The sequence below is a fragment of the Dendrobates tinctorius genome, unplaced genomic scaffold (assembly GCF_039654945.1).
Source record: "Dendrobates tinctorius isolate UK_male_01 unplaced genomic scaffold, ASM3965494v1 ptg000060l, whole genome shotgun sequence".
Lineage (NCBI taxonomy): Eukaryota > Metazoa > Chordata > Amphibia > Anura > Dendrobatidae > Dendrobates > Dendrobates tinctorius.
The window spans coordinates 89,774,281-89,846,369 of record NW_027361728.1 but is presented as its reverse complement, the minus strand read 5'-3'; positions in this window follow the sequence as shown (position 1 = coordinate 89,846,369).

The window sequence follows — 72,089 nt, the reverse complement described above, 5'->3', positions numbered from 1 at the left end:
ATTACCAGTTGTGTGAGCGGTATTTGAAAAATCAGTCCACAACATTGTCATGAAACCCCTGTCTCCAACGCCACTTCTGCTGTGTGCACCACGAACACCTCTGCCAAGCTGCGCCCGGCCCATACGGCTCGTGTGAGAACCACTGCTGTGTGCTGGGAATGCCTCAAGCAACCGATTTACCAGAGTTGCTTGTTTATTAGCCAATATTAGGTCAAGGTTCTCCTGTGGCATGATGTTTTGTAATTTGCCTTTATAGCGTGGATCCAGGATGCTGGCCAACCAGTAGTCGTCATCGTTCATCATTTTGGCAATGCGGGGGTCCCTTTTTAGGATCCGCAAGGCATAATCTGACATGTGGGCCAATGTTCCCGGTGTCAATGATGCACTGCGAGTGCTGGGTGGAGGAGCACTTTCTGGCAAATCCACATCCCTCCAGTCACGCACAAACCCTGTACCAGACCTTGCCACGCCAACATTTTTACTTGCCCCACGAGATGCATCCTCCTCTCCTAAGTAATCATCCCCATCATCCTCCTCCTCCTCCTCTTCTTCCTCCACCTCGTCCAGGAGAGGTCCCTGAGCAGACAATGGCTGAATGTCATCAAGGATTCCCTCCTCCTCTTCCTCCTCATCAACATTGGCTGCAGACGCCTGCTCCTTAAGGTGCGTCAAAGTTTGCATGAGCAGACGCATAAGTGGGATGCTCATGCTTAGGATGGCGTCGTCTGCGCTTACCAGCCGTGTGCATTCCTCAAAACACTGAAGGACTTTACAAAGGTCTTTCAGCTTCGACCACTGCACGCCTGTCAACTCCATGTCTGCTCTCAAAGTGCCTGGCCGTGTATCCTCCCACAAATGCATTATGGCCTGCCTCTGCTCGCACAGCCGCTCCACCATGTGCAGGGTGGAGTTCCACCTTGTTGCAATGTCGATAATGAGGCGGTGGTTGGGAAGGTGGAGCAATCGCTGCAGCTTCTGCATACGAACGGAGTGTACAGGCGACCGGCGGATGTGCGCGCACAGTCTTCGCACCTTCTGGAGCAGGGCTGTTAACTCCGGATAATTTTTGAGGAAGCACTGCACCACCAGGTTCAAGGTGTGAGCCAAGCAAGGTATGTGGCTGAGTTTTGAAAGGGCTATGGCTGCCACAAAATTACGGCCGTTATCACTAACTACCTTGCCTGCCTCAAGATGTACACTGCCCAGCCATGACTCAGTTTGTCGCTTCAAGTACTCGGCCAGCACCTCGGCGGTGTGTCTGTCGCCCAAACACATCATCTGCAACACAGCCTGCTGACGCTTTCCACTAGCTGCTCGATAGGGGGACACATCGTGTGCAACAGTGGCAGCTGCAGATGGAGTGCTCGTACGACTGCGCTCTGTGGATGAGCTTTCGCTTCTGGAGGAGGAGGAGGAGGAGGAGGGTCGAACGCCTACAGCCAACTGTTTCCTATACCGTGGGCTAGGCAGCACTGTCCCACCACCGCTGTCCCCTGTGGACCCTGCATCCACCACATTAACCCAGTGCGCAGTGATGGACACGTAACGGCCCTGGCCATGCCGACTGGACCATGCATCAGTTGTGAGGTGCACCTTTCCGCTCACTGACTGCTTGAGTGCATGGACAATGCGGTCTTTCACATGATGGTGGAGGGTTGGGATGGCTTTGCGAGAGAAGAAGTGGCGACTGGGTAGGTCATAGCGTGATACTGCATAGGCCATGAGTTCGCGGAAAGCTGTGCTTTCCACCAACCGAAAGGGCATCATCTCAAACGAGATTAGTTTGGCAATGTGGGCGTTCAAACCCAGTGTACGCGGATGAGAGACTGAGTACTTTCTTGACCTACTCATAGTGTCTGGGAGGGTGAGCTGGACTTGAGAGCTGCATATGGTGGAAGTAGCGGTGGACAGGGCGGACTGAGAGAGGGTTGATGATGGTGATGGAGTTGGTGTTCTTTCTGATGGCCTAGAATCAGTCTTTCGTTGATATAACAGTGGGATTCCCTGACTGCTGTGGTCTTGCAACGACACCTCAACATTTGCTGCTGTGCTAACCGGTGGGCTTACAGTGGGGGAAACAATGTAGCGTTGCTGACTACCTTCGTTGTGATCAGTTGCACATGTGGCACTTGAGGTTTGGTGTTGTGTCCACGCTTGCAAGTGCATGCTGGTTAAATGTCTAAGCATGCAACTGGTATTCAAATTTTTCAGATTTTTCCCTCGGCTAAAGGTCTTTACGCACTTCTTACAGATAACCTTGGCCTGATCATGAGGATTTTGTTCAAAAAAGTGCCACACTGCACTCTTCCTACTTTGGCAGACATTTTGCGGCCTAGCACGCTGTGATCTTTTGACCCTCTGGACAAGCTGTCCAGCAACTCTTTTGATGTTTGGAACCTGTCTTTGGAGTGCTCCGGGCCTGCCAGATAACAGCTGTTGCGATGTCGATGTCTGCTGTGGATGCTCCTCATCTGAGCTTGGAAGCAGCACCCTCTTCCCCCAATGGATGCCAATCTGGGTCAACAACTGGGTCATCCATCACCTCCTCTTCTATGTCATGTGCACCTTTCTCTGTGTCACCGTGTATGGTGGTATAGTGTGCGGGAAGGGGCACCTGAGTCTCATCAGGGTCAAAATCTGGCTCTGTACACTGCGAGGACAATGTAGTGCTCTGAGTGAATGTACCAGCAGAATCATCCATCAGCGGCTGTGCATCAGTGCACTCCATGTCAGATTCATCTTGGCCTGGGTAATTCACCATTTCACTTGATAATCCAGGCATGGTATGTGAAAACAGCTCCATGGAGTAATCAGTAGTATGGCCTGCGTCATCCTTCAATCTTGGTTGGGGTGAAGGACACAAGGAAAGGTGTGGTTCATGAACATGAGCCTCCAATGACGACTCAGTGCTTTTACTTTTTACAACTGAAGAAGAGGAGGCGATAGAGCTGGAGGCTGAGTCAGCAATGTAAGACAAAACTTTTTCCTGATGCTCTGCCTTTAAAAGCGGTTTGCCAACTCCTAGAAAACTAAGCGTTCGAGGCCATATGTAGCCAGACGATGACGCAGGGTCAGCACCTCCTGCATTCGGTCCTATTTTGCTCTTGCCACTACCATCAGATCCACCACCAACACCATCATTACCAGCTGCCAACCCCCGCCCAATTCCACGGCCTCTTCCACCAGCCTTCCTCATTTTTGGTAGAAATGTAGACAAAATCCAACAAACTATATAGTAATGTAAAACAAGGTACAAGGTGTCTATAGGACAGGGGAGATTTAGAATTTCTGCACACACTTGTGGACAGTGGACACTTTTGGATTGTGTGAGGCCCACTGATATCTGAGCGCTATGTGACAGGCTCGATGGCACAGCTGCCTGTGACCAAAGTGACGAGAGGATAATGGAGATTTTGAATCTCTGCGCACACTTTTGGACACTGGACACTTGTGGATTGTGTGAGGCCCACTGATATCTGAGCGCTATGTGACAGGCTCGATGGCACAGCTGCCTGTGACCAAAGTGACGAGAGGATAATGGAGATTTTGAATCTCTGCGCACACTTTTGGACACTGGACACTTGTGGATTGTGTGAGGCCCACTGATATCTGAGCGCTATGTGACAGGCTCGATGGCACAGCTGCCTGTGACCAAAGTGAAGAGAGGATAATGGAGATTTTGAATCTCTGCGCACACTTTTGGACACTTATGGATTGTGTGAGGCCCACTGATATCTGAGCGCTATGTGACACGCTCGATGGCACAGCTGCCTGTGACCAAAGTGACGAGAGGATAATGGAGATTTTGAATCTCTGCGCACACTTTTGGACACTGGACACTTGTGGATTGTGTGAGGCCCACTGATATCTGAGCGCTATGTGACATGCTCGATGGCACAGCTGCCTGTGACCAAAGTGACGAGAGGATAATGGAGATTTTGAATCTCTGTGCACACTTTTGGACACTGGACACTTGTGGATTGTGTGAGGCCCACTGATATCTGAGCGCTATGTGACACGCTCGATGGCACAGCTGCCTGTGACCAAAGTGACGAGAGGATAATGGAGATTTTGAATCTCTGCGCACACTTTTGGACACTGGACACTTGTGGATTGTGTGAGGTCCACTGATATCTGAGCGCTATGTGACAGGCTCGATGGCACAGCTGTGACCAAAGTGACGAGAGGATAATGGAGATTTTGAATCTCTGCGCACACTTTTGGACACTGGACACTTGTGGATTGTGTGAGGCCCACTGATATCTGAGCGCTATGTGACAGGCTCGATGGCACAGCTGCCTGTGACAAAAGTGATGAGAGGATAATGGAGATTTTGAATCTCTGCGCACACTTTTGGACACTGGACACTTGTGGATTGTGTGAGGCCCACTGATATCTGAGCGCTATGTGACAGGCTCGATGGCACAGCTGTGACCAAAGTGACGAGAGGATAATGGAGATTTTGAATCTCTGCGCACAATTTTGGACACTGGACACTTGTGGATTGTGTGAGGCCCACTGATATCTGAGCGCTATGTGACACGCTCGATGGCACAGCTGCCTGTGACCAAAGTGACGAGAGGATAATGGAGATTTTGAATCTCTGCGCACACTTTTGGACACTGGACACTTGTGGATTGTGTGAGGCCCACTGATATCTGAGCGCTATGTGACAGGCTCGATGGCACAGCTGTCACCAAAGTGACGAGAGGATAATGGAGATTTTGAATCTCTGCGCACACTTTTGGACACTGGACACTTGTGGATTGTGTGAGGCCCACTGATATCTGAGCGCTATGTGACAGGCTCGATGGCACAGCTGTGACCAAAGTGACGAGAGGACAATGGAGATTTTGAATCTCTGCGCACACTTTTGGACACTGGACACTTGTGGATTGTGTGAGGCCCACTGATATCTGAGCGCTATGTGACAGGCTCAATGGCACAGCTGCCTGTGACAAAAGTGACGAGAGGATAATGGAGATTTTGAATTTCTGCGCACACTTTTGGACACTGGACACTTGTGGATTGTGTGAGGCCCACTGATATCTGAGCGCTATGTGACACGCTCGATGGCACAGCTGTGACCAAAGTGACAAGAGGATAATGGAGATTTTGAATCTCTGCGCACACTTTTGGACTCTGGACACTTGTGGATTGTGTGAGGCCCACTGATATCTGAGCGCTATGTGACAGGCTCGATGGCACAGCTGTGACAAAAGTGACTAGAGGATAAGGGAGATTGGATTGCTTTTAAAAAAGCAGTTTGCGGAGCAGTGGGTAAACAGCAATGCCAGCGTGTCAGGAAGCCTTAAAAGGCAGCCCAACAACCAACACCACTGATACACCACAATATAGCCTCCCCTTGCACTGCACACACAGTGACTTGTGTGTTGTGCAGGCCAAATCGCTAGCAGCAGAAGCAGTTTTTTTGTCTTCTTCCCTGCCTAACGCTCTCCCTACAGAATCAGCAGCAACCTCTCCCTATACTAAGATCGGCAGAAGTAAGATGGCGGTCGGCGTGCACGCCCTTTTATACCCCCTGTGATGCCCACCAAAGCAAGCCAATCACTTGCATGCCCTTCTGAAAGATGGTGGTGACCCGTGCCTAGGTCATCACGTTGCCCACAGTGTCCGTGGATCCTGATTGGCTGAAAAAGAGCGCAAAACAAACTTTTGAAACGCGACTTTGGCGCGTAAGTTGCCGACCTCGTGGCCGACCTCATCCTAGGGTTGGGTTTCGTTTCATGAAACCCGACTTTGCCAAAAGTCGGCGACTTTTGAATTTTTTCGACCCGTTTCGCTCAACTCTACTTATGACCATGTGATGTTTCAGTTTTTCTTTTTTAATAAATTAGCAACAATTTCTACATTTCTGTTTTTTTCAGTCATGATGGGGGGTTCAGAGTGTACATTAATGAGAAAAAAAATTAACTTTTTTGAATTTACCAAATGACTGCAATGAAACAAAGAGAAAAATTTAAAGGGGTCGGAATACTTTCTGTACCCACTGTAAGTCTAAACTTAAACTGAATTTAAAAAATTGATTTTTTTATTAAAAAAATGGAAATTTCAGTGTAATTTATGAAGGTAGCAAGAATTGCCAAAAATATATTAGACATAAAGGAGAGTCTTTATGTGCAAATTGTCATGTAGTGGTGCTCCTAGACTCATAAAGGCTATGCACTAAGTGCAAAGCCTGCCAAAAATTGCAAGCAGGGTCCTCCATACCCCTTTGAAGGCACCATCTGTAGAGCATATTTCAAATATTCTGAACAAAGTGTAGTTGTGATACTTCTACACTCATAAAAGTTCTGCTCAGTGCAAAGCCTGTGTAGAACCCTCCAACATCCATTACTTTTTGCTTTCAAATTCCCTTAACCTTTTCTAGCTCTTATTGAAACCTGGATCCAGCAGTCAGCAAGAGGGGGTGCAGGAGCTGATGTATCAGGTGGAGGAAACACGGATAGAGGAAAAACCAGCAGTCCTTGGCAATGGTAGCACATGTACAATGCCAGGGTGTGACTCAACTCCAGTCTCCACAATGTTCCCCCCCCATGCCGTCAGGGAAATGTAGCATCTCTGTCCTGAAGCACCTCTTCACATGTTGGTCGTTAAGTGGACAATCCCAGTAACTGCATTGGTAAGGGCACAGGTCATGTTACTGGACAGGTGCTAGTACAAGGCAGTGATGCCACACTGGGAGAAAAAGTGGCAGCCTGGGACCAAGTACTGAGGGACGGCTGCTGCCATGAGTAGGTGGGAAACCAATGGCAATTAGCATGGAAATTTTCCCATTTAGAGTTTGGGCCTGTGGGTGGGTGGCTTCAAACTTTCTCTTTCTGAGACAAGGATTTGGAAGTGCCTGATGATGATATGTCAGAATGTGCAAAGACAGGTGCAGAGCGAGAGGCATCTGTGCCGCTATCATGGATAGGGGATTGGGAAGCACATGGCACAGTGTAAGAGGCAGTGGCACCAATCATGAACCCAGGTGTTTGGCCCACCGAGTTGGGTGCTTAGATGACATGTGCCTGATCATGCTGCTGGTGGTTAAGCTCTTAGTGGTCAAGACCCTGCTCATCTTGGCATGGGTCAGATGTCGAATGACTATTTATTTTGTCTCAGAACTCTCTTTAAAGAAGTCCTAGACTGAGGCACACCTAATTTTTTGATGAATAAATTCAGTGGTGTCGGTGATCTGCGGAACAGTTGTCCGCCTTCTCCTTTTGGTTACCCCACTGCTTCTTCCTGCCTGGTTTGGTGATGCCAATCCCTCCCCCTCAGCTCTTCTGGCCACTTCTGCTTATCAGATTCCAAGGTTGGGTTAGTGACTTTGTCATCTACTACCTCGTCCTCCACCGTCGCACCCTAGAATCATAGAATCATAGAATCATAGAATCGTAGAGTTGGAAGGGACCTCCTGGGCCATCTGGTCCAACCCCCTGCTCAAAGCAGGATTCGCTAAATCATCCCAGTCAGATGTCTGTCCAGCCTCTGTTTGAAGACTTCCATTGAAGGAGAACTCACCACTTCTCGTGGCAGCCTGTTCCACTCATTGATCACTCTAACTGTCAAAAAGTTTTTTCTAATATCTAATCTGTGTCTCTTCCCTTTCAGTTTCATCCCATTGCTTCTAGTCTTTCCTTGTGCAAATGAGAATAAAGTTGATCCTTCTACAATGTGACATCCCTTTAGATATTTGTAGACAGCTATTAAGTCTCCTCTCAGTCTTCTCTTTTGCAAACTAAACATTCCCAAATCCTGCAACCTTTCCTCATAAGACAGGGTTTGCAGACCGGTCACCATTCTGGTCGCTCTTTTCTGAACTTGCTCCAGTTTGTTGATGTCTTTTTTAAAATGTGGTGCCCAAAACTGGACACAATATTCCAGATGAGGTCTGACCAAAGAGGAGTAGAGGGAAATAATGACTTCACGTGATCTAGACTGTATGCTTCTGTTAATACATCCTAGAATTGCATTTGCCTTTTTTGCTGCTGCATCACACTGTTGACTCATATTCAGTCTGTGATCTATTAGTATACCCAAGTCTTTTTCACATGTGCTGTCACTTAGCCCTATTCCTCCCATTCTATATATGCTTTTTTCATTTTTATTGCCCAGATGTAGTACTTTGCATTTCTCCCTGTTAAAAACCATTCTGTTAGTTGCTGCCCACTTCTCCAGTTTATTTAAATCTTTTTGAATCCTCTCTCTCTCTTCTCTAGTATTAGCTATCCCTCCTAGCTTTGTGTCATCAGCAAATTTAATCAGTTTACCCTCAATTCCTTCATCTAAATCGTTGATAAAGATGTTGAACAATACAGGGCCCAGGACAGAGCCCTGTGGTACCCCACTTGAGACATTCTTCCAACTGGATGTGCAGCCATTTACGACCACTCTTTGGGTCCGATCACTAAGCCAGTTATGAATCCACCTAACAGTTGCCTTGTCCATTCCATACTTAGTCATTTTTTCAATAAGGATTGTATGAGAGACTTTGTCAAATGCTTTGCTGAAGTCAAGATATACTATATCTACAGCATTTCCTTGATCCACCCAATCAGTGATACCGTCATAGAAGGAAATTAAGTTAGTCTGACATGACTTATTAGTTACAAACCCATGCTGACTCTGTTTAATCACTTCATTCTTATCCAGGTATTGACATACATGTTGTTTAATAATTTGTTCAAAGATCTTTCCTGGTATAGAAGTCAGACTCACCGGCCTATAGTTGCCTGGGTCCACCTTCTTCCCCTTTTTGAAGATAGGAACAACATTTGCTCTTCTCCAGTCTTCTGGCACTTCTCCTGTTCTCCAAGAATTTTCAAAGATTATGGAGAGGGGTTCAAAAATTTCTTCTGCTATCTCCTTCAGTACTCTGGGGTGTAATTCATCTGGACCTGGAGACTTGAATTCATTTAGGTTAGCTAAGTGTTTCCTCACTATCTTTCTGTTTATAGATATCCTGGTCCACCTGACTTGGTGACTTAAAGTGGCTTATCGGCATCATCTTCCTCCTTAGACAAAACATGCCATTCCCCATCATCATCTTCTTGTGGCAGTGGCTTCTCTAAGTTTTGTACATCACTAAACAGCATCTCTTCCTGTCCCTCTTGGAACATGCAGAGTGAGAGGTCACAATCATGAAGTGATGTTGTAAAGTGGAGTGGGATAACTAGTGTCATGGGACACAACATGGCAGAAGGAAAGAGGATCAATGGGAGGATTAAGGAATCCAGACTGTTGGCTGGTGAGACTGGACCATGATGAAGACTGGGTGGTGCTGCCAAGCATGCTGAAAGCATTATCTGCTATCCACCTGTTTGCTCTTCTCTGGCTTCAGAAGTGGTGTACCATGCCTCCCTGCAAAGTGGGACAGGAACCTATGTGTCTTGGATGGGCGTGTTTCTTGTGCTCCAGCAAAAGGCATAGTAACACCAGCCCCACATTCTCAGTGTCTGTGTGCACCATCATCAACATTTTCACTTCCCCATCTCTTACTGCATGCCTTATGCATTTTCTAATTGCTAGGTCTCTGCTAGATGCAGCAATTAGAGGTTACAGACCTGTACTTGGGGTTATCTCTACAGTGTATCACAGCACATGCACAAGTACTTATAGGTGAATGTAGAAACTGGGGTGAATCCTGTCATAAAGACTTTAGATGCGGTGAATCCTGTCAGCAATTCTTTAGATGTGGTGAATCCTGTCAGCAATACTTTAAATGTGGTGAATCCTGTCAGAAATAGAATATGTCTGTACAGGTTAGAAGTAACTTAGGCTTTTATGCCTGCAGGAGATCTTGAGGTAAAAACCTCCTCCACGTGTGTTCTGCTCTTTGAAGGCATCCCTCAGACTAAAGAACATTCTAGACTTGCCTGGAAAAACAGCTCCTCCTATTGACCATGTGACTAGGAGCTGGCCAATAGGAGACCAAATTCACATCTCAGATCCTTACAAAACAATAATTCAGTCATTGTACACTTTCACCATTAGATGGTGACAGATCACAGCAAATGAGAAATGCATTTCATCTAAAATGAAGGTGACTAGAAATGGAGAATTACAGCTCACAAATAATGTAGAGGGCCAGTTAGAGAGTGAGCAGAAGTGTACAGAAGCTACTCACAATTAAGTATTACTTAAAGGGACGGACACACTCTGGACTGGGTCACTACATAAGTATAATGGTTCAGAATCAGTATCCGTATCAGTGCTTGAGGACTCTGATTAGTTCAATTGTGTACACACAGCCCTTGACAAGCACTCTCTCCCTCAAATAAGAACTATCCCAAGTTGTGCAATTATGCCATTGTGCCGAGCATGGTGGTGCCCATCCTTTTATAACCCCTGGTGATGTAATATGGCCAGAGAATGACAGTAATGCCACTACCAAGATGGCTACGGCATTACAGTGTCTGACAGGTAATCCCCACATGCTTATTGGCTGTGTAACAGGCACCAAACATGTGGGACGAGGATTCGAGCACAGGCTATACTCCCCGAGTGCTGAGCACATCCAAGCCCCCAGATACTCAAGTAATATCAGAGTATCACTGAGCATGTTCATGCACTTTCAATTTGAATTTTGTGGACTATTGAAGCTCTGATTGTTGGAACAAATTGCAACATCTGGTATATTGTTTTAAAGTATTTTGTATTTTAAGCCCACAGTGCATTATTTTATAGGAAGTTTTTGGTGTGTCCACTAGAGGGCAGCATTGAGTTAATTAACGAGTCTTCCACAGAAACATTTTCAGTTTGGCCTTTTTAATTTAAAAATTAATTATTTGAAACAGATGAGCTAATTAAGATCATGAGCAACAGTTATCTTACAACATTTTAGCATTGTATAGATCTTGTTTAATACGCCTATATACACACTAGATTTCTGAATGTTTGAAAATAAAACATTCTTCAATTTTTTTATGTCCTTTGTATTTAAATTTCATAGGCTATGTTCCCACAATGAGCTATTGATTCTTTTTGGATGCTTTGTGTTTTTGCTGCATCAAAAACACAGCGTCTTCCAGTTCCAGCCAAGTGGATTTATAGAAATCTCATGCCCACTGTGCTTTTTTTTTTACTTAGCATAAACTGACCTGCAGAGCGTGTTTTAGATCTGCAAATGTCAATTTCTCTTGCAGGTACACAGTTTTATCCCCAGATTTTCCCTATAGACTTGCGTTTTAAGTGTGCTTACATGGTGGAAACACATCAAAATCAGCATCTACAGGTGCTTCTCACAAAATTAGAATATCATGGAAAAGTTAATTTATTTCAGTTCTTCAATAGAAAAAGTGAAGCTCATATATTATATGAAGACATTACACACAGAGCGATCTATTTCAAGTATTTATTTCTGTTAATGTTGATGATTATGGCTTACGGCAGTGTCTCAAATTTTAAAGTGAATGTGTCTAAATCGGAGGCACTGGACCTAAACGTCCCAGCACACATCGTCAGCAAACTGAAAAGGGAATACCCATTCACCTGGCCCAAAAATTATATCACGTACTTGGGAGTCAAAATAGGCAGAACAGAAAAAGAACTGATAAAGTATAATTATGATCCATTGATAGAACACGCAGCAAGTACAATTAGATCGTGGAGAGATTCGTACCTATCATGGACAGGGAGAAAAAATCTTCTAATGAGCCTGATACTACCAAAATTCACCTATATGTTTCAAATGCTACCTATCCAAATACCAGATTCCTATTTGGCTGGAGTTAATTCCCTTTTCTCCAAATATATGTGGAACAAGACGAGACCACGAATAGCTTTTCACACACTGACCCTGCCTAAGGCAAGGGGGGGAATGGGTGCTCCCGATATAAGAAAGTACAATTACGTCTCGGTGCTAACACGCTCAGTACACCAGATCCGAGGTTCACAAGATAAGCAATGGGTGACAATAGAAAAAGAGCTCTCACCTCTACCCATCAGACAGCTCTTATTGACCTTCTCTAGCGGGAGTTCCCTTCCTTTCTTTCCAAATCTACTTACCCGCTCATTACTAAAAGTGTGGGCAAAAACACACAGCATTCTGATACCCCCCTCATCACCAATATTAACGCTATCAGACATTGTAGTTCATTCTCTTGACACTTTGACTGAAGAAGCTCGGCCAGGGTTGAAAATCACAATAGACCAGTTGTTAACGGATGGAGTGCTTCCATCACTCCCAGAATTCTGCAAACTGCCCGGGTTAGCAAATATCAATTTCATACTATATTCTACAATAAAAGAGACATTGAAAAGAATACACTACAACGCAGATCTCACGCGCAAACTCACATCTTTCGAGACTCTATGCTCTAAATTAAATAAACCCACAAAAATACTATCCACTATATACCATGAGCTACTTCTTGTGGAACAATGCCTTAAGCGTGCCTATATAGTAAAGTGGAAAAAAGATCTAGGTTACACATTCTCACAAGAACAAGTACTTCATATATATAAACACTCCCATGGTCCGACTAAATGTGTTAAAACCCAAGAAAATTCCTATAAGATAGTGTCCAGATGGTATATCTCACAAACACAATATCAGGCTTGGCGGGTGAATCATCACATGAACTGCTGGAGATGTGGTACTGGAGAGGGCGACTATCTCCATATATGGTGGTCCTGTCCAGTTATAAAACGCTTCTGGGTGCTCACAGAAAATATCATACAAGAGGTAATGGGAAAGACAGCTATCCTAACACCCGAAATTGCTCTATTGAATCTTCCGGGGTGGCCGGGTAATAAGAAATTATCCATATTGGTTCATAACATAATAGCAGCAGCCAAACTCCTATTACCCACTTATTGGAAAACAGAATAATCCTACACACCAGCAATTGCTCTATAAGATAGATCAACTGTATTACACTGCTGAGTTGGTGGCAAACGTAAATCTCTCTCTAGCGCCATTTCAGGAGTCCTGGAAACCTTGGATTCTTTATAGATCAAACATCCACTCAGACTCGACGCAAGATGCCACCCAATGAGGACTTATTTACCCCCCCTCCCCTCCCTTCCCACTCTTTGCCTATTCTATTTTCCCTTTTCTCACTTTCACTATCTCTTACTCTTTTTGTTATTGTCCCAGGCAGCCATATTGGAAAAGCCGAATGTTGGAAATGAACCTGGGATACATGATTTGATACATATCGCTATTGTATTTTGAACTTCTCTGATGTCAAGCTATTATTTTCAGCATGGTTACATAACTACTATATGTTTGTTGAGCACTGAAACCCTAATATGTAATACTGTGCCATTACATTTGATGTTATGCTTTAAATTTAATAAAAAGAACATTGAAAAGAAAGATGATTATGGCTTACAGTCAATGAAAACCCAAAAGTCATTATCTCAGTAAATTAGAATACTTTATAACACCAGCTTGAAAAATGATTTTAAAATCTGAAATGTTGGCCTACTGAAATGTATGTTCAGTAAATACACTCAATACTTGGTGGGGGCTCCTTTTGCATCAATTACTGCATCAATGCGGTGTGGTATGGAGGCGATCAGCCTGTGCCATTGCTGAGGTGTTATGGAAGCTCAGGTTGCTTTGATAGCAGCCTTCAGCTCATCTGCATTGTTGGGTCTGGTGTTTTTAACAGAAAAAAACACTTGAAATAGATCACTCTGTTTGTACTGACTATATAATATAGGAGTTTCACTTTTTGTATTAAAAAACTAAAATAAATTAACATTTTAATAATATTCTAATTTTGGGAGAAGCACCTGTAAATACACTGTGTTCCAAATTATTATGCAAATTATATTTTTCTATGATTTTCCTAAATAGTCGGTACAAATGACAGTCAGTCTAATAAAAGTCATCACCGGTTAGAGTATACATCAAAATTTATTGAAGAAACCTCCCAATGATCTATAATAATAAATGCCCTAAGCAGCTTCCGGTTGTAACAACTTCCGTCCAGTTGTAACCGGTGACGTCACCGCACACCTCTTTCCATGTTAACCCTCAACACACACACTCCTCTCACCTTTCACCATCTGCACTCACGTCCACTCACTCTTTCACTCCACATACGACCCTTTCTCTCACTCCGTCTCTCATACTCACGCCGTCATCACCGCTGATCCACGATCCCCGCCATCCTGGATCCAGACGTCCTCCACGCCGGCGACATGTTCTTGCGGCGACGCCATTTTGGATCGGCGAAATCCCGCGATAGTCAAGATGGCGTCGCCGCAAGAACATGTCGCCGGCGTGGAGGACGTCGGGATCCAAAATGGCGTCGGCGAAATCTCGCGAGATTTCGCCGACGCCATTTTGGATCCCGACCGCATCCACGCCGGCGACATGTTCCTGCGGCGACGCTATTTTGGATCGGCGAAATCCCGCGATACTCAAGATGGCGTCGCCGCAAGAACATGTCGCCGGCGAGGACGACGTCGGGATCCAAAATGGCGTCGGCGAAAACTCGCGAGATTTCGCCGATGTCATTTTGGATCCCGATGTCGTCCACGCCGGCGACATGTTCTTCCGGCGACGCCATCTTAAATATCGCGGGATTTCACGATACTCAGGATCCAGGATGGCGCCGGCGGAAGAAGATGTCGGGGATCGTGGAGCAGCGGTGATGACGGCGTGAGTATGAGAGACGGAGTGAGAGAAGGGGTCGTATGTGGAGTGAAAGAGTGAGTGGAGATGGTGAAAGGTGAGAGGAGTGTGTGTGTTGAGGGTTAACATGGCAAGAGGTGTGATGCTATGGCATCCTCCCGATGCGATAGCATCGGGCCATAATCTAGTAACAGTATAATCTCCAAAATGAATAAGAAATCTAATTGCACTGTTCCAAATTATTAGGCACAGTAGAATTTCTAAACATTTGATCTGTTTTAAAGAACTGAAAATGCTCATTTGTGGAATTTGCAGCATTAGGAGGTCACATTCACCGAACAAAAAAGCTATTTAACTCCAAAACATCCTAACAGGCCAAGTTACATGTTAACATAGGAACCCTTCTGTGATATCACCTTCACAGTTCAGCATCCATTGAACTTGGGAGTTTTTTGGAGAGTTTCTGCTTGGATATCTTTGCATGAAGTCAGAATAGCCTCCCAGAGCTGCTGTTTTGATGTGAACTGCCTCCCACCCTCATAGATCTTTTGCTTGATGATACTCCAAAGGTTCTCTACAGGGTTGAGGTCAGGGGAAGATGGTGGCCACACCATGAGTTTATCTCCTTTTATGCCCATAGCAGTCAATGACTCAGAGGTATTCTTTGCAGCATGAGATGGTGTATTGTCATGCATGAAGAGGATTTTGCTCCTGAAGGCACATTTCTGCTTTTTATACCATGGAAGACAGCTGTCAGTCAGAAACTCTATATACAGTACTTTGCAGAGGTCATTTTCACACCTTCAGGAACCTTAAAGAGCCCTACCAGCTGTTTCCCCATGATTCCGGCCCAAATCATGACTCCTCCACCTCCTTACTGACGTCGCAGCCTTGTTGGGGCATAGTGGCCATCCACCAACCATCCACTACTCCATCCATCTGGACCATCCAGGGTTGCTCGACACTCATCAGTAAACAAGACTGTTGGAAAATTAGTCTTCATGTATGTCTGGGCTCACTGCAACCATTTCTGCTTGTGAACACTGTTTAGGAGTGGCCGAATAGTCTTATGCACCACAGCATGCCTTTGAAGGATCCTACACCTTGAGGTTCGAGGGACACCAGAGGCACCAGCAGCTTTAAATATCTGTTTGCTGGTTTGTAATGGCTTTTTAGCAGCTGCTCTCTTAATCTGATGAACTTGCCTGGCAGAAACCTTCCTCATTCTGCCTTTATCAGCACAAACATGTCTGTGCTCAGAATCAACCACAAATCTCTTAACAGTACGATGATCACGTTTAAGTTTTTGGGAAATATCTAATGTTTTCATCTCTTGACCAAGGCATTGCACTATTTGATGCTTTTCAGCAGCAGAGAGATCATTTTTCTTTCCTAAATTCCTTGAAACCTGTGCCCTGCTTAATAATGTGGAACATCATTCTTAAGTAGCTTTCCGTTAATTGGGCTCACCTGGTAAACTAATTATCACAAGCGTTTGAGATTGATTTCAGTGATCCAAAGAGTCCTGATACACAATAGTATCTATGAGTTTATTTGAAAAACAAAAATTACATCTTTATGACACTTAAATCCAATTTGCATAATAATTTGGAACACAGTGTATATCAATGAAATGATGTCAAAGCCAAACTCCAGGAAGTATCAAAAGTGAAGTAGCTTTGTTTGAAACATGACATATCAACAAGAGACAAAAACATGCGATAAAGGTGCATGTTAAAAAAATACACAGAAAAAAAAGCAATAAAAAAACAAGAAATGTTGCAGCATCAAAAACTTACCTAAAGCTCAGCTCTGTTTGCACCTACATTGTGGATTCCATTTATAAAAATAAGCTACTGTACATTGATCTACTAGGACTTTATTGACCCCAATGTGGAGCTTCACAGTCGATACAACCTCCAATGCAAATATGTACAGAGCATTACTATTCACATGATCTCTAGGGTTAAAAAGGGTTAAAAAAATATACAGAGGCCGTAAAGTTTTTAGACTATTATTGATGGAGCTGTTTTTTTGCAAGTCAAGTTGTAGATTTTATTTATTATCATTGCATTTTGCAAAATATTGCTTTTTTATGTTTGGTCACAATAAATAAAGAGAAAGTGTTTAGTTTTGTAGTTTTGGATTACTTATACTGAAAGTGCTGTTAATTTAGTAAAGACTTCAATTAACCAGTCAATGCAAATATTTAATGTTCGATCTTTGTTAGGTTCCATGTAAAATGCACCTTCGATCTTTACCTGTAGATGTCGCTGTTGGTGTATGTTTTCAGTGATGGCCTCGTAGATATCTAGGGTTCTGCATACACCGGCTGATACTGGTATAGGTATATAACAACAAGGTATTACACCAATGAATCAGACAAAGCATATATAAGTATAGGAAATGTATGAATTTGGTAAAAAATATTGTGTAACTGTATAAAAGAAAGTTCAGCCTCTTGATTATAAATGTTTTCCACTTTTTCGAGATCTCTGGTTGCTATCAGTGGTGGAAAAATATTGGACTATGTTATCACATGCCTGATAAACATATTTACCAAGTTTCCCAGTACTTTATCTCACAACTCCAACATTGTTTTTATTAAAAGCTACATCATGTATTGGTATTCTAGCAGTGTTGGTATATTTTAGGAGCACCAAAGACCCTACTGGATTTCCTCCCACAATGGATACCCCTGGATGTTATTGCCATTGTGACATCCTTAATTGAGCCACTTCCAAAAGCTCAGCCTATTTATCTTCAGGAGGTTAAAACAGACTAAACTGCCTGAAACTTCCAGCCGACTCCTAAACCACAAAATCAAAGCTGTGACAGTTTCTAAAATATGCCAAACCACACGCAACACTTACTTACAATTAAATCCCATTTACTTGCAGACTGGAACTAATGGAAAGAATGTATAAATTTGTGGCATTCCTGAGGCTTCAGACACCACAGAGGTACTGCACCTCCTCCTGAGGTGTGGTACCCCACCATCCAGGTAAGGTGGAGACTCCTAACCACACTCCAACACCTGCATCCCCACACCACAAAGTAGTGTAGCAAAGCACATTCAGCGGCTCCCTGCTTGGAGTATAGCAAAGCACCCATTGGTGGCTCCCTGCTTGGAACACGAAACGTGCTGGGAGGCGGGTGGAGTTAGTATATATTGAAAGAGCGGGAAGTTTTAGGGGTCTTTGAGGAGTCTGAGTTGGAGAGTGAAGAGTCAGCCAGCGAGCGTGGCTGAGTGGATTTACAGAGAAAGGGATGGATGGATAGATGGAAATGCTGCAGCAGATCCCAGTGACCTGGGTCTGCTGGCACAGGAAAGGAAGAGTGAGAGAGTGACAAAGACTGAAAGCCTAATTCTCCATAAGAAGGAATGATTAGTTCGGAACGTGAGGAGAAAAGAGAACACAGGACTTGGGTTAGAGGAGAACCCTTCCTAGAAGTTCTAAGTGCAAGGCCGGGGACTGGTCCCCGAGGTTGTATGGATACTAATGGTCCTGCAGCAGACACCGGAGGAAGAGAAGTAGTGACCACTTTATTCCCACACCAGACTTGGGGGCACAACAGCATCAGAGAAGTGAGCCGGGACTTAGTAGCAAGGAGTCCCCGAAGCAGGCTACAGCTGTCTGCCATACAAGTAGAGTTCATAGGAACATCTGACAGGAGGCACTCCAGTGTAACTCACTACTGAGAGTACTTAATTCTTAGGCGCTATAAGAGGAGACGTTCAGAGAAGGCACATGTTGGCGGAGTGTTGGAAAGGAGTGCTCCATCGGGCCTGGAGGTTTACTGAGTCCTGGACCCGGAGGACCCGGCAAGGAAGCGGGCACCTGTTTGCACAACAGACTGTGAGTAAAGCTTTGGAACTGCATGCCCTGGTGTCCTCCACTTATTCCTGCACCAACACATTCAGCACCGCTACTTCTCGGTGCCATCCATACACTGTCTGCGCCTATCCCTGCCTCTTCATTTACTACACTGCCTTGGGACTACAGCCCTGCCTGTGGAGGGCTACAACATCTTTGCTGCACCACACCATCAGTCCCAGAGGATCTGCATGCAGCGTCGGCTTAACACCTCTCTTGCCGAACACCACAGGTGGCATCACGAATCATCAATAGACTTTATTCCCCTTTTTCAATGGAGCCCAGGGCCACAGGCCGGGTCACAGCTGCCGTGACATTCCCTCATTGAGATCACCGGCCCCTTTACCGAGTACCCCATTGCCCTGGTGACTGAGGGCACTCCAAATTAGCAAATAGATTTTCAGGCAAAAGGAAAAGGGAAATTAAAACAACAGACAAACAAAGAGAGTGTGAACGCCCCAAAGGGTATTTGCATATGATGTCTTTAGGATGCTGATGCAGTTGTTTTTGTGGATGCTCCATCTTTTTCCTATTATTTAAACTATAACTTGTGGTGGCTTCCTAGCAGAAGAATGAACAACTTATTTATTTTAAAGGGAACCTGTCATGTAAAAAAACCTGCAGATATTGGGTTAATCTGCAGGATAATAGCATTCTGAACTGATTGGCACCCGCACTGAGAGCCCTGCTGCCAGGAGGAACTTAACTTTATTCCTCCTAGTAGACCTAGAATTTTGTTCACAAGTGTGGCCGGTCCGGCTTCAGTTCCGCTTAGTGCATAGTGAGTGGTCGCTGTAATCGCCCCTGGTGCTAACTGACAACTGACTCAGTTGTAAAGAGATGGGCATGCTGCCCGCAACCTGCAAAGAATCTGTGTTGAATCGATATAATGCATTGTTTGCACATTTAATGTTTTAGAGACATAATGAACACATACCCTATTGTAAGTATAATGTATATACATAAGATGGGGTACATAGTAAACAATGTTTTTTTATTACAGGAAGCTATTCCACCATTGTCAAGGTTTACAACAAATCGGGATGGTCCTAACCTCTAGTACCATAATCTTACCATGTGTCAAAGTGACGTCAATTCAAACAAGGGCCGAGATGGACCCGGTCTCGAATATAGATACCCAGCAAATAGGGGAACATTTTAAGCACAATGTTCAGCTCAAGAAAAGGGAGGCCACATATTTACCTGCACTAAGTACAGAAATCATGCATGCAAAAAAGGAGCATGCCCAGCCCTTATTCATGTCACTTTGACATATGGTAAGGTTTTATTATGAGAGGTTAGGAACATCCCGATTTGGATACACCTTGACGCTGGTGGAATGGCTTTTTTTTAATCAAAAATGGTGTTTACCCAGTACCCTGTATTATTTATATGCATTATTACATTTACTTCGATACTTATAGTAGAGTAAACATTTTGTCCTTATCTTTGGATTTTTACTGATTAATGGTCATTTTGCATGCACACCAACTTATACTCCAGCTATTTTTTTGTTACATTTACCATTTTGCATTGGTAGGTGATTGTTCCATGTTCTGCCTCGCAAACGGAAGTCAGTAGGCATCGACAGAGTTAACAATTGGGACTAGCCCAGGATGGGAGGAGTTTTGTGAAAAAACAGGGGAAGACTTCCTGGTAGAAACTCAGATCTGGCTCATCTTGCAGCTGTAGAAGACCTAAGATATGGCTAGTTAGCAGAGCAGTATGTAGTGGGTGTTCTTGTGGCAAGAGGGAGACCTGAGAGACAGAGAGTAAAAGTCGATGAGAATAAAGACACAGTGAGAAGCTGAATTAAAGGCAGGAGAAAGAAAGAACATGGACTCAGGTCTAGAGCAGAAAGCCCAACTGAATGGTGTGGGGTCTTAGAGCTGAGAAGTAACAGGAGACTGCAGTGAAGGAAAGCAAAAGGAAGATAATTTAGACAGTGTTGTAGTCATGAAAAGCAGTGTTTTCCAAGTGCTTCCAATATTGGAACACACACTCCTACGAGAGACTCATTGCAACGGAGAGGAGTCTATGACTCTTGCTGACTGGAATAGAGTGATGCTGTTGAGGAAGGGGGACGTTCACTGAGTAGTGTGCTGGGCTATGTTAAAAAAAGAGATGGTAACAGAGAAAGAGAGAGTGACTGCAGAAGAGAAGGAATGTGTGTGATGCTGTTCCATGTTACTAGAGAAACGTCCATGAAGATATATACCTTCCATCTTCTGTAGATAGATATTACTAAGTTATTCTTTAGTAAAAAGTAGTTGATTGTTGTGTAGTGTATTCTCACTTAATTAGCTCTGTAACATCCGGTCCGGGCCAGCCAAGTACAGCGGAATCATGTGTTCTGCAGAGGCGAATTGCTGAGACAGCTTAAGTCCACACACCCAGTCAGGAACTACATTTTCATGTAGTGTGCGGGGCCTGGAAGGCAAATACTTCGCCCACAACTACTGCCCCCACCACGTTGCACAGCATTAGCAGCGTGGATCTATGTCTGGGCACTGGGCAGGTTTAGAACGCTTTTAAACTGCAGATTGACCCCATATCTGCATGTTAATAGCATATTTAGCATTATAGCATGAATGCCTTTCTCCAAGCAGCACTTTCCGCATGTGATATCGGTTTATAACACAATCTGCTACAATAGCCAAATTCATCAAGTGTAAGTCTACGTATCGATACATGGGCCTAGTAGAAAATGGTGGATTTACACAGAAGTATGAAATGTCTTGGCTGTCAATTACAATTCTGGGGAAGGGAGAGAGTAAATGGACATGATTGTAGTAATATTCGAATAAAGATGGGGGCCAGAAGCATTCCAACCAGGGTTGTTACATTAGTAGTGTTTAATGGGGTTCTCCAACACCATATGCTGTTTCTAAAATGTGCTCTTAAAGCTGTACTTAACACAATTATGTCATCCAAAGTTTTCTTTCTTTACTTTTTTGTAGAAATCTAGTATCACCTCCTTAAAAATGTTTGTTTAAATGCTAGAACTATTCATGCTAGGGATGGGCGAATCTACTCGTTAGGACTCGTTACTCTGCGAGTAGTAGGGGACTCGCAGGACTCGGTACTCTGCGAGTTTCCAAGCGATTACTCGCACAGTAACGAGTCCAAAGTAAATCAATGGCAATCCTAGTTTTGGTCCATTTTGTATTCTACTCAGATTCTCAGATCAATGCTTTCTGCTTTCAGAGTTTAAATCCGAGTTTTGCTTTCAGAGTTTAAATCCGAGTTTTGCTTTCAGAGTTTAAATCCGAGTTTTGCTTTCAGAGTTTAAATCCGAGAGCATTCAGAGTTTTGCTAACTCGCTATCACTGTAGGATCATTTTTGACAGTCAATCCGGGTCCAGCAGCAGAGGAATCGCTGCAAACTCGCTTCCCCATTAATTAACATTGGACTCGCTAGACTCGCAACGAGTAGTGAGTCCTGCACTCGGACTCGTTAGAGTCTAGCGATTCCGAGTAATTTAGGATTCGCCCATCCCTAATTCATGCCCATCCTGTAGAATGTAAGCCCGAAAGGGCAGGGTCCTCTCCCCTCTGTATCAGTCTGTTATTGTTAGTTTGTTTACTGTAAGTGATATCTGTAATTTGTATGTAACCCCTTCTCATGTACAGCACCATGGAACCAATGGCGCTATATAAATAAATAATAATGCCTTTCTGTTCTACATTCCCTCCTGAGCTCCACACACTCCACTCCCACTGTTTCTCTGAGTAAAATAATCCTGCCTATCAACCATCACCATTGTCGGCAAGTGCAAAGCGCTATCAAAGCATGTCCCTCACCCACGTGTCTCTTTGTTGCGATTTCCAAACTGTGTCCTTCCTTCCAGTATCATTGTAACAAATGTTACTTCCATCTCTCCAATTCTCTTCCCTCTGTATGCCTTCTCTCTGTGCTGCAATCTCCCTGTAGAATTTTTGTCCCCTACACTCCAGGGTCACTTTATCTGAATTCCTTTGCAATCCCCCCTTCTCAGTTTGTCACCTCCTCTGTAATTCCACAGTAGGTTCTGTATTTTCTTTGAACAACAAAGCGGCGCTCCTTCCGCCTCTAGTGCAGTTGCCTACAATCATCTACCAACATCTTCCTATACACTCTGTACTCACTATTTTTATTTGTTTTTTTTGGTGGGATCTGTGACAACTTTTTTCCTATTGTGCTTTAGTGGGCATGCAGTTCAAATTAACATTGTCACATACACAGAAAAAAGAATAACTAAATGGTTGTAACAGAGAGCTCTAACAGAATGCCAGAGATGAAAGAGAACACACCATGCTTGTGTTGCATGCACACCACTCAATATATGAAGGCGATACAAAGCAAACATGAGTTCTTATGGGAATCCTTGGGAAATCTTACTCAGGGCGCCCATTAATTATAATTCTTCACAGCAGAGGGGAGGTAACGATTTACAGGCACACAGCTATGACACAGTTCTGAGCTGAAGTTGATCACAAGGGTTTTATTCAAGCTTTTTTTATCACACAGAATCATCTCTCTTCATGCAAGGCTTCATCAACAATTATGAAAGTCTCTTCACAGATAATTTGCAGAACTGTACATTGCTCATGTATTGGGGGAGGAGGATGAGTCCGGTGCTGTCGCTCTCTCACCTCTATCTTGAGGTAATAAAGATGCTCCTGGCTTTCCTGACTGCTTCTAGGATTACAGCAATCACTTCTATGGAAGAACTGGCCTATACTGTACATGTTCTCTGATTTCAGTCTGATAGGAGACTCTCTAACACACCTTTCTCTTGCTTCTCCAGGACCCAATAGCAACTTTCTTAGTATCTCTTGGTCTGAGCTAACCACTCCCTGTCTGCTATAACCATTTTAACTGCTATAGTTGCTGGATGAATCTAAATCAGCAGTGCAGATTCAGTCTGTCACAGTTGGAATAAACAACTGGCTCTTGCTTAGTAGAATTAGATCAGACCAAATGTGAAGTGGATGTCACTGATGACATTGGGTTTCAGGAAGAAGAGGTGGTGTAATTAGCAGCAGCCCACTTCATGGTCATCAGTGAGTAACATATCTGCTTTAAAGGGAGTCTGTCAGTAGGTTTTTGATATGCAATCTGAGGATACCATGAGGTAGGGGCTGAGATGCAGATTTCAGGGATGTATCACTTATTAGGCTATTTGCTGTTGTTTCAATTCAATTAATGTTTTATCACCTGGAGATTATCACTGCACAGACCATCTCCCTTGTGTCAAGTGGTTCAACCACACCCTTTCCTCTGATAAGCAACTCGCTGTCAATAGAAAATATACATAGCTGGTTGTGACCTGGGTTAGCTTTCTGAACTCTTCTACGTGTTACATCTAAAAACTTTGATTTTATCACAGCTGCTTCACTCAGTAAACTAAGGGAAATATTCTTGGAATCAGTGTTTCTTTCCCTAGATTTCTCAGTTCAGATTTGTTTTTTATTCATTTCATTGTGCATTCAGTGCATATATGGGTGTGACCGCCCTTTTTCTGAGCTGGGAAAGCCATCCAGTCTGGCCTAAGCTGTTACTAGTGGTTCAGTCGCTCGACCCTTATTCACATTCACGCCACTTGGCAAGTGAAAAGGTTTTAAATACTAGAGTAGGGACTGTCCCACAAGGGTTGCCGTGACGTGGCGGGATGGCTTGTACATTATTTTGATCAAAATTATGTTTACTAAATACCCTTATTATTATCATTACCTTTATGCATTATTTGCAGTATATTTTTTACTTTTTAGTTATATTTGTGTTTTTTGCTTTTTGTTTTCTCTGGTTAATGGTCATGTGTTAATATGCACTTACATTGTGCATACGCATTAACTTACTTTTCTCAGTTCAGATTTGTTTTTTATTCATTTCATTGTGTATTCAGTGCATATATGGGTGTGACCGCCCTTTTTCTGAGCTGGGAAAGCCATCCAGTCTGGCCTAAGCTGTTACTAGTGGTTCAGTCGCTCGACCCTTATTCACATTCACGCCACTTGGCAAGTGAAAAGGTTTTAAATACTAGAGTAGGGACTGTCCCACAAGGGTTGCCGTGACGTGGCGGGATGGCTTGTACATTATTTTGATCAAAATTATGTTTACTAAATACCCTTATTATTATCATTACCTTTATGCATTATTTGCAGTATATTTTTTACTTTTTAGTTATATTTGTGTTTTTTGCTTTTTGTTTTCTCTGGTTAATGGTCATGTGTTAATATGCACTTACATTGTGCATACGCATTAACTTACTTTTCTCAGTTCAGATTTGTTTTTTATTCATTTCATTGTGCATTCAGTGCATATATGGGTGTGACCGCCCTTTTTCTGAGCTGGGAAAGCCATCCAGTCTGGCCTAAGCTGTTACTAGTGGTTCAGTCGCTCGACCCTTATTCACATTCACGCCACTTGGCAAGTGAAAAGGTTTTAAATACTAGAGTAGGGACTGTCCCACAAGGGTTGCCGTGACGTGGCGGGATGGCTTGTACATTATTTTGATCAAAATTATGTTTACTAAATACCCTTATTATTATCATTACCTTTATGCATTATTTGCAGTATATTTTTTACTTTTTAGTTATATTTGTGTTTTTTGCTTTTTGTTTTCTCTGGTTAATGGTCATGTGTTAATATGCACTTACATTGTGCATACGCATTAACTTACTTTTCTCAGTTCAGATTTGTTTTTTATTCATTTCATTGTGCATTCAGTGCATATATGGGTGTGACCGCCCTTTTTCTGAGCTGGGAAAGCCATCCAGTCTGGCCTAAGCTGTTACTAGTGGTTCAGTCGCTCGACCCTTATTCACATTCACGCCACTTGGCAAGTGAAAAGGTTTTAAATACTAGAGTAGGGACTGTCCCACAAGGGTTGCCGTGACGTGGCGGGATGGCTTGTACATTATTTTGATCAAAATTATGTTTACTAAATACCCTTATTATTATCATTACCTTTATGCATTATTTGCAGTATATTTTTTACTTTTTAGTTATATTTGTGTTTTTTGCTTTTTGTTTTCTCTGGTTAATGGTCATGTGTTAATATGCACTTACATTGTGCATACGCATTAACTTACTTTTCTCAGTTCAGATTTGTTTTTTATTCATTTCATTGTGCATTCAGTGCATATATGGGTGTGACCGCCCTTTTTCTGAGCTGGGAAAGCCATCCAGTCTGGCCTAAGCTGTTACTAGTGGTTCAGTCGCTCGACCCTTATTCACATTCACGCCACTTGGCAAGTGAAAAGGTTTTAAATACTAGAGTAGGGACTGTCCCACAAGGGTTGCCGTGACGTGGCGGGATGGCTTGTACATTATTTTGATCAAAATTATGTTTACTAAATACCCTTATTATTATCATTACCTTTATGCATTATTTGCAGTATATTTTTTACTTTTTAGTTATATTTGTGTTTTTTGCTTTTTGTTTTCTCTGGTTAATGGTCATGTGTTAATATGCACTTACATTGTGCATACGCATTAACTTACTTTTCTCAGTTCAGATTTGTTTTTTATTCATTTCATTGTGCATTCAGTGCATATATGGGTGTGACCGCCCTTTTTCTGAGCTGGGAAAGCCATCCAGTCTGGCCTAAGCTGTTACTAGTGGTTCAGTCGCTCGACCCTTATTCACATTCACGCCACTTGGCAAGTGAAAAGGTTTTAAATACTAGAGTAGGGACTGTCCCACAAAGGTTGCCGTGACGTGGCGGGATGGCTTGTACATTATTTTGATCAAAATTATGTTTACTAAATACCCTTATTATTATCATTACCTTTATGCATTATTTGCAGTATATTTTTTACTTTTTAGTTATATTTGTGTTTTTTGCTTTTTGTTTTCTCTGGTTAATGGTCATGTGTTAATATGCACTTACATTGTGCATACGCATTAACTTACTTTTCTCAGTTCAGATTTGTTTTTTATTCATTTCATTGTGCATTCAGTGCATATATGGGTGTGACCGCCCTTTTTCTGAGCTGGGAAAGCCATCCAGTCTGGCCTAAGCTGTTACTAGTGGTTCAGTCGCTCGACCCTTATTCACATTCACGCCACTTGGCAAGTGAAAAGGTTTTAAATACTAGAGTAGGGACTGTCCCACAAGGGTTGCCGTGACGTGGCGGGATGGCTTGTACATTATTTTGATCAAAATTATGTTTACTAAATACCCTTATTATTATCATTACCTTTATGCATTATTTGCAGTATATTTTTTACTTTTTAGTTATATTTGTGTTTTTTGCTTTTTGTTTTCTCTGGTTAATGGTCATGTGTTAATATGCACTTACATTGTGCATACGCATTAACTTACTTTTCTCAGTTCAGATTTGTTTTTTATTCATTTCATTGTGCATTCAGTGCATATATGGGTGTGACCGCCCTTTTTCTGAGCTGGGAAAGCCATCCAGTCTGGCCTAAGCTGTTACTAGTGGTTCAGTCGCTCGACCCTTATTCACATTCACGCCACTTGGCAAGTGAAAAGGTTTTAAATACTAGAGTAGGGACTGTCCCACAAGGGTTGCCGTGACGTGGCGGGATGGCTTGTACATTATTTTGATCAAAATTATGTTTACTAAATACCCTTATTATTATCATTACCTTTATGCATTATTTGCAGTATATTTTTTACTTTTTAGTTATATTTGTGTTTTTTGCTTTTTGTTTTATTATGCTGCACTGACAGATTCCCTTTAAGTTGCCTGATCTACAGTATCTCTAAGAAATGTTTTATATTTTGGTTTAATTTTCTGTCATTCCAAAGGACCTTCATTATCAAGCACACTATTTTATATGTGATATTACGCTAAATAGTTGGCTAATATACAGTGGCTTGCAAAAATATTCACCCCCTTGGCTTTTTACCTATTTTGTTTCATTACAACCTGTGTTTAAATATTTTTGGAATCCAATTTGTGTGTGATGCATCAGCACTAAATAATCTAAGTTGGTGAAATTAAGTGAGAAAAATAAAGGCATAAATTAAATTTATGGTATCAAATAACTGAAAATTGGCATGTTCATATGGACTCACCCCATTTGTGATGAAGCCGCTTAAAAATTCTGATGCTAGCAATTACCTTCATAAGTCACATGCAGGGCTGCAACTAGGAATTTCAGGGCCCCATACTGGCAAACTTTTCGGAGCCCCATTGTAGGGCCACCCAGGCTCCACTCCAGCCCCACCTCCATCCCTCAAACCATCCACAGTCCCACTGCCTTCTCATGGAAAAACTCCACTTCTGCATCACATCCTCACCAATCACACATTTACAGTTCCCATCACCACATACATAGCCAGCACAGTAATCTAGAGCACATTCCCCAATTTTTCCCCAACCTCTATACTACGGCAGATGAAGAAAAAAAGCGACCATGTTGCCCTGAACAGAGACATGATCTTTCCTCTCCCATGCTGAAAACAGTATTATCAAAAGTAATATCCTTTAATTAGACCCTTCAGTAATAATATCCCACATTCTGGACCCCACATGTCCACCCATTCTGCCTCATATCTTTCCATACTTCCCCATGTCTCTCCATATTACCCCCCATAGCCATCTATAATAGTATAATGTACCCCATAGTCATATATAGCAGTATAATGCAACCCCATAGTGGTATAATGTACCTTATAGTCATATATAGTATAATGCACCCACAAAGTAGTATAATGTACCCCATAGTAATATATAGTACAATGCACACACATAGCAGTATAATGCACACCCATAGTGGTGTAATGCACCCACATAGTGGTATAATGCACCCCCATAGCAGTATAATGCAGCCCTATAGCAGTATAATGCAGCCCTTAGTATAATGAATCCCTGCAGTATAATGCACCCCCATATAAGTATAATGCACCCCCATATAAGTATAATGCACCCCCATAGTAGTATAATGCACCCTATAGTAGTATAATACAGCCCCATAGTGTAATGCCCCCCATAGTAGTATAATGCACCCCATAGTAGTATAATATAGTGCACCCCCATAGTGGCATAATGCACCCCCCATATGGGGTATAATGAAGCCCCATAGTAGTATAATGCACCCTATAGTAGTATAATGCACCCCATAGTATAATGCACCCCATAGTAGCATAATGCACCCTGTAGTACTATAATGCAGCCCCATAGTATAATGCAGTTCTATAGTATAATGCAGCCCCATACCAGTATAATACTCCCCCACAGCAGTATAATGCTCCCCAATATGAAAACAGGGGAACTACAGGAGTTTTTTCTATAACATTGCAAAAGTTTTATTTAAATATCCAAAAAACCACAAACCACACACACAAGTAAAAGTGAATGTGCTCATTTAGACACCACAAAGGGGCAAGAGCCCAGTCCCAAAGCACCCCGATGTGCGTTTCGCTGCCATTACGGCCATTTTCTCAAGGGGAGGTGTGCTAGAGGTTGAGCAGCAGGACCTTAAGTATGCATGGTGATTAGGTCAGATTCAGGTGACCGTCACCTGACCCATACTGCTGTGTGATGATGGCGCATGCGCTGATCCCCGACCCTCCCATATCCACATCACCCGGCGATGCCCCACCTGCATGCAAGCGAGGTCTGCGTCCCCGGTCACAAAACCTGCAAGAGCCATGCCGGATGTCACTGGGCGGGAGCAGAAAGATGATAGGCGCACACGCACCACAGTGCTACTGGATCACCATCTCATTAACCCATACTATCACGTATGCAAAAGGATTTTTTTATGCAGACATAGTTGCCACAATAAAATCATATCTTTGGGTCCACTTCTTGAAATAGTGCTCCACATGGGCCTTCTTTAGTATTGCATGAGATGTTTCTATTTCTTTTATGGCCATGCTTGTAAATTCTTTATCAGGACGTCACGTCTCATCCATATCATGAAGCAGCACTCGTTACAGTCCTTTTATAATATTGTACAAAATATTTCCATTCCTTTTACGACTTGCTTATAGTTTCTTAAACAGGGCATCCCATGGATTCACTTAAAGGTACCTGAACAGGTACAACAATTTTCACTAAACAATAGAAAAAAAACAATTAAAATCATTAAAACAACACACCATTAAAATTATATGCAAAATGTAAAGGGATTTTGTAACAAGCAAATCAATTTACAAAAAGGGGCCAAAGTTCAGGTAATCATTGAGGCCAGCCGGCTTCATGGTGCCCAACGTGATGATCCATTTTAATTCACATTGAGCCAAAAGTTTTTTAACGTTGCCGCCCCACATTCCAGTATGGATAATTTCAATCCCCCTCACCATAAATTTGGTTGGGTCGCAATTATGAATTGCTCTAAAGTGGAATTGTTTTTAGCTCTGAAACATCTTGTGCTGTTCTCGCCGCCACAATATCCCGCACGTGTTCCCTCACCCGTGTTCTCAATTCTCTTGATGTTAACCCAATATAAATTAAATTACAGCTACATGTAGCATAATAGATTACATTCATGCTATTGCATGAAATGTATTCATTAATTAGATATTCTTTCGAGTTATCAGCTGAAGAGAAGGATCCACTGCATAGGATATTGGGGCAAGCTACACAATGTCCACACTTAAAGAACCCCCTAACTTGTCTAGTGTGTCCAAATAGATTCTGTTTGGGTGCCACATAGTGACTTTTGGTTAGCAAATCCTTTAAATTCTTGGATCTAAGGGGTATCATCAGAGGTCGATCTGATAGAAAGGATCCAAGAGAGGGCTCACTACTTAAAATCGGCCAATGTTTCTGGAAAATTTCCCGCATTTTATGCCATTCATGATTATATTCAGTAATGTAACGAATAGTATCACTATTGTTTTCATTTTTTGATACTTTAGGATATAATAGCTGGTCATGTGTCGTTGATTTAGCACGATTGTATCCCTACCTAATACATCTCCCACTATAGCCACGTTGTTTAAACCTCTCCCTCAGGTCAGAGGCCTGTGCCTCAAAACGTTGGTCTGTTGAACATATCTGCCTCATCCTCAAGAACTGTCTGACCGGGACGGCCCTAATAGTGGCTTGGCAATGTGCTGATTCTGATTCTGCATTTTCTAGTGCTCCCTAATAGTAGAAAAAAATGCACCCCATAGTAGTATAATGCAGCGTCATGATATAATGCACCTCATAGTGGTATAAGGCAGCCTGATAGTTGTATAATGCACCCCATATTAGTATAATGCACCCCCATAGGGGTATAATGCAGCCCCACAGTAGTATAATGCACCCCCTTTCCCTTCCTCCCCCCACCCCCATAGTATAATGCACCCCAATACCTGTATAATGCGTGTATAATGCACCCCATACCACGACTTTACATAAAAAGATGTTTTTAATTACCTGGCAGAGCTCCAGTCGTATCCGCCTTCCGATTCAGATGAGGCACGCAGAGTCGTTCTGGAGTATGACAGCGACATATGGCAATGTCACACGTCAGTGACATGTGCGCTGACATTAGCTGCCAGCCTTTGATTGGCTGGCGGCTGTTAACTGTTGCAGTGCAGGAGAAATCACCTGCACAGGAACAGATTTTAAATGATCGTGAGTCGGAGGACGCGTGATCAGTTAATGAAGCAGAAGGATCCTGCCATTGGGGCCTGGTGATCAGAACAGAGGGGACCCGCTACGCCATATGCCCCATATGACAGTAAGGGAAGTAATGTAAGTCCAGCTGTGTGCAATCTAAGTATCACATGGTCTGTCAGTATATACACACCTTTTCTGAAACACCAAAGAGGTTGTAACTAGTGTTGAGCGATACCATCCGATATTGTGAAATATCGGATCGGATTGGATCGGACCGATACCCAAAAAGTATCAGCTATCGCCGATTCCGATACCGGAAACCAATGGAAGTCTATGGGACAGAAATATCGGAATTAAAAAAACCCTTTCTTTCCTTGCACATCCAGTTCGGGAGGAGGGAAGAGTGTGGGCGGTGCGTAGGCGGACACTGTGCGTGCCTGTGTGTGCGGGAGGGGTCTGTACGGGCCTCTTGAGGGTCTGTACGGGCCTGCTGGGGGTCTGTGCGGGCCTGCTGGGGGTCTGTGCGGGCTGCCGGGGGTCTGTGCGGGCCTGCCGGGGGGTTGTGTGTGTGTGCAGGCATCGTCCGATGGGACTACAAGTCCATCGGGCGATGCCTACTACAATGACAGTGATTGACACATTAGCCAATGATTGGACAGTAGTAGTCCCATCATCCGGCTAATGTGTTGAATGTAAAAAAACCCATACATACTACATACATACTACATATATACAACATTCATACAACATACATACATGCATACTACATACATACTTCATATATACAACATTCAAACAACAAGTCAGTGTTGGGTTATAAAGAATATCCCAACCTCTGATGATCTCCTGGACCACCATCAAACCTGTTATCATCAAATGGAAAGAACATGGTACCACAACAATCCTACCACGAGAGGGCTGCTCACCAAAACTCTCAGTCCGGGCAAGGAAGGGATTAATCAGAGAGGCAGCACAGAGACAAAGGGTAGCCATTTATCTGCAGAGTTCCTAAGCATAGACTGGAGTATCTGTCCATATGACCACAACAAGCAACATAATCCATAGAGGTGACCATTAAGGAAGAGTGGCCAGAAAGAAGGCTTTACTTATGCAACAAAAATTGTAAGGCTCATTTTGAGTTTGCCAAAAAGCATGTGCAAGACTCCCCAAATGTATGGAGGAAGGTGCTGTGGTCAGAGGAGACCAAAACTGAACATTGTGGCCTCAAAGTCAAATGCTATGTCTGGCGCCAAACCAACACAGCTAATCATCCTAAGAACACTGCCATGACTGTTGTTGGGTGTCCCGGGACAGGGGGCTCCTTCCCTGTCCCTAAAGCTAGGTGGAGCCCTAGCTTGACCTACTCCCCAGAATACTTCTGATGTTGAAGATGCCAGGGTCACTTACCTTGCATTAGCATTTGAATCTGCCCAAAGTCTGTACCCTTCCCCCATTCACCGAAGAGGGGAGCAGCAGTGTACCATAATACACCAACCAGACTAACAAGGTAATGCGAACAGGTGTAACAAAAAATACCAACCATACAAATATATTCAGACATTCCACAGAGGATTGCACCGGGGAGTGGAGAATGGGGTTAAAACAAAGCAGGAAAAGAAAGGGAATTTTCAAACATTCAAAACCTAGCAACAGGCGCAGATAAATCCACCATTATCCAATAACAACCAACAACAACCTCCAGCTATGCAGCATATGCTATCCTCTGACAATGAGTGCTAACCACATCTCAGCTTATATAGGAGATGAGAGTAGCTAACAGTGCACAGCTGAGAGCCTTACTGCAGGAAAGCTTCCAGGAGCTCTCAACTGAGCAGATTAAACCCTGCACTGCCAAAAGAAATTTGCACTGTTTAATATGAATCTGAAGAGCTTTTAATCAGTGCAGGAGTAGGAGAAATCACATGCTGCAGTCTTCTGGATCCTATCTGTTGCAGTAAACCTGTGACAAACACATTCACCACAGTGAAACATGGTAGTGGCAGCATTATGCTGTGAGGATGTTTTTCTGCATCAGGGACTGGAAAAATGGTCTGAGTTGAGGGGAAGATGGATGGTGTGAAATATAGGGATATAGGGATATTCTTGTACAAAATCTGTTTTTCATTCAGTGTCTTGACGTTGGGATGGAGCTTCACTTTTGAACAAGGCACTCGCCCAAAAAGCAACAATCAAGTGGTTTAGGGGGAAACATGTAAATGTTTTGGAGTGGCCTAGTTAAAGACAAGATCTTTAACTAAAAAAAATGACGTGGGGTCCCCCCTATATTTACTAACCAGAAACTAACTAAACAAACAGCTGTGGACTGATTTTAATAGCCAAAAAAGGCGCCATGGATATTGTCCCCCTCCAAAAACTAAGAACATCAGCCCTCAGCCTCCCCTGAAATGGTGCATTCATTAGATGTGCCAATTCTGGTGCTTAGCCTCCTCTCTTTCCACTTGACCTGGTGCGATGACAAGTGGGGTAATATACTTGATGTTGATGTCATTTGTTTTATGGCCACTGACATGCCCAGGGGTTAGTAATGGAGAGACGTCTATAAGACACCCCCCATTGCTAAGCCCATTGTCAAATTTAATAAAGACACAGAGTAAAGTTCTTTAATTGAAATATACACCAAGTCCTTTATTTGAAAAAAAAACTATCCGACCCTCTTTTACCAATTTATTCTACAAAAATAAAAAAGCAAAGTTATGCTCACCTTTCTGCCCATAATCCATTAATATCCATGTCCCACGATGAAATGAATGGTTTGGTGAGCACTCAGATCAGTTATGCAACTTCTCACCTTGCTAGCCAGATCAAACTGACCTGAGCTTGAGAAGTGCTGCCTGTGACTGGCGGTAACCTTAATGTCATCACTGCCAGTTACATGCAACCATGTTCTCGCGCAATGTTCTTAGTCAAATAGGAAGAATTATTTAACTTTATAAATTCATAAATCTTCAAATAAAAACAACGGGCCTTTCACCAACAAAATGGTATACATACGTGGTCAAAATTGTTGGTACCCCGCGTTTAATGACAGAAAAACCCACAATGGTCACAGAAATAACTTGAATCTGACAAAAGTAATAATAAATAAAAAATCTATGAAAATGAACAAATGAAAATCAGACATTGCTTTTCAGCCATGCTTCCACAGAATTTAAAAAAAAAAAATAAAATTCATGAAATAGGCCTAGGCAGAAATGATGGTACCCCTTAACAAGGAACATGTTAAATCAAGTTGTGTCCACTAATTAGCATCACAGGTGTCTACAATCTTGGAATCAGGGAGTGGGCCTGTATAGAAGGGTGCAGATACTCACTGTGCTGTTCGGTGACATGGTGTGTATCACACTCAACGTGGACCAGAGAAAGCGAAGGAAAGTGTTGTCTCAGGAGATTAGCAAGAAAATAATAGACTAACATGTTACAGGTAAAAGTTATAAGACCATCTCCAAGCAGCTTGATGTTCCTGTGACTACAGTTGCATATATTATTCAGAAATTTAAGCTCCATGGCACTGTAGCCAACATCTCTGGATGTGCCCGCAGGAGGAAAATTGATGACAAATCAAAGAGATGGATAATACGAATGGTAACAAAATAGCCCAGAAAAACTTCTAAACAGATTAAAGGTGAACATCAAGCTCAAGGAACATCAGTGTCAGATCGCACCATCCCTCGTTGTGTGAGCCAAAGTGGACTTCATGGGAGACAACCAAGGAGGACACCATTGTTGAAAAAAAAATCATAAAAAAGCCAGACTGGAATTTGCGAAACTACATTTTGGCAATCCACAAAGCTTCTGGGAGAATGTCCTATGGACAGATGAGACAAAAATGGAATATTTTGGCAAGGCACATCAGCTCTATGTTCACAGATGGAAAAATGAAGCATATCAAGAAAAAAACACTGTCCCTACTGTGAAACGTGGAGGAGGCACTGTTGTGTACTGGGGCTGCTTTGCTGCATCTGGCACAGGGTGCCTAGACTCTGTGCAGGGTACAATGAAATCTCAAGACTATCAAGGGATTCTAGAGAGAAATGTAGTGCCCAGTGTCAGAAAGCTTGGTCTCAGTCGCATGTCATGGGTCTTGCAACAGGATAATGACCCAAAACACACAGCTAAAAACACCCAAGAATGGCTAAGATGAAAACATTGGACTATTCTGAAGTGGCTTTCTATGAGCCTTGACCTAAATCCTATTGAGCATCTTTGGAAAGAGCTGAAACATGCCATCTGGAAAAAGCAACCTTCAAACACGAGACAACTGGAGCAGTTTGTTCTTGAGGAGTGGGCCAAAATACCAGTCAAGAGGTGCAGAAGTCTCATTGACAGTTACAGGAATCATTTGATTGCAGTGATTGCCTCAATAGGTTGTATATTAAGTTAAGGGTACCATCATTTCTGTCAAGGCCTATTTCATGAGTTTTATTTTTTTTTCAAAGTTCTGTGGAAGCATGGTTGGAAAGCAATGTCTGACTTTCATTTGTTCACTTTCATAGATTTTTTATTTATTATTACTTTTCTCAGATTCAAGTTATTTCTGTGACCATTGTGTTTTTTTCTGTCATTAAACGAGGGGTACCAACAATTTTGACCACGTGTGTAACCGAAAATAAAACAGTCTCTCAGATGTTTAGGCTCACTTATCTGCAGTAGTCTCCAAACTTAATTAGTATTAGTTGCAACTGCCCAAGGCAACAGAGGTATTTCCTCATCTACTCTCAGACAATAACCAAGGCAGCTGAACTGCCTTAAATAGCCCTCTCTAATCTTGGAAATGGAGATATAGGAACTGACAGTCCCACCCAGCTCTTGTAGCATTAAAAAAAATTCTCTGCACTAATGGTGCTGGAACCTGCTCCTCTGGGCTCACAACACCAAGGTCAACCACGTTGGTGACACATATCTTGCATCCAAATCTGTTCAGCTGCCACCTTACACTGGATAAACAGTACTGTTTCACATATCACAGTATTACAAACATTTCCACAGTATGGGTAGGTTGAAATTCTGGATGATTTTTTTTATACAACCAGAAAACTAGGACAATTTTTTTCTCACTTAACATGAGTACACAATCCTTTTTTTTACAGCAGCAGTTATTATTCATTTACAAGACCACTTACAGTTTCCTGTATTACAGAATTGCAATGCACCCTAACTTAGACTACTGTTGCGTCTGAATTTTTGCGCACCAATTAACCTGAATGGATGAGTCTCACCCGAGTTATCGAATAATGTAATGTAATGGAGTGTCATTCTGTTTGCAAAGCCACTGTATCTAATCCTATAGTGAAAATCAACTCCGGTCACAAAGGGAGCGCAAAGGACATACAGTTGTGGCCAAAAGTATTGACACTCCTGCAATTCTGTCAGATAATACTCAGTTTCTTCCTGAAAATGATTGCAAACACAAATTCTTTGGTATTATTATCTTCATTTAATTTGTTTTAAATGAAAAAACACAAAAAGAATTGTCCTAAAGCCAAAGTGGATATAATTCCACACCAAACATAAAAAAGAGGGTGGACAAAAGTATTGGCACTGTTCGAAAAATCATGTGATGCTTCTCTAATTTGTGTAATTAACAGCACCTGTAACTTACCTGTGGCACCTAACAGGTGTTGGCAATATCTAAATCACACTTGCAGCCAGTTGACATGGATTAAAGTTGACTCAACCTCTGTCCTGTGTCCTTGTGTGTACCACATTGAGCATGGAGAAAAGAAAGAAGACCAAAGAACTGTCTGAGGACTTGAGAAACCAAATTGTGAGGAAGCATGAGCAATCTCAAGGCTACAAGTCCATCTCCAAAGACCTGAATGTTCCTGTGTCTACCGTGCGCAGTGTCATCAAGAAGTTTAAAGCCCATGGCACTGTGGCTAACCTCCCTAGATGTGGATGGAAAAGAAAAATTGACAAGAGATTTCAATGCAAGATTGTGCGGATGTTGGATAAAGAACCTCGACTAACATCCAAAGAAGTTCAAGCTGCCCTGCAGTCCGAGGGTACAACAGTGTCAACCCATACTATCCCTCGGCGTCTGAATGAAAAGGGACTGTATGGTAGGAGACCCTGGAAGACCCCACTTCTTACCCCGAGACATAAAAAAGCCAGGCTGGAGTTTGCCAAAACTTACCTGAAAAAGCCTAAAACGTTTTGGAAGAATGTTCTCTGATCAAATGAGACAAAAGTAGAGCTTTTTGGGCAAAGGCTTCAACATAGAGTTTACAGGAGAAAAAAAGGGGCATTCAAAGAAAAGAACACGGTCCCTATAGTCAAACATGGTGGAGGTTCCCTGATAATTTGGGGTTGCTTTGCTGCCTCTGGCACTGGACTGCTTGACCGTGTGCATGGCGTTATGAAGTCTGAAGACTACCAACAAATTTTGCAACATAATGTAGGGCCCAGAGTGAGAAAGCTGGGTCTCCCTCAGAGGTCATGGGTCTTCCAGCAGGACAATGACCCAAAACACACTTCAAAAGCACTAGAAAATGGTTTGAGAGAAAGCCCTGGAGACTTCTAAGGTGGCCAGCAATGAGTGCAGACCTGAATCCCATAGAACACCTGTGGAGAGATCTAAAAATGTCAGTTTGGAGAAGGCACCCTTCTAATATCAGGGACCTGGAGCAGTTTGCCAAAGAAGAATGGCTAAAATTCCAGCAGAGCATTGTAAGAAACTCATTGATGGTTACCGGAAGCGGTTGGTCGCAGTTATTTTGGCTAAAGGTTGTGCAACCAAGTATAAGGCTGAGGGTGCCAATACTTGTGTCTGGCCCATTTTTGGAGTTTTGTGTGAAATGATCAATGTTTTGCTTTTTGCTTCATTCTGTTTTGTGTTTTTTCATTTAAGACAAATTAAATGAAGATAATAATACCAAAGAATTTGATTTGTGTTTGCAATCATTTTCAGGAAGAAACTGAGTATTATCTGACAGAATTGCAGGGGTGTCAATACTTTTGGCCACAATTGTAGATGAGATGGCTAATTCAATCTTTGTTTATTAGTATCCACAACTTTGTTTTGACAGAACAACTCCGTCTTCATCAGGTGGCAATTAATATGATAATTGCCACCTGATGAAGACAGGGTTGTTCCGTTGAAACGCGTTGTGGATACTAAAAAACAAAGATTGAATTAACCATCTCATCTATGTCCTTTGCACTCCCTTTGTGACCGGACTTGATTTTCACTATATCGTCCATTCATCTTCCGAGGTACCCAGCTGGAGCTGCAGCAGACTTTGCCCATCTCCTCCTAATTGACCGCCAGCTTGGCGCTCCTCTCAGACCATCTAATCTGACATTACCTGCACTGTATCTAATCCTGCCATGTGTGATATTGTCAGTGATAGTGTTAAGATTCCCTGCAGAATACATACACTAACAGATGCAAACAGCACTGTTTCCTATAATGGAGTGGACATTTAACAGTCTGACTCCTCTAACTGTAAAGAACCCTTTCCTCATCAAAGGAACAACCCTCCATCCAAAATTCAAAGAATCTGCAATTTGAAATGTGCAAATGGCAAAAAAAAAATAAATAAAATGGCTGCTGCTTTGCACATTGCAAAAGATTGAATAAGCCACAGAACTGAAAAGTTTCCAGAAGCCATTTTTCAACACAATGCCAGCCCGCCTTTTGCTCAAGTTACTGAGAGCAGCCTGCATGGTCTAAAAGTGACAACATGGTGTGCAGCCTCTCCTGACTTATCTCCCATGAAGCAAATCTTGATTGTCGTTGGTGGGCAATAGCAAAGCTAATTGCCAGTAGAAAATCTTGATGATTCAGCATGGCAAAACAATTGTCACAAACCAATAATAATATCATTGATCGCATGCCAAGGCTTGTAAGTGTGCGTACTTCTGCACATGGTAATAATAATTGATGTTGAATAAGCAGAGATCATTTGTAAAGTTTGTTTACATTTCTTTATCATAAAGTGTACATATCATTAACATGTCTATCAATTCCATAATTTCCAGAATTCCGCGACTTTTCCATTTTGGTGTTGCAATTTCAATATTGAGTACTGTATTTATTATATATACACACACAATTTAAATACACAGTATATTTGACTACAGTATATGAGACTACAGTACATGCGCACGCAAAAAGATCTTTTTATACTTATATAGATGCTGTAGTAATGCCAGGTATGCTAGGGTTAAGTCCTAGCACTGCAGGATTTAATTAGATGCACCTGGCTAGCTTTGACTAAGAACCAGGAAATATGTTTACCTTGTGTCTGTTTGATGTTGAGCAGAGTGGAGTATGTTGAAGCTGATGATTGACCAACCAGCCATAATGTGAGCTGTGGCAGGGAGAGAACCAAGCCAGGGTCTCTCTCTGAATGGAGACTGCATGGGTCACTTAAAAAAGCTGAGTAGTCTGTGTGTTGGAGCAGCAGAGTAATGTGTGGAAGTTGAAGCCTGTTTAGTATGAACTTTGCATGGATTAAAACACTTCTGCTAAAATGCCTCTAAATGCAAGGACAATGAGGACTCGATTCATGAAAACCAGCTTTAGTCATTCCGGTCCTAATGAGGAGATGTGCTGGAGTCCAATGCTAATGATTTACGAAGAGGCATAAGTGAGGCGTATTTGATTTTTCAAAGGTTTGTATACTGGAATACTGGCATGGACAATGATAACGTCATGATGATTGGAGTGGCCATTGGCTCTCCTGACCCGAGTGTGACAGCTGCATAATAATACATGCAATCAGGTTAGGAGAGCCAATTGCCAGTCCGAGCATTGGGATGCAATCATAGTTTGTGTTATACTGCCTTCTGACTGCTCCCTCATTGTGTAGTTTAGCACTGCAGTAGTACATCACAATCAGGCAATTTTCTATCTTGGTTTTTATTTTTTTTAACTTTTTTGCTAGTGCTCTTAAGAGACTTGAACTGGCAGTCATCTGATTGCTTCTAGTATGGATAGCAATACCACAGTATTGGTGTATGTAGGCCACGGGCTTGACATCACAGAAGAAATCACAGGATAGGCACAAGGGCATTTAGCCATCCCCCGACTATTATAGTAACTCATTAGTTCTGAATTTTTGCATCACTGGAAGATGATGGGCAACCAAAGTATCTGGATTGCAGCGTCCAAATGCTGCTGTCAAAAATTGGTTGGCAATATTCTTTGTAAGAGTGGCAAGGTATAAGAGCAATCAAAGAGAACATGGGTGCAGGACTTCAATAAAATGGCGCTGGAGGCGGTGCATACGCAGATCGAGATTTTGGCTCAGTAAATTTTTCACTGACCTGAAATCTCATTCTGCGCAAGCACCAACTCCGGCACCATTCTATAGAAATCCCGTCACGATGCACACAGAAGCATAGAAATTGTATGAAAACGTCACATGGTGAGTATTCAACATCCACTGAGTGGATCCCTTCACATCAGGTATCAGATTAATCAGCATCACAGCGCCATAATGGCCATGCCTTTAATTTATATGGCTAAATCCTACTGACAAGCTCTCTTTAAATTATGAATTTTAAAGAACCTTAAAGAATGTTTATCTACTGGAGACTTTCATTCAGACCATGGAAAACCACTTTAAGACATGTTTATTTAAACAATCCTACATTCTTTGACTGAAAAGTGACTGACTATTCATTGCCCTCTACTGCCTCCTCTACTCAGAATATCATTACATTCCTCCTGTTTCCAAAATGGCCAGAACAGTGACACGCGTAAGTCTAAACCACACCTTCCCTACTTTTCCTATTACATAGCACAAGTAAGACAGCGAATACATTTAGAATTACAGCTCCACATAACACTTTGGTGGCCATTTTGGAAGCAGGAGGAAAGAATCGCAGATCTGAGCAAAGGAGGCAGCAGGAAGCAAAAGGAAGACACCAGTGACTGTATATGACAAACATACAGAAGTCACAGGGTAAAATCTTTAAATCAAGTATTTTATCAAATTTTTAAATTGTCTCTTCAGAGAGGAAGAGGACTAGAACTCTAGTGCCACCTAATGGAAGTAGAAATCCTAAAAGTCAATGTCGACTCTTTAAGAAGCCTTGTTACATGACTCAGGATAAAAGCCAAAACCAGAATCTCAATTTGTAGACACTGTGTTTTGTGTTACTGCCCCTCATCAGTGCAAGGTGTGAGATTTTGTTTGGCTATGTAAGGCTGGTTTCACACTTGCGTTTTTTTGCGCTGTTTTTTAGCGCAAAAAACATGCGTTTTTTCCCCTATCTTTTACATGGGTGCACATAGGTGCGCATACACATGCGTTTGTACACGTTTGTATGCGCATGTGTTTTTTTGTAGTGTGCGCTCGGGCGCACAAAATGCATCCTGTTGCATTTTTTGTGCATCCGACTTGCCCCCAAAAAACGCATGCGCACGCAATCCGTTTTTTTACAGCCAAACACCTATTATAGTCTATGGGTGCGCATACATGCGCATGGTAATAAGATAATACTTTAATCATCCCACCATGGGGAAATTCAGAGCATTACAGCAGCAAGGCAGGAACAAGTACAGATACAGATGCATAAAGGCATTACATTGACAGTAGGTAGGTACATATACGAAAAAAAAAAGAAAAGATATAACCGGACTATCACAACTTTGGATCTATCAGTTCACTGTTTGGGTCGTTCTCCGTTTTTGACAGTGCTGGTTATACAGCCTAACTGCAGCAGGAAGGAAGGACTTTCGATAGCACTCCCTCTCACATTTAGGATGAAGTAGCCGGTCACTGACAGTACTGCACATCTTTGTCACGGTCTCATGCATGGGATGGGAATCATTCTGCACCATGTAGCTCACCTTGGCCAGTATCCTCCTGTCGCCTACTTCCTGAACTGGATCAAGGGGGCATCCCAGGACAGAGCTGGCCCTTCTAATCTGTTTGTCCAGCCTATTCCTGTCCCTGGTTGATATGCCACTACCCCAGCACGCCACACCAAAGAAGATGACTGATGCCACAACAGAGTTGAAGAAGGATGCAAGGAGTGCCCACCTAACTCCGAAGGCTCTCAGCCTTCTGAGCAGATAAAGCCTACTGTAGCCCTTCCTGTACACTGCATCCAAGTGATGGGCCCAGTCAAGCTTATTATTGAGGATCACACCAAGGTACTTATAGGTGTCGACTATCTCAATGTCATTTCCCTGTATGTTCACCACTACTGGTGGATTTTTTTCCTTGCGAAAGTCCACCACCAATTCCTTGGTCTTCCCGGAATTAATCCTAAGGTGGTTCCTCTGACACCACTCCACAAAAGCTTGGTTAGTATCTCTGTACTCTCTTTCATCTCCTCCTGTGATGAGGCCTACTATTGCAGAGTCATCAGAATACTTCTGCAAGTAGCAGCTAGATGAGTTGCACTTAAAATCCGCAGTGTACAGTGTGAAGAGAAAAGGGGCAAGAACTGTACCTTGAGGTGCCCCTGTATTGCAGGTCACCGTGTCTAACATACTGTCCCGAACCTTTACAAACTGAGGTCGGTTTGTGAGGTAGTTAAGGATCCAGGTGGAGAGTTGGAGGTCCACGCCAACAAGGCCCAGCTTGTCTCTCAGTAGACCTGGCTGTATGGTATTAAAAGCACTAGAGAAATCGAAGAACATTATTCTCACTTCTCACAGTGTTCCCAGGTTTCTCCAGGTGAGAGAGAGTCCTATCTAGAAGGTGGATAATGGCATCATCCACACCAATGCCCGGCCTGTAGGCAAACTGGAGAGGGTCCATATCCGAGCTCACTAGAGGACGGAGACATGTGAGAACCAATCTCTCTAGTACCTTCATCAGGTGTGATGTCAATGCTACAGGTCTATAGTCATTAAGGTCTTTCGGATAAGGTTTCTTTGGAACTGGTACCACACACGATAATTTCCACAGTTGTGGCACTATACCTATTCTCAGGCTCATATTGAACAGACATGTAATCATCTCACTCAGCTGGTGCCCGCAGGTTCTGATTAGCCTTGCACTGATGCTGTCAGGACCTGCAGCCTTCAAAACTTTGATCTTATCCAGTTCTTTTGCAACCTGGGTACTTGTGAAGAACAGACCCTGGCTCAGTTGACAAGTTGCAGCAGGGGGTGAGGTTATTGTAGCAGAGTGGTGTGAATGGTATGTAGGGGCAGGAGCAGCCAGTGTGTGATTAAATCTGTTAAAGAATAGATTAAGTTCATTAAGCCCCTCTTTATCTACAACCATCCTGGAGACAGTCTGTCTATGCCCAGATATAGACTTTAGACCCTCCCAGACTTCATGAATCCTTTTCTGTGACAATTTCAGTTCAATCTTTCTCTTATAATTAGCCTTTCCCTGCCTGATTATATTCTTCAGATCTTTCTGCACCTCTCTCAGCCTGCCCTTGTCACCTGATCTGAAGGTCAACTTCTTCTCTTTGAGAAGAGCCTTTATTCCGGGGCTGATCCATGGTTTATTGTTAGAGAAGCACCTCACTACTTTTGTGGGTACCGTGTTGTCTACACAGAAATTAATGTAGTCCATTATACAGTGTGTGAGACCATCCATGTCATCACCTTAGGAATCTTGCAGCACATCCCAAGTGGTTGTTTCAAAGCAGTCTCCCAGAGCATCATCACTCTCCTCAGTCCATATCCTCACTGTGCGAGTGACAGCAGGTTCTCTCTGTACAAGTGGCTTGTACATGGGTTGGAGGTGCACTAGATTGTGATCCGATCTTCCAAGGGGCGATGGGGCTGATGAGACATATGCCCCTCTCACATTGGCAAAGAACAAGTCCAATATTTTGTTGTCTCTAGTGAGGCTGGTAACATACTGTGTGCAACCGGGTAGTATGGATGCTGGAGACACATGATTGAAGTCTCCCAAAACCAGAAGGAGTGCTAGGGGGTGAAGGGACTGCATCATGCTCACTGTGGATTGTAGGACCTCAGTGGCGGCATCAGCTTTCGCAGAAGGGGGGACATATGCAGCTATCATGATTACATGCAATAGTTCCCTCGGTAAATAAAAAGGTCTCATGCCCACAGCTAATAGCTCAATGTCCTTACAGCATGTTTGCTCTTTGACCACGATATGCCTAGAGTCACACCATCTATCATTCACAAATATCGCCAGCCCTCCGCCTTTCCTCTTACCGCTCTCCCTTGTCCTGTCCGCGCGAATGAGTTTAAAGCCATCCAACGAGACAACAGTGTCCGGAGTACCTTCAGTGAGCCAGGTCTCTGTAAACAGCAACATACTGCACTCCCTTAATTCCCGATGATGTCTGGTCAGCGCCGACAGTTTGTCCATCTTTTTCCCGAGTGACCTCACATTGCCCATAATGACGGAGGGAAGAGCAGGTCTATAGCGCCTTCTTCTAGCTTTCCTGAGGGCTCCAGCTCTGCAACCTCTTCTCTTAGTCCTCCTTATTTCTGGTAGAATGTCCTCTGGTCTATTAGCAGCATGCTGCCTTGCTGTATCCCTAAGCAGCAGTATAGCTTCTCTGGAGTAGACAATAGGGTCTTTTTCAGTTCCTGGATTTCCCAACACAATAGTTCCAAGTATAAACAAGGTAAAAAGTCCATCGAAGGTCCAGGTCCTCTTATGGTTTTCCATAGTGCAATGTCCTTTGGAGTAACAATAAAAAAGAGAAAGGAAAAATAGAAAAAAATAGAGAAAAAAGGAGAGCAAAGAAGGAGCTACTGTAACAGGCTGCCACTCCAGCGGCGCCAGGAAGTGAAAAAAAAAATGCGCATGTATGTGCAAAAAAAACGCACCCAAACCCGCAAAAAAATGCACACAAACGCATGATGCGTTTTTTATGTGTGTTTGCACTGCGCAAAAAAACGCAAGTGTGAAAGTAGCCTAAGAGGACCGGGATCTAAGAAGCATTGCTTCTCCTTGCGGAGAGTGACATATTAAGCATGCCGAGATGAGGAGACTTAAAGCAGCAATGCTCCTCTGGGAAATATGCAAATTGTCTCTTTAGAGAGGAAGAGGACTAGAACTCTAGTGCCACCTATTGGAAGTATCAATCCTAAAAGTCAATGTCGACCCTTTAACAAGTCTTGTTACATGACTTAGGATTATAGCTATATTTCCCTGAAGAGCCATGCGGCTTTAAGTTTCCTCATCTCAGCATGCTTAACAAGTCACTTTCTGCAAGGAGAAATGATACTTCCCGGATCCTGAAAAAATTTTTAAGAAATTCACTAAGTACTGCAAATTTCCATTTGATTAAGGTACAAAAAAAACTCATTTATAAATGTCATTTGTACGCGACGATCTCCATGGTATTATATTAAGTTTTGAAAATTGAGCAGAAACCTTACAAACAAGAAGCTATTTGATTTTAATCAAACAGTGACAGTTCTACCTGTACTGTGACCTTTTAGTGTCATTTCTCATCTGAATCTACCCGTAAGCATGAAGAACTATGTGACATTTGGAATAAAATCTGGAAATTTTGGACTGATGGCTAAGGGTGATCTTTATTTTCACATATTTTATGCATAACAGAGATGAACGGCAGTAAAAAGAGAGAAATTAGATAGTAGTTAGACTACTGAGGTGTTTTTAGTCTCTTTTGTTTCCTCAGACAAAACGTTTAAGTGTGCAACTAGAGATGAGAAGATCAGGCAAAATTTTAATTTGTTTGCACACTTTTTCCCAAGAAATTTGATCCAGGGAAAAGTTATTCTCAAATTTTAATGTTCCTTATTGTGCTCTGAGGTCTCTCTAAACCACAGAATCTAATAAATGTAGCATGTAAAAACTAAATATAAAAATCCTTATACTCATCTTACTACTCACATCTCTGATCTTTCTGCTCCTTATCATCACCGGTAAGGTCCTTACCATATCTTGAGATCTGTGCCGCTCGCATTGAATTATCCATGCCTTTTACACTAGGGCAGTCCTTCTGGCTTTGATGGTGCCTGTGCGGTGCTGAGCATGCTCCTGTAAAGTCACGCCACACACTGTAATGTTATGACACCACAAACTTTGGATGTTTTGAAGATGCAGTGAGGACCAGACTTGTAGCATGTTCATTTCTGAGTGCAGCCCATTTATTAAATTGAGATGGTTAAGTGAAAGGATACAGTGTATATCTGCCAAAATGTTGCTTATCTCAGTTAGGAAAGTGTGTTGAGTAGCTGCGACCATATGCAGTATTGTGAAGTAAGTCAAACCTGATGATTTTGGAGATACTAATCTAATATATAAAACTGAATGTGTGTATGTATGTATGTGTGTATGTCCGGGATTGGCATCAGCACCGTCGCAGCTACAGCCACAAAATTTTGCACAGTCACACGTCTGGACCCCGAGAGCGTCATAGGCTATGTTGTGAGGTGAAATTTTAACCCCGCGCGTTCCAATTCACTAAACAATTTTGCCCCTAGGTACATAATGGGGAAAAAGTGTATGTATGTATGTGTGTATGTCTGGGATTGGCATCTGCACCGTCGCAGCTACAGCCACAAAATTTTGCACAGTCACACGTCTGGACCCCGAGAGCATCATAGGCTATGCTGTGAGGTGAAATTTTAACCCTGCACATTGCAATTCACCCAACAATTTTGCCCCTAGGTACATAATGGGGAAAAAGTGTATGTGTGTATGTATGTGTGTATGTCCAGTATTGGCATCTGCACCGTTGCAGCTACAGCAACAAAATTTTGCACAGTCACACGTCTGGACCCCGAGAGCGTCATAGGCTATGTTGTGAGGTGCAATTTTAACCCCGCGCATTCCAATTCACCAAGCAATTTGGCCTATTATTCTTATCATTTCTATGGTGTTATCGTCCTTCTGTAAAACTGGAAATAACACAATTTATTACCGTGCCAACAAAGACCACCCTCTGACACAGACTGCAGGGGGAGCCCAGTATCACACAGGATAGGATTAGATACATGGCTCAGCAGTCAGTATCACTCAGGATAGGATTAGATACATAGCTCAGCAGTCAGTATCACACAGGAGAGGACTAGACACATTGCTCAGCAGTCAGTATCACACAGGATAGGATTAGATGCACAGTTCAGCAGTCAGTTTCACATAGGAAAGGATTAGATACACAGCTCAGCAGTCAGTATCACACAGGATAGTATTAGACATACGGCTCAGCAGACAGTATCACACAGAATAGGATTAGATACTTGACTCAGCAGTCTGTATCACACAGGATAGGATTAGATACACGGCTCAGCAGTCAGTATCACCCAGGATAGGATTAGATATACGGCTGAGCAGTCAGTAACACACAGAATAGGGTTAGATACACGGCTCAGCAGACGGTATCACACAGGATAGGATTAGATACACTGCTCAGCAGTCAGTATCACACAGGATAGGATTAGATACACAGCTCAGCAGTCAGTATCACACAGGATAGGATTAGATACACAGCTCAGCAGTCAGTATCACACAGGAGAGGATTAGACACATGGCTCAGCAGTCAGTATCACACAGGATAGGATTAGATACTGTACACAGCTCAGCAGTCAGTATCACACAGGATAAGATTAGATACACAGCTCAGCAGTCAGTATCACACAGGATAGGATTAAATACACAGCTCAGCAGTCAGTATCACACAGGATAGGAATAGATACATGGCTCAGCAGACAGTATCACACAGGATAGGATTAGATACACAGCTCAGCACACAGTATCACACAGAATAGTATTAGATACATGGCTCAGCAGACAGTATTACACAGAATAGGATTAGATACATGGCTCTGCAGTCAGTATCACACAGTATAGGATTAGATACACGGCTGAGCAGTCAGTAACACACATGATAGGATTAGGTACATGGCTCAGCAGTCTGTATCACACAGGATAGGGTTAGATACACGGCTCAGCAGATGATATCACACAGGTTAGGATTATATACACTACTCTGCATTCAGTATCACACAGGATAGGATTAGATACATGGCTGAGCAGTCAGTAACACATGATAGGATTAGATACACAGCTCAGCAGACATTATCACACAGGATAGGGTTAGATACACAGCTCAGAAACAGGATGTGCCAAAGGAGAGGACATTTTAATTCCAAGAATTCCACTTATTCCATCTGATTTGTTTTTTGATTTTAAACGTCACCAGTTTCCATTTCAACTGCTATTTGCAATGTCCATTAACAATGCTCAGGGACAGTCCTTGAAAGTAGTAGGGATCGATTTGCAATCTCCATGCTTTTCTCATGGTCAACTTTACGTGGTCTGTTCAAGAGTTGGAACTGCCAAAAATCTGTTCATCTTTGCACCGAAAGGAAAAAACAAAAATCTTGAATGAGTTGAAAATAAAATGCTATCAATACTTGGGTAAGCGTTTAGTTAATTTGTGTTGCAAATCTGTAGTGTTGAATATATGATGTGAAATGTTTTTACAGTATGTGCAATATAATCATTATAATTTGTAATAACCAACCACAGTTGGTTACTATGCCCAGGCAACGCCAGGCTCTTCAGCTAGTATCTAATATAATGTATATGGCTACTGTCATGATCCATGCTGGATCATGACAGATAAAATGCACTAGTAACCTTTTTTTTCCTTAAGCTGTGGTGCTTAGAGATAGTTTTGCCCCCGGTGGCCATTAGGGTCATTGCACTGTGGTGGTTTCAGTTCTAGTTTTGCCCCCGGTGGCCATTAGGGTCTTTGCACTGTGGTGGTTTCAGTTCTAGTTTTGCCCCCGGTGGCCATTAGGATCATTGCACTCTGGTTTCTTTAGTTTAGTGCATGTGATTATAAAGCAGGTGTGATTGCTCTGGCTCTGCTAGAAAAGAGTGTCAGGTGTTGCAATCACTGTTGGTGATAGCGTCTTTTGGGATTCCAACCACGGTGAAGGTGTCAGCTGGCTCTGAGGTGTCAAGCCACTGCAAAAAATGAATCCGATGATTCACTCTGCTGCCTGGTGCTGCAGCAGAGTAAGATAAGAATTTTTGTGTTTCCCCTGTTTGTATTTTTCCCTGGTGTGTATTAGTACAGCGGTGGGGCCAGTGCCTGCACCACCCAGCTCCCTAGCAAGGGATAGGTGTAGGGTGTGCTAGGGTGACAGGTATCCTGATCAGCGCCTGGTGCGGAACCTGCCTAGGGATCGTTAGGAGTGGAGGGACACGGACTCAGGGGAGTGCAGGAGGTCGCCATGTCCCTGTTCCCTATCGCGGGGCCCACCGTTGTAACTGTTGCCCCATTCCCCGTGTCTTGCTGTTTCAGTTACACGTGCCATGTCTTGTCGTTTTAGTTACCGGCCTATGGGTCGTGTCACACAGGACAGGTCCACGTGACAGCTACCTCTAGACTATATCCCATCATCATCTGTTGAATTTCAGTGTCTGATACTGTAATTCCCCTGGGAAATACGCCACTGCCAGAGGCTTATGGAAGCTGATTACTCCACATTCCCTGCGCTGAACACATGCACATCTGAGCATGCATGTGTATTGGCAGTAGGTCAGGAGAGACAGCAGTCTAAGGTTTATGGTCTTTTTAATGCAATTTTTTCCATCCACTACCATGCCTCCATTAGAGCCATTATGATGCCCATGAATCCATAATTGTAGGAGGGGTTTCGACTCAAGTGACCCCATTTTCGCCAAATTTGCTTCCAATGGACACAGATAACTGGATGAATACAATGGCTCTCCACTCTACCATTCACTCTTTGCCTAACTCTCAATGCAACAAATGCAATTTTATCAATATATTTCAACTGCTGCCCAAAGTCACACACATGGCACAGACCTGAACAGTTCATTTTGGGAATGGGATAAGTGAATAGTTTTTATATAGCCAATGAACCATACCGTTTGATTATGACAATATGAGAGAGCCTATGTGATAGCATCATAATGTGTGTGGGTACTGTGGTGGCATCATATGTGGGGGCACAGTGATGGCTGTGATGCGCCCCAGAGGCCGTGGGATACTCGGTACCGGGCCGGTTAACTTCAATGGGAAATGTCACAGTGGCGGTGGGGTCCGTGGCCCCAGGTGGTCATGTAAAAGGGGTAGATTTGAATGAGAATAAAGTTTATGAAATGATTTGTGACTCCACCTGTGGTTTCTGGTCAATATGACCAGCGCTGCAGTGTTGCTTCTCTGGGACAGGTGTTATGGGCAGCAGTGTTGTTAAAGCTCTCCACAGGGAGAGCTGTAGTCCCAGGGCAGTAGAGTTGATTTGGTAGATGGTGAAGTAGTGCAGAGAAGAAGATGTAGCGGAGCTGGGTGAGAGGTGCAGAAAAGGAGACTAATGACTCAGTTGAATGCAGTTCCAATGGGCTTTACTCACAGTCTGGTGCACAGAGATGCTTGCTTCAATGCTGCGTTCTCCAGGTGAGGGGTCCAGACAACTTCCAGATAAGATGAAGTACACCCTTCCAGCGCTCCCTGTCAGTATGTACCTTTCCTAGCCGTCTCCAAACTATATGCTGCCTAAACTCCTTCCTTCCACTCCAGCACTTCACGGTTATCGTTCTGGGCCAGCAGCTGCGAATCCTGTTCAGACAACTCCTTACCATTTCTATGATTCTATATAGCTGCCTTTCCAGTTGGACTAACCGTGGTAGGGGCGATGGTCCATAAAGTAACCAAAGCTATCGGCTTGCTAGTAGCACCCTGAGGAATGCGAACTAGGCTAGGGGCCGTTCCCTTGTTGTGGCCGGGTTTCTTCCTCCACCTGATGGCGGTCAGCATGGAACGAGCCCCACGTGATACACTTTCCAATCGTGTCTCTAGAAGAACCAATCCTTCCTACAGAGAACCTTCCGTATAAATCCACTCCATCCGGCAACTCCTGGTGCAAGTCAGGAGCTGCTCAGAACTTGTCCGTCTACTTCCCTCCCTCTGAGGGAACTAACCTTGCTTTCTATCCTAGTATTCTCCCTCCCAACTACGCTCGCCCACCTTCCAACACTCTTCGTGTTCCAAGCAGGGGGCCATTAAGGGTGCTCTGCTACACTATTGGCGTGTGTGGGTGTTGGAGTCTGGTCAGGTGCATCCACCTTACCTGGTTGTGGGGTACCACACCTCTGGGTGAGGTGCAGTACCTCTGTGGTGACTGGACCCACAGGGGCGCCACAGCTGCATAATGCATTGTGGCCATTGTAGTTCATATTGTGAGAGGAATTCATTGCGGGGCATCATAACATGTGAGGGGTATCAAACTGTATTTGTGGGATCATAAAACTATGAAGGTAATGTATTGTGGGGACAAAATACTCTTTGGGTCATAGTGGGTGGGAAAACTAAGGGGTATCACAAGGTGCACTATTTCCACAGTTGTAGCCAAAAGTTTTGAAACAGACTCAAATTTGGTTTTCAGAAAGTTTTCTGCATCAGTTTTTATTGTGACAAATATAATTAACGCTAAAGTGTTAGGAAAAGTGTGCAGATGAATAGCAAATGTAAATAAATCATTTATTGGTTCAGCAAGAACTTCAAAGAGAGAAGCCCTTTTTTTAGAGGATGTCACAATTTGCACTTTTGCTGTAAAGTCCCATGATATCTATGTATCTCCTCATTCTCATCCTGCTGCCTTTTCAATGGGACACTCCTAAATACACAGTGGGGAAAATAAGTATTTGATACACTTCCGAGCTTGCAAGTTTTTCTACAGTACATACAAAGAATGGCAAAGTCTGTAATTTTTAATAAAGATACACTTCAACTGTAAGAGACAGCATCTAACAATAAAAAATAGAAAATCACATTGTATGATTTTTAAATAATTAAACTGCATTTTCTTGCATGAAATAAGTATTTGATCACCGACCAACCAGCAAGAATTCTGACAGATTTGTAAGTGCTCTTTAAGAAGGTCCTGTACTCTGCACTCATTACTTGTAGTAACTGTACCTGTTTGAAGTTGTTCCCTTGATAAAAGACACCTGTCAACACACTCAATCAATCACACTCCAACCTCTCCACCATGGCCAAAATTGCAGACCTGCACAAATCTGGGATGGGCTACAGGACAATAGGTAAGCAACTTGGTGAGAAGGCAACAACTATTGGCACAATTATAAGAAAACTAGCTGAAGAGCCCTGCGTTGCCTGGTAATAGTAACCAATTGTGGTTAGATATACAAATTACAATGATTACATTGCACATAAAAACATTTCACATTATATATTCAACACTACAGATTTGCAACACAAATTAACTAAACGATTACCCAAGTATTGATAGTATTTTATTTTCAACTCATTCAAGATTTTTGATTTTTCCTTTCGGTGCAAAGATGAACAGATTTTTGGCAGTTCCAACTCTTGAACAGACCACATAAAGATGACCATGAGAAAAGCATGGAGATTGCAAATCGATCCCTACTACTTTCAAGGGCTGTCCCTGAGCATTGTTAATGAACATTGCAAATAGCAGTTGAACTGGAAACTGGAGGCGTTTAAAATAAAAAAACAAATCAAATGGAATGAGTGGAATTCTTGGAATGAAAATGTCCTCTCCTTTGGCACATCCTGTTTCTGAGCTGTGTATCTAACCCTATCCTGTGTGATAATGTCTGCTGAGCTGTGTACCTAATCCTCTCCTGTGTAACACTTTCTGCTGAGCTGTGTATCTAATCCTATTGTGTGTTACTGACTGCTCAGCCATGTATCTAATCCTATCCTGTGTGATACTGACTGCTGAGCAGTGTATCTAATCCTATCCTCTGTGATACCATCTGCTGAGCCATGTATCTAACCTTATCCTGTGTGATACTGACTGCTGAGCCGTGTACCTAATCCTATCATGTGTGTTACTGACTGCTCAGCCATGTATCTAATCCTATCCTTTGTGATACTGACTGCAGAGCCGTGTATCTAATCCTATTCTGTGTGATTCTGTCTGCTGAGCCGTTATTTCTAATACTATTCTGTGTGATACTGTGTGCTGAGTTGTGTATCTAATCCTATCCTGTGTGATACTGACTGCTGAGCCATGTGTCTAATCCTATCCTGTGTGATACTGTCTGCTGAGCCGTGTATCTAATCCTATCCTGTGTGATACTGACTGCTGAGCCGTGTTTGGTGAATTGGAGCGCGCAGGGTTAACATTTCAGCTCACAACATAGCCTATGACGCTCTCGGGGTCCAGACGTGTGACTGTGCAAAATTTTGTGGCTGTAGCTGCGACGGTGCAGATGCCAATCCCGGACATACACACATACATACATACACACATACACACACACACATTCAGCTTTATATATTAGATGGAAGAAACACAAGATGAGTGAGCACTAAAATTCTCGGGGGCTTGCTGCTCGAACCAAGCAATTCCTAATACTTGCATACTCGTTTTGAATGAGCTTTTTTTCTAGCAGACAAGAGGTCTGGGGGGTAGTGAAAATGATCAAATGGATGGGAAAAGTGCAGAATAGAAGGAAAACAGCATGGGGAAGACCCCTGTAAGCATCTCTGACTCCTAGGTTGATGCAAAGAGCAATGGTGTCACACTATTGCTTCACTTTAAGCAGTGACACTAAAACATTCCAAACCTATGAGAAATGCATTTTACAGGAAAAAAAAATGTTAAGAAACATATTTTCCTATATAATGACTTGCATATAAGGCAAAATTTAAAAGGATTTAAAAAATATAATTTAAGTAAACCAATATTGATTTTTATTAAAAAATATTAAATATCAGTGTTATTTATGAAGAAAACAAGACCTGCCAAAAAAAGGGACTCAGATACACCCTGTGTTAGACATAATGTACTGTTACTCACTTAACATTATGGCTGGTCCATACAATCAGGGCAACTGTTACCAATCACCTTTCATGTCTACCTCTTTCCTCATAGATTGTAAGCTTGCGAGCAGGGCCCTCATTCCTCTTGGTATCTGTTATGATCTATGTGATTATTGTTATGCTGTTATGTCTATCGTGTGTACAAGTCCCCTCTGAAATGTAAAGTGCTGCGGAATATGTCGGCGCTATAGAAAGAAAATTTATTATTATTATTATAATGTTCTGAACTCCTACACTCATAAAGGCTATGCACTTTTGAGGGTTATATACCAAAGAAGTGTACTCCCGACCATGGAATGGTATATGGGTGAGCAATATCATACCGGTAGGGGTATGTGCACATGTTGAGTAAAATTTCTGCACTATTTCTGCATCTCTTGGCAGGAAAAGCACAGCTGCTGTTTTTTTGTGCGTTTTAGCCTGCATTTTTTTTTTATTTGAGTGAAGTCAATAGTGAATAATGCAGGGCAAAAATGCACAGGCAGTGATATGCAGCAGATTATTTTCTCTGCCAAATCTGAAAGTCAAAAATACTCACTTTGCATGCATCAGTTTTGCGTCAATTTTGTCACAAATCCACGCAGAAAAAACGCTACAAAATACACCAAATTTGCAATGTGAGCACACAGCCTAATTTTTTCAAAACATTTTTTGAGGGTCATAAACCAACAAAATGTACTCCAGACCATGGAATAGTCTACGAGTGAGCAATATAATTCTGATATATTTTTTAACAATTTTTTGATGCATTTATAGCATTTAAGTGTACCCAAGAAGATGAAATAACCTATGGGTGAGCAATATAAAACCGATAAAATTTTGAACAAGTCTTTTGAGGGTTATATACCAACGAAATTTACCCAAGAACACGTTGTACTATATGATCGAAATTGGTAATTACGGCACTCCTGTGGATGGTGTCCAAGTAGTATCCAATCCCATTTAAAACTTGAAGAAAACTTGTCACTCAGGTAAATGTTGTAAGCAGATAATTTTATTGTGTGCAGGCAACCCAAAAATAAAGAAGACATTTCAAGTTCAGGGATACAGGTAGATACGAATGCTCAGGATCTGCAGCACATGGACTGGTGTCATGAAATTGGCCCAAGCCTTTGACAGTGTTGCCCTGCCTCTGCTGTGTGTCTCCCTGGCTTCTCCTTCTTGGTTGGGCAAGGAACCTTGCCCCCTGCAGCTAGCGTTGTCTAATGGGTTTATTTTTAACATATTTTCCACAATGGCCTTTTGGTATAGCACCATTTCAGAAGACCTCTCCACCTCAAGAAGAAGAGATGCAAAGTTCTCCTTGTAGCATTGGTCTAGCAGGGTGAACAACCAGTACTCTTTTTTAGCCAACATGAATGTAATGCAAGGCTCATGGTAGTGGTACATAAAGTCGACCATATATGGCAAGTTCCATACAGCCAACACTTTCCTGTCTCCACCATGATGACGACTTTCCATCATTGCTTCCTCCTCCCTCTCCTTCTCCTCATTCCCATCCACAGCACATCCACATAGGAGAGATGGTATGAACATTGTGGGGCTACTAGCCTCTGTTGCGCTAGCCACCAGCTCTTGTTCCTCCTCCTAAGCATCTACCTCCTCATTGATGCTCAATCCTTGCTGAGCAGATGCGAAGAGGCTGTGCTGGCTATAACCTCTCTGTGTTATGTCTTCCTCCATCCCCACCTGCTCTGCATGCAAATGTTTAATTGTGAGCAGCAACAGTTTAAGTAGGCACAGAAGCGGGATAGTTGTGCTGCCTATGGTGTCATCGCAGCTCACCATCTTTGTGGAGTCCTCAAAGTCATGGAGAACCAAACAAATGACAGACATCCATGCCTACTTTTCAGCTGTTATGTGCGGATGCTGACTAGAATACCAAAGGGTGTGTTGGAACTGGTACTCATCCACTGGCCTCTTCTGCTCACAAAGCCGTGCCAGCAAGTGCAGTGTGAAGTTACATCACGTCTTGACATCGCACACCAGTTAATGAGCTGGCACTTGCATGTGCAGCTGCAGCACTGCCAGAGCAGCGGCAGCTGTAGTCATCTTGTATAAATGGGCATTGACATGGTGTTCGGTGTCAAGTCTAGGTATGTTTTCAGAAACCGCTGAACTATCCAGCTGAGCACATGTGCCAAGCATAGTACATGTGTGAACTTGCCAAGCTTCACAGCCACCACCTGGTTATGCCCATGACCACGACCATTCCTGGTTGGAGATTCATCAACAAAACCGACAGATCTGTCTGATCTGTTATTCATTTAAGTAAGTTTGGCACAGTTGGCGAGTAACAAATTAGCTTCAGCAGAGCTTGTTGCCACTTCACTGAGTCAGTGCTGCAGAGCTTCCGGGCGAGGTTAATGACGTGTTCTGAGATACCACATCAAAGATGGAGGATGAGAAGGAGCAGGAGGGGGTTCATGAACTGCTGAAGCAGGTGGGAGAAACCCTGATAGAAATAGGGCCAGCAATCGTCGGCATTGAGAGCACAAGCACCATGTCATGTTGAGGGCAGAGTAAAGTACTGCAGTGCACAGGCGCCGGGCCTCTCTGACCTTTCCCGGCACCTGCACACTGCACTACTTTGCTCTGCCCTCAACAGGGCAGCGAAATATGCCTGCGCAGGTGTGCGATGCCGAGGAGCAATGAAGCAAGCAGGAGGGCGGCATCACAAGAAGATGAGAGGCGACGCACCCGGACCTGCGACACCCATTGGACCGGACCGCCCCCCCAGGTGAGTATAATAAAACTTCTTTTTCTTATCTTGCTCTTGCAGGTCAGATCTTGGGCTTATCTACAGCATTATGGAATGTTGTAGATAAGCCCTGAAAGGCAGTGGCCACATCTTATAGTGGCCAAAACAGGTGACAGGTTCCCTTTAAGAGGTTTAAGGAAACTTTGGAGCAAAGTGGTGTGCATGTTCAATAGAAAAGTTTCATGGGTCCGTATAACGTAAATGTTTTATGAACTTTATTTGAGTAGTGGGAGTCTCATGATTCATCAAAATTACTGAACAGTGGCTAGGAGCGTATCAAAAGTTTTCTAAAAGTCACCATTTAAGCAAGTTTTATTTATCAAGAGCAAAACTTAATATTTGAATATATCCACTTATTTTCTCATCACAGATGTAGTTTGTTTCCAGAGAGGGAAAAACTAATATGTACTGTACCAAACAGCTTGACAACACCTTACATATGAAGGACGTCCGTTTAAAGAAGACTGGAAGCCTAGTAGTTTCTATAGTCTTGTGTCAAGTTTCATTTAATGAATTTTGACAACTGTTTTACTTTGATTCCTGATACACATATTTTCTAGAAAAAAAAAGTGACAGACTTCACTGAGAAGTAGAAAGTACAATACAGAATGTTCCATTGTCCTGCTGTTCTAAAAGGCGCACACGTTCTAAAAATGTTTGGTTGTTTTGTTCATTAACTAATAGTTCCTGTTTTGCTGCTACTGAACATTATTATTTTTTGTTCCCTTTGTGTTTTTCTGTTTCACTTTATAATTGAATCATTGTTTGTATTGATAAAAAGTGTGGGTGAAATGCCTTACTACTGCGCACAAATGCTGTATTTAAGAAACATACTGTGTTGGATAGAATTCACTGCAGAGACATGAGTACAGTAACTCTTAATAATCCTAAACTTCACAAAAAAAACTAAAAACTTCTAAAAAAAAGCGCAAGCACACAGGCCTTGTTTTTATTTATCAGTGTGTCCAGTGTGTTTCCTTCTAACATGGTGCAGAATCACCAGAAGGATATTGATGCCAGATATATGTTGGATCATCCCAAATTATCTGATGCCACATTTATTGCTCCAGAATGTTCTTAGAGCCAGATCACAAAAAAAAATTGCAGGCAGCATTTCTGAATGGACATAGAAGTGTACAATTTTAGTGAAGGAAAAAATCAGTTCACCTTCCAGAGAGGACAATTCAATGTGAAAACCACTTATACTCACATTGCAACCCTGGTAGACCTTGTTCGCTCAGAGTGTGGTGCAGGCATTGTAGGGATACACCAAGCTGGTGTCCAGGTCAGAAATGGAAGAAGGGTCCATGAGGAGCAATAGGAATATGTTAAAACATAACATTTAGGCCGGGGTCACACTTGCAAGGAATACGGAAGAGTGCTATGCGATAATACATCGCATAGCACTCGAACCAGTATTACTATATGGGGCAGCTCCCATAAACAATACCCCCTAGTATGCATAATGAATACCTGTAAATAGTGAAGAAAAATACCTTCTGGAGGCAGGTGCCAGCCGTGGCACCTGCGTTGCAGCATAATTGCATGTTTAATGTGTAGTTACTACATGTGGTTGAGCTTTTCCTTGCTGTATAACAAAAAATAAATTAAAAATGGTGCCCACCACGTCTGTGTATTGGTGTACATAGCTGTGATCCGGTAGCTGCTATTGCTCTGGTGCTGGTGGTGCCATCTTACTAGAGAAGAAAAAAAAATTTCCTCCTTCAAGTTGGCGCCGCCTGCGCAACCACAAACAACCACAAGATAGGTTTCATCAGCCAAAGTATCATTTTAATCTGTATAAACGTCGCCGGCCTGACACTGTCTGTAGGTTGCTGAGCACAATCCTGCTGACAGGTTCCCTTTAACGACCAGATATATTTTCGTTTTTATGCTTTCGTTTTTTGCTCGCCTTCCTCTCAGCGCCATAACTTTGTTATTTTGAGGTCAATATGGCCATGTGAGGGCTTGTTTTTTAAAGGGACAAGTCGTACTTTTGAAAGACACCATTAGTTTACACATATTGTGTACTGGAAAACGGGAAAAAATTTCAAGTGTGGTGAAATTGCAAAAAAAGTGCAATACCACAGTTTTTTTTTTTTACCATTTTTAAATGCTGAAACTGACCGACCATTATGATTCTCCAGGTCATTACGAGATCATAGACGACAAAATGTCTAGGTTCTTTTTTATTTAAATAATAAAAATTCCAATACTTGTAGCGTCTCCACTTTTTGTGATCTCAGGCTGGGTGAAGGCCTAGCTGACATTTTTGTTGATACCATTTTGGTGTAGATACGATCTTTTGATCACCCGTTATTGCATTTTATTGCAATGTAGCGGCAACCAAAAAATGCAATTCTGACGTTTTTAATCTTTCTCCCTTTACGCCATTTAGCGATCGGGTTAATTCTTTTTTTACATTGATAAATCGGGTGATTCTAAATGCGGCAATACCAAGTATGTGTATATTTGATTTTTTTTATTGCTTTATTTTGAATGGGGCCAAAAGGGGTGGTTGGAACTTATTTATTTTTTCAATTTTTTAAAAAACTTTTTTTTACTTTTTGCATGCTTCAATAGTCTCCATGGGAGACTAGAAGCTGCACTACTTCAATCACCTACATCATCTACACAAAGATTTCATCCATTATAAGTTTATGCTTCGAACATGCAACACTGCCCTTCACCTCTCCAAACAAACCTAATTCAACACCCTCATCACCTCACTGTCCAATAACCCGAAACGTCTCTTTGACACTTTTCATTCTCTACTCAACCCAAGAGTACATGCCCCAACCACGGAGCTCCAAGCTGACGATCTGGTCAATTACTTCAAAGAAAAAATTTACCAGATCCGACAGAAAATTATCTCCCAATCACCTCAAACCATGCACTGTCCTCCCTCCCCCACTGCATCTAGCTCACTCTCTGATTTTGAACCAGTCACAGAAGAAGAAGTAAGCAGGCTCCTTGCATCTTCTCGCCCAACCACTTGCATCAGTGACCCATTTCCGTCACATCTTCTCCAGTCCCTTTCCCCTGCTGTCACCACTCACCTAACTAAAATATTTAACCTCTCTCTTTCTTCTGGTATCTTTCCCTCCTCATTCAAGCATGCCATCATACATCCACTACTTAAAAAACCATCCCTCGACCAAAACTGTGCCGCTAACTATAGACCTGTCTCTAATCTTCCCTTCATCTCTAAACTCCTGGAACGCCTGGTCCACTCCCGTCTTATCCGCTATCTCTCTGATAACTCTCTTCTCGACCCTCTCCAATCCGGCTTCCGCTCCTTACACTCTACTGAAACTGCCCTCACTAAAGTCTCTAATGATCTACTAACAGCTAAATCTAATAGTCATTACTCCATGCTAATTCTCTTGGATCTCTCTGCAGCATTCGACACTGTGGATCATCAGCTCTTCCTCACAATGCTCCGTTCCATTGGCCTCAAGGACACCGTTCTCTCCTGGTTCTCCTCCTATCTCTCTGACCGCTCCTTTACTGTATCTTTTGCCGGTTCCTCCTCCTCTCACCTTCCCCTTACTGTTGGGGTTCCTCAAGGATCAGTCCTAGGCCCCCTCCTCTTCTCCTTGTACACTGCCCCTATTGGTCAAACAATCAGTAGATTTGGTTTCCAGTACCATCTCAATGCTGATGACACCCAATTATACGCTTCTTCTCCTGACATCACGCCAGCCTTTCTAGAAAACACCGGCGATTGTCTAAACGCTGTGTCTAACATCATGTCCTCACTATATCTAAAACTGAACCTGTCAAAGACTGAACTCCTTGTGTTTCCTCCCTCTACTAATGTACCTATACCCGACATTGCCATTTCTGTGTGTGGTTCCACTATTACTCCCCAGCAACATGCCCGCTGTCTTGGGGTCATACTTGATTCCAAGCTTTCCTTTGCCCCCCACATTCGATCACTGGCTCGCTCTTGTCATCTGCACCTCAAAAACATTTCTAGAATTCGACCTTTTCTTACGTTTGAGTCTGCAAAAACTCTTACTGTTTCTCTTATTCATTCTCGTCTGGACTATTGTAACTCTCTTCTAATTTGTCTCCCTCTTACCAAACTCTCCCCTCTCCAATCTGTCTTGAATGCTGCAGCCAGGATCATATTCCTCACATATCATTACACCGATGCCTCTACCTTGTGCCAGTCATTACACTGGCTACCCATCCACTCCAGAATTCAGTATAAACTTATTACCCTCACCCACAAAGCCCTCCATGGCTCAGCACCACCCTACATCTCCTCCCTTGTTTCAGTATACCACCCTACCCGCTCCCTCCGTTCTGCTGATGACCTGAGGTTAGCATCCTCAATAATCAGAACCTCCCACTCCCATCTCCAAGACTTTACACGTGCTGCGCCAATTCTTTGGAATGCACTTCCCAGGTCAATACAATTAGTCCCCAATCCCCACAATTTTAAGCGTGCCCTGAAAACGCATTTATTCAGACTGGCCTATGGCCTCAACATATTAACCTAATCTATCCCTGTGTGGCACAGCCAAATGTTTTACCATAACCAGGTTCCCCCAATCATCCACATGTATGACCCGGACTGATCTCTGACCACGTCTCTTGGTATTTGTCTCTGCTCCTACGTTTCCTCTCTGGCATTTGACTTCCCGGCTGGTACCCCGACCACGTATTTCGCCTCACGTTTCTGGACCCTGTGCTCATGTTTTGGCTTTCTGACCCTCGGCTTGGTATTTTGACTATGTGTATTGCTGCTCCTTCTGGTACGTCTGCTTCTGCTAGTTTCTGACTCGGTTCGTCTGACCATTCTCTCTCATTACCTGTCATACCTGTGCTATTGCTCAGTGTTTGCTACTCTTAGTGTGTAACCTCTCTTCCCTCACCAGCTCCCCCTGGTGAAGGTTTCACTACACTGTGGTTGTCATACCGACCCATCGATAACCCACGATCATGTGACAGGTTCACCGATGGGCGGGATTAGTGACGCGCTTCTGGTAAACACGTGTTAAATGCCACTGTCAGAAAATGTAAAAGGAAAAGGTGGAGTATAATCAAAGAGTTTGCTGTAACCAATATCAGATCAGCATGAAAAAAAAATAATTACCTTTTGTAAGTGCATTAAGCTGCAGGTTGGATTGCTGGTGCAGGTAAAAAATGTCTTTGAATCCTTCTGCCTGAGCGAGTGTGAATGAGCCGAGTGTGACCGGAGCATGAGTGCGAACAGTGGTAAGTGTGTGACTTGTGATTCAGTGACTTTGGATTCATGGAGTTTCCAAGGGAAGTATTACTGAATTGCTGTTATATTTTATTAATACTTTTTATTTCTTTTTACTTAACTTTTCTGTCTGGTGCAATCCCCATTAGGAAATGTGCTCCACTATTGACAATAACAACCAGTGTACATCTTGCCACATGTATGCATTCCTTGAACAGCTGATCGAGGGAGCATACTGCTGTGCGAGAAGTGAGCACGTTGTGCATTTGGAAGCCCAGATACTGGATCTAAATGTGCAGCTGGTAACACTGAGATCCATAGACAATATGGAAAGGAGTCGGCTGCTCACTGAGCAGGTGCTCAATGGGATAGATGAGGAAGAGGATGGTAGTATGGAACTGCAGGACAGTGAGGCAGCTAGCTGGGTGACAGTTAGAAGGCGGGGTAGAGGGAAGAGCGCCAGGGAGGCTAGTCCTGATCTGGCACACCCCAGTAAGTTTGCTAAGTTGGCAGTTGAGGGGAGTGTCAGCAAAGGGGTAGCACTGCTGCAGCAAGGCATGACCTCTGAAAGCTGGAAGGGTGTCTGCTCCAAATGGAGGAATTAGAATTAACTTTGTTGGAACATAACTATGACAGATGGGGATATCTGAGACATGGCTGGATGAGAGCCATGACTGGGCTGTTAATTTACAGGGCTATAGTCTGTTCAAAAATGACCATACAAATAAGCGAGGGGGAGGTGTGTGTTTATATGTAAAATCATCCTTAAAACCCATCCTGCGTGATAATATATGTGAATCTAATGAAAATGTAGAGTCCCTGTGGGTGAAGATAAGGGGAGGGGGAAAATAATAAATTATTGATTGGGGCTTGTTATAAGTCTCCAAAAATAATGGAAACATCGGAGAATATCCTCATAAAGCAAATAGATTAATCTGCAAGTCAAGGAGAAGTTATTATTATGGGGGACTTCAACTACCGTGAAATACATTGGAAAACAGAAACCTGCAGTTCCAGCAAAGGTAATAGGTTTTTGACAACTATGAGAGACAATTACCTTTCACAACTGGTTCAGGACCCAACAAGAGGGGGGCACTGCTAGACCTAATATTAACCAACAGGCCAGACCGCATATCAAATGTAAGGGTTGGGGGTCACTTGGGTAATAGTGATCGCAAAATAATAAATTTTCATGTATCCTTTAATAAGATGTGTAGTAGAGGGGTTACAAGGACACTAAATTTCAGAAAGGCAAATTTCCAAAGGATGAGAGATAATCTTGGTGCAATAAACTGGGATGATATCCTGAGTCATAAAAATACACAAAGAAAATGGGAGACGTTCATTAGCATCCTGAATAGGAGCTGTGCACAATATATACCGTATGGGAATAAACATGCGAGAAATAGGAGGAAACCACTATGGCTAAATAGAGCTGTAAGAGGCGCAATAAGTTAGAAAAATAAAGCATTTAGAGAATTAAAGCAAGTAGGTAGTGATGAGGCATTAAATAAATACAGAAAATTAAATAAATTCTGTAAAAAGCAAATCAAGGCAGCGAAGATTGAGACAGAAAGACTCGTTGCCAGAGAAAGTAAAAATAATCCAAAAATATTCTTTAACTACATAAATTGGAAGAAACTAAAAATAATAGTGCTGAACCCCTTTAAAATAGTCTGGGTGAAATGGTGGATGAGGATGAGGAAAAAGCCAATATGCTAAATGACTTTTTTCTACAGTATTTACACAAGAAAATCCCATGACTGATAACATGATAAGTGATAACAAAAATTCTCCATTAAGTTTCACCTGCTTAACCGGCAGGAAGTATGGCGGCGTCTAAAAATCACTAAAATTGACAAATCCCCGGGCCCGGATAGGATACACCCCCGAGAACTGCAGGAATTAAGTACAGTCATAGATAGACCATTATTTTTAATCTTTAAAGATTCCATAATAACAGGGTCTGTACCACAGGACTGGCATATGGCAAATGTGGTGTCAATATTCAAAAAGGGGACAAAAACTGAACTTGGAAATTATAGGCCAGTAAGCTTAACCTCTACTGTGAGTAAAATCCTGGAGGGTTTTCTAAGAGATGCTATACTGGAGTACCTGTTTTAGAATAACCTCATGACCCAATATTAACCCCTTCATGACAGGAGCTTTTTTCGATTTTTCGTTTTCGTTTTTCGCTCCCCTCCTTCCCAGAGCCATAACATTTTATTTTTCCTTCAATATGGGCATGTGAGGGCTTATTTTTTGCGGGACGAGTTGTACTTTTGAACAAAATCATTGGGTTTAGCATGTCATGTACTCGAAAATGGGAAAAAAATTCCAAGTGTGGTGAAATTTCAAAAAAAGTGCAATCCCACACTTGTTTTTTGCTTGGCTTTTTTTGCTAGGTTCAATAAATGCAAAAACTAACCTGCTGTTATGATTCTCCAGGTCATTACGAGTTCATAGACACCAAACATGTCTATGTTCTCTTTTATCTAAGTGGGGAATAAAAATTCCAAAGTTTGCTAAAAAAAAAAAAAAAATGCGCAATTTTCCAAGACCCATAGCGTCTCCATTTTTCGTGATCTGGGGTCGAGTGAGGGCTTATTTTTTGCGGGCCAAGGTGACATTTTTAATGATACCACATTTGTGCAGATATGTTCTTTTGATCGCCCGTTATTGCATTTTAATGCAATGTCGCGGCGACCAAAGAACGTAATTCTGGCGTTTTTAATTTTTTTCTCGCTACGCCGTTTAGCGATCGGGTTAATGCTTTTTTTAGCTTGAGAGATCAGGCGATTCTGAACTCGGCAATACCTAATATGTGTATGTGTGATTTTTTTATTGTTTTATTTTGATTGGGGCGAAAGGGGGGTGATTTGAACATTTAGGTTTTTTTTTAATTTTTAAACATTTTTTTTACTTTTGGCATGCTTAAATAGCCTCCATAAGAGGCTTGAAGCATGCACAACTCGATTGACTCTGATACATATGGGCGATGAGCAGATCGCTCATATGTAGCAGATTTACTGCTGTGCTTTGAGCGCCGGCTACTGGGTCAAAGCGATCTGCCTGGAACAACCATAGAGGTCTCTATGAGTCCTCTGGTTGTCCAGGCAATGCGTCGCCGACCCCTGATCACGTGACAGGGTCGGCGATGAGCTCACATCCAGCCCGACGGCTGGAAGTGCTAGTTAAATGCCCGCTGTCAGCGCTTAACAGCGGGATTTAACTAGTTAATAGTCACGGGCGGACGGCGATTCTCCTCGCGCCTATTGCGGGCACATGTCAGCTGTTTATAACAGCTGACATGTCGCCGCTTTGAGGTGGGCTCACCACCAGAGCCCACCTCAAAGCAGGGGAGTCTGACCACTGATGTACTACGTTTACGAGGGACTGTTCCTATCGGACTAATCCGATGAGTTTCTATGAAGAAGTAAGTTCTGGACTGGACCAAGGGAATGCAGTGGACATAGTGTATATGGACTTTTCAAAAGCTTTTGATATGGTGCCACACAAAAGGTTGACATATAAAATGAGAACAATGGGGATAGGGGAAAATATGCGTAAGTGGGTTAAGAGCTGGCTCAGGGATAGGAAACAAAGGGTGGTTATTAATGGAGCACACTCGGACTGGGTCACAGTTAGCATTGGGATACCGAAGGAGTCAGTGTTGGGCTCACTTCTTTTTAACATATTTATTAATGACCTTGTAGGGGGCATAGAGAGTAGAATTTCAATATTTGCAGATGACACTAAACTCTGCAGGGTAATCAGTACTGAGGGGGACAATTTTATATTACAGGAGGATTTATGTAAACTAGAAGCTTGGGCTGATAAATGGCAAATGAGCTTTAATGGGGATAAATGTAAGGTCATACACTTGGGCAGAAGAAATAAGATGTATAATGATGTGCTTAATTGTAAAACACTGGGCAAAACTGTCACTGAAAAAGACCTGGGTGTATGGGTGGACGACAAACTCACATTTAGTGGCCAGTGTCAGGCAGCTGCTGGAAAGGCAAATAAAATAATGGGATGCATTAAAAGAGGCATAGATGCTCATGAGGAGAACATCATTTTACCTCTACACAAGTCACTAGTGCGACCACACTTAGAATACTGTGTACAGTTCTGGTCTCCGGTGTATAAGAAAGACATAGCTGAACTGGACCGGGTGCAGAGAAGAGCGACCAAGGTTATTAGAGAACTGGGGGGGTCTGCAATACCAAGACAGAATATTACACTTGGGGCTATTTAGTTTGGAAAAACGAAGGCTTAGGGGTGATCTTATCAAGATGTATAAATATATTGAGGGGACCATACAAAGACCTTTCTAATGATCTTTTTACTCTTAGACATGTGACGGGGACAAGGGGGCTTCTTCTACATCTGGAGGAAAGAAGGTTTAATCATAATCACAGACACGGATTCTTTACTGTAAGAGCAGTGAGACTATGGAACTCTCTGCCATATGATGTTGTAATGAGTGATTCACTACTAAAATGTAAGAAGGGACTGGATGCCTTTCTTGAAAAGTATAATGTTACAGGGTGTATATACTACAGGGTGGGCCATTTATATGGATACACCTAAATAAAATGGGAATGGTTGGTGATGTCAACTTCCTGTTTGTGGCACATTAGTATACGGTAGGGGGGAAACTTTTCAAGATGGATGGTGACCATGGTGGTCATTTTGAAGTCGGCTATATTGGATCCAACATTATTTTTTCCAATGGGAAGAGTGTCATGTGACACATGAAACTTATTGAGAATTTCACAAGAAAAACAATGGTGTGCTTGGTTTTAGCGTAACTTTATTCTTTCATGAGTTATTTACAAGTTTATGACCACTTATAAAATGTGTTCAAAGTGCTGCCCATTGTGTTGAATTGTCAAAGCAACCCTCTTCTCCCACTCTTGACACACTGGTACCAACATCAAATGCTAGTCTAAGGGGGTCAGATTCCTTGTAGAAATGCTCGGACCTGACACCCATAATGTGGTGGTGCACCATCTTGCTGGAAAAACTCAGCGAACGTGCCATCTTCAGTGCATAAAGAGAGCAAAACATCATCATGTGGCAATTTCAGATATCCACTGGCATTGAGGTTTTCAGTGATGAAGAATGGCCCCACTATCTTTGTACCCCATATACCACACCATACCCTCAATTATGGGTGTCAGGTCTGAGCATTCCTTCATGAACAGTTTCCTGGAAATTGGATTGGTCATCGTGGGCCAGTTGAATGGCCACCAAGGTCTCTCAATCTGACCCCCTTAGACTTTTATCTTTGGGGTAAAAATGTCAGTTGAGACCATGTGGGATGGGAAGCAAGTGTCCAACTTTAAAATCCAAAAGGTTTCCCACGCCCTGAGCTTGCTCAGCCAGTTGCCACCTCTACTGGGCTTATGTACTCTCTTGATGCATTCAGCTTTCATGTGGGAGACAAGTGCCTCGTGTGTTTCCATAAAATGATTTGATGCACCATTGAAGGTGTATTTTTTTACTAGTATATCAGTGTCTGGAAGAATATTAGGTACGAAGGCTGCTTTGTGTTCTTCTATACGTATTTTCAACTTGCGAGATGTTCAACCAACATATTGCAGATTCTAGACATTGCAATCTACAACACACTTTGTAGCTTCTGTTGCAATTGATGAAAAAACAAATGGGGTAAGTTTGGATATATTGTGACATAGAGAAAAATTATTTAACTTTCGGCAATCGATTGCACAGATCACATTTGTTAAGCATTTGAAACATGCATAAATGTCCAACCAATTTTTGTTATTTGTTTTGTCAGTATCAGAAAAGTTGCTAGGTGCAATTGTATTTCCTATTATGCATGATCTTCTAGCCACAAAATTAAAGTGAACCCGTCACCAGTTTTGTCAAGTGTCAACTAAAACGATCACCTTATTCAGCACCAGTGCTGCATTCCATAAATGGTTATGGCACCGCCGACTCTCCCTGTGTAGCCCCCGAAAACCTTTTAACCTCTTCACGACCGCCCACAGTAGATAAACGTTGGCGCTTGTTGGGCTTTGTGCAGCGCCGACGTTTATCTACTGTCGGCGGTTTTGTGCCCCCCGGGACCCCCTCATACCTTATAATGCGGGGATCCCGGTGCACAATGCATGCTGGGACCCCCGACGTCATCGAGACCTGATTGGTTCAGGTCCTGATGACGTCGCGTCACAGCAGCCAATGAGAGAGCTCGCTGGGAAAGCTGCTTGTTTCCCGGCGATCTCCCTCATTATAACGCGACTTCTCCTCTGAGCTCATGCTGACAGATGAGCAGAGGTGAAGCAGCGTTACAGTGTGACTAGATCGCTGCCTGGCACAGCTGATCGCTGCCTGGCACAGCTGTGTTAGGCAGCGATCTTGTCACACAGTAACGCTGCTTCACCTCTGCTCATCTGTCAGTGTGTGATCAGAGGAGAAGTGGCGTTACTATGTGCCGGGCAGCGATCTTGTCACATAGTAACACTGCTTCTCCTCTGATCATCTGCCAGTGTGAGATCAGAGGAGAAGTGGCGTTACTATGAGTCAAAAATACAAAAAATAAAAAACACAAAAATAAAAAAAAAGTAAAGAAAAAAAAAGCAGGTAGGCAGGCTAGAGGCTAGGTCTAGGGTTAGGGCTAGGGTTAGGGCTAGGGTTAGGGCTAGGGTTAGGGCTAGGGTTAGGGTTAGGGTTAGGGCTAGGGTTAGGGCTAGGGTTAGGGCTAGAGTTAGGGGTGTGTTGGGGTTAGGGTTGGAATTCGAATTGGGGGTTTCCACTGTTTAGGTACATCAGGGGCTCTGTAAATGCAATATGACGCCCGCAGACCATTCCATCAAAGTCTGCATTCCAGAACGTCACTACTTCCCTTCCGAGCCCCACCGTGTGCCCAAACAGTGGTCCCCCCCCACATGTGGGGTACCAGCGTACTCAGGACAAATTGGACAACAACTCTTAGGGTCCAATTTCTCCTGTTACCCTTGTGAAAATAAAAATTGGGAGCTAAAAGATCATTTTTGTGGAAAAAAAATGATTTTTTTATTTTCACGGCTCTACATTATAAACTTTAGTTAAACATTTGGGGGTTCAAAGTGCTCACCACACATCTAGATAAGTTCCTTGGGGGGGTCTAGTTTCCAAAAAGGGGTCACTTGTGGAGGATTTCCACTGTTTAGGCACATCAGGGGCTCTGCAAACGCGACATGACACCCGCAGACCATTCCATCAAAGTCTGCATTCCAAAACGTCACTACTTCCCTTCCGATCCCCACCGTGTGCCCAAACAGTAGTTTTCTTCCACATATGGGGTACCAGTGTACTCAGGACAAATTGGACAACAACTTTTGGGGTCCAATTTCTCCTGTTACCCTTGTGAAAATAAAAAATTGGGGGCTTAAAGATCATGTTTGTGGAACAAAAATGATTTTTTATTTTCATGGCTCTACGTTATAAACTTCTGTGAAGCACTTGGGGGTTCAAAGTGCTCACGACACATCTAGATAAGTTCTTTAAGGGGTCTAGTTTCCAGAATAGGGTCACTTGTGGGGGTTTCCACTGTTTAGGCACATTAGGGGCTCTCCAAATGCGACATGGCGTCCTATCTCAATTCCAGCCAATTCTGCATTGAAAAAGTCAAACGGCACTCCTTCCTTTCTGAGCTCTGCCGTGTGCTCAAACAGTGGTTTAGCCCCACATACGGGGTATCGGCGTATTTGGGAGAAATTGCACAAAAAATTTTGTGGTTCATTTTCTGTTTTTACACTTGTGAAAATAAAAAAAATGGTTCTGAAGTAAAATGTTTGTGAAAAAAAGTTAAATGTTTATTTTTTCCTTCCACATTCCATTCATTCATGTGAAACACCTGAAGGGTTAATAAACTTCTTGAATGTGGTTTTGAGTACATTGAGAGGTGCAGTTTTTAGAATGGTGTCACTTTTCGGTATTTTCTGTCATATTGACCCCCCAAACTCACTTCAAATGTGAGGTGGTCCCTAAAAAAAATGGTGTTGTAAATTTTGTTGTAAAAATGAGAAATCGCTGGTCAACTTTTAACCCTTATAACTTCCTAAAAAAAAAAAATTATGTTTCCAAAATTGTGCAGATGTAAAGTAGACATGTGGGAAATGTTATTTATTAACTATTTTGTGCAATATCACTCTCTGATTTAAGGGCATAAAAATTAAAAGTTTGAATATTGCAAAATTTTCAAAATTTTTGCCAAATTTCGATTTTTTTAACATATAAGCGCAGTTCATATCTAAGAAATTTTACCACTATCCTGACGTACAATATGTCATGAGAAAATGTCAGAATCAGCCGGATCCGTTGAAGCGTTCTAGAGTTATGGCCTCATAAAGTGACACTGGTCAGAATTGAAAAAATTGGCCTGGTCACGAAGGCAAAAACGGGCTCAGGCGCGAAAGGGTTAAAGTTGTCCTGTGCTGCGATGTTAATCCTACAAGTCTGGTCCAATGGGCGTTCATTCGAGGCTCTCTATGTCTCCTCTCGGCTGCTGCTCACCATCCTCCTGCTTTGATTGATGTAGATGACTCATTCTGCATCATCCATATAGCCGAGCTAAATTCCACTCCTGCGCAGAGAAATCACTGGCTCGCGCCTGCACAGCATTCTCTTCCCTACTGCAGGCAGAGCCAAAAACATCAGTGTTCATGCACAATAGTTCTAGTGCATGAGCCAGAAACATGTGTACTGGTGCATGCTAAGTGATGTTTTTCGATCTGCCCGCAGTAGGGCAAGCATAGTGCGCAGGCGCGAGCCAGCGATTTCTCTGCACAGATGTGAGATTTCACTAAGCTGTGTGAATTACGCAGAAAATATACACGTCAATCAAAGCAGGGGGATGATGAGCAGCAGCAGGGAGGATGGGTAGAGATCCTGGAATGGACGCCCATTGGACCGGACAGGCAGGATTAACATACAGCATGGGAGAACTTTAATAGGTTTTTGGGGGGTACACAGGGGGGGAGTCAGGTGGTTATATAACCATTTGTGGAATGCAGCACAGGTGCTGAATAAGGTGATAGTTTTAGTTGGCACATGATAAAACTGGTGACAGGTTCTGAGCCATTAAAAAAATCCTTTTACTCACCTTACCGCTCACCTTTCTAACCCCTTTGTTACTCACCGACCCCCGCCAAGTCTTCTTTACATCTTCTTATTGTCGCTGCTAGCACTGGAGCACAGTCACAGTGCACATCAACATGTTCTGACCTTTCGCACTTGCGTAGAACCCTACTGGACCTCATCAAAGTCAGAAATTCTGACATAGCGTGAGAGGTCTAGTGAGTTCAGCATGAGTGGCGGGCATCAGATGATGCTTTGAGGGCTGAAAGGGTGATGGGGAGGAGTGGAGGGACTGGAGAGGTGAGTGTTTGTTATGATTACAACACTCACAGTATCATAATGATGCTGTGAGGGATCGCTCAGCTGTCCTATAGGATCAGGGGTATGCTGGACTGTCAGTATTGTAAGTGACAGCTAAGCTGTCCGATCTGGCAGAGCCTATGGGATTTTCTCCAGGTGATGCACATTCAGGGTGATTACCTGGCTATTTAGCTGGCTGGCAATTATCAGGTCATTGCCCATCATAGCCTTGCTCAGTGGTGTGTTTGCTCTGTGCTCTGTGTTCTGATATCCTGATCTTTAGTGCCAAACCTCGGATTTGCCTTGTTGACTTACCCCTTTTGCCATTGACATACTGTACTCTGATCTTTGTTACCTGATTCCAGATTTTGCCTTTGACTATTCATTTGTCTAACCACTTTTGTTTTTGACATTCCCTCCTGGCATTTGACCTCGGACTTCTTGACTTCCCAGCCTCACGGCTTGTCCATGACATAGATCTCAGTGCCAGAGTGTTAAGGTAAGTATAAAGATTTTTTTCCTTTTTAGGCAACTTGCACATTGATTGCTTGGAGAGTTTTTACCTCTGCATTAGTAATCTAATACTAGAAGTACTTAAAAAAACAAAGGAATCCTTGTTTTGGCTACCAAATATTGAGGTAAAAAACTCACCAAATACTCAACGTGTGCATATGTCATAACTTTTTCCATTTATTTATGCTTTGGAGTGGGCAGACCCCATTAAGCAAAATACAGAACATATATTGGTGGAGAATAACTTTTTCTCAAATCGAATTTCAGGAAAATGAGCATGAATAGTCAAATTCGATTTTTGCCTGATCCGCTCATCACTACTAAATGGCATAAAAATTCTAAAAATACTACAAAATGATTCTAAAACTACAGCTTGACTAGCAAAAAAGTAGATCTATTATAGTGAAACTTTTGTAAAAATGAAAAAAATTACAGAGTGCAGCATAAGAGAGTACACC